The sequence below is a fragment of the Peromyscus maniculatus genome, chromosome 1 (assembly GCF_049852395.1).
Source record: "Peromyscus maniculatus bairdii isolate BWxNUB_F1_BW_parent chromosome 1, HU_Pman_BW_mat_3.1, whole genome shotgun sequence".
Classification (NCBI taxonomy): domain Eukaryota; kingdom Metazoa; phylum Chordata; class Mammalia; order Rodentia; family Cricetidae; genus Peromyscus; species Peromyscus maniculatus.
In genome coordinates, this window is record NC_134852.1 from 167,808,950 (window position 1) to 167,881,038 (window position 72,089).

The following is a 72,089-nucleotide window of genomic DNA, read 5'->3' on the forward strand; positions in this document are numbered from 1 at the left end:
GGAAGACCCATTTTAAATACTATGTAACTGCCAATTGTCCACATTTAAAAAAATTATCAGCTTATCCTTCCAACAATAAGAGTGATCATTTCCTCATATTATCTCCAGAACTATCACCAATTCTTTAATATCTGTCATTTAAACGGTTTGATAAACCTTCCTGTTTGCATATTAACATTTTTCCTGGCTACTTCTTACAGCTCTTAAAAACGGGGAACTATTATCTCCACACATTCTAATTGGTTCTTGCTTCTGCATTCAAAACCATTCCGTACTGGTACATTGGTTTGCATGGCTTCCCTGCTGAGATTTCCTAGTGGTTTAACAACATGCCAGCAGGTCAGCTCGGCTTCCTGTCCTTATTTTCCACAAACTGAGTCTTGTCCTTTTCTCCCCACCCTCCCATAATTTTGGCAGGGTCTCACTACATCACTTTGGCTGGCCTGGAACTCACTATGTACACCAGGCTAACCTTAAAACTCACAGAGCTCTACCTGCCTTTCCTCCTGAATGCTGGGATTAAAGGTGAGCATCACCAGGTCGGGCGCTGTCCATTTTCTACCACATATACTTTCGGGATTGTTTATGTCTTTCAAGCCAGTGTTCAGGTGGAAGCTCCAGCTCACCCCCCGCCCCTTTCTCTCCCCTCTCCCTCTCTCTCTCTCCTCTGCCTAATCTCAGAAAACCCGCCCAACGGTGTCTCCTCCCCAAGAGATGGTCAAGACCACACCTACAGGGTACTTTCTACGCCAACCCCCCCCCCCCAACACACACACACCCCCTATCCCCACACACACACCAGAAAGGCCAGGTGGTTTTTGGTCTCCTCTCTGGGGCCGAAAAATCATTCGGGAGCATTTTACTCATTTAAACCTGGTCTTTATTTTAACTCGATTTGATTTGGTTTGATTTGGATTACTGTGTCACCAGAGAGACTCAATATCAAGGTACAGAAACTTTTTAGCCAGCAAGACTGATGTTTGTTGCTGTAGATTTTGGAGATCCAATCAAGCTAAGCTAAGGGCTTCCTCCTAAATTGTTAAGGAGACTGAAGAGCTGGCATTTGCTAACTGCTTTTCAGCAAGTGATGACAGTGAGTTCTTAAGGTGGCAATTCAGTGAGCTCGCCTGAGTTAGCATGCACACTCTTTACTGCACAGCAGTACTCCAATCTACAGAGTTTTTTCTGGGCCTTTTTCCTCTTATTTATTTACTTGTTTACTTTTGTTTTTGAAGACAGAGTTTCTCTATATAGCTCTGGCTTTCTTGAAACTCACTCTGTAGCCCAGGCTGGCCTCCATCTCACAGAGCTCCACCTGCCTCTGCCTCCTGAGTACTGGGATTAAAGGTGTGCGTCACCACTGCCCAGCTGCTTTTTTCCTTTTGGCATACATTAAGTCTATTTTCTATATTTCATTCATTAAGTTTTATAACTTGTATTTAAGTCATATTTCTGTGAGTCCTTCAAATTTACTGCAACAGAGTGAGACAATTAGATTTAAAATAAATTGTAAATAGTGCTCTCCTACAATTCAAAACCCATGTGTTTTATTTTTAAATGTTTTGAAACTTTATTTTCATGTAAGTTTTGTTGTTGTTAATTGCTTCTTGCTACTTTCCTTCATATTCTCCGAGGGCTTGTTTTTGAAAAATAATTTATTACTTTTTTTTGAGTGTGCACAGTTCACACATGTGCACTCACGGGGGGGGGGGGGGGGGGCAGAGGACAACTTGCGGGAGTTAGTGGTCTCCTGTCATGTGAGTCCCAGATCATTAGGCTTGGAGGCAAGTGCCTTTACCTTTTGGAGACATTTCATTGGGCTCCCAGGCTTTGTCGTTTAATTTTTAAAAAATCCTTTTAGCTTGATATAATTTACTCTTTTATTAATTTTTCCACTCTACATTCTTTTTAAAATGTATTTTAAGATTATATTTATTTATGTTGTATGTGGTGTGTGTGTATGTGTGTGTGTAGATCAGGGGAACATCTGCAGGAGTCAGTTCTCTCCATCTTCATTCAAAATCAGGTATCAGTTTTGGTACTATACCTAACAAAACTATCTGCCATAGTAGAAGGAGAAATAAAAATTTCCCATGTCACAAAAAGCCTAAAAATTTCATGCCCACCCTAAAGAGAATATTGGATGCAATACTTGGAACTGAAGACAGGGATAAGCATAAACAGGAGACTCTAAAAAGAAACTAAATATATAAAGCACAAACAAGAACTTAAACAGCAAAAAAATGATGGCAATCATCTCATATCTTTCAGCAATAACTTTAAATATTAATGGCCTCAACTCTCTAGTCAAAAGACATAGGCTAGTTGAATGTATCAAGGAACAAAATCCATCTTTCTTTTGTGTACAAAAACCTCAGCTTTAAAGGTAAGTACCACCTTCAAGTGAAAGGATGGAAAAAAGTATTCCAAGCAAATAAAACCAGGAAGCAAGCAGGTGTTGCTATCCTACCATCCAACAAAACAGACTTTAAACTAAAAGTAAGAGAAAGAGGGTATTTCGTTCTTTTTAGATGGCCTCCATCCTCCACAACTAAATTATTGGCATTGCCACTATGGAACAGAACACTGTATTAAGACATCCGCTTGTGTCTCCCCTTCTGCTGAATGAAGGGCTACAGTTTTTCCCATCTCTGTGATACTCAGTCCATGATTAACGAACTCACAGCCTCCTTAACAATCAGGCAGGGCTGTCTACAAGAGAACCTAACGACCCCGGCTTTTCTCACATCTCACCTCCCACCTCAGTCTAGCTGGAGGAAAGGATTTATCTGTGTTTTGCCAGGCAGGGATAATTAGCCTAGAAGGAAGTTCATGCTCCTCCACCCTCTCTCTGCCCAGATGCAGTAAGGGACAGATGTGCCTCTGATAACCTTGCTCTTGCACTGTTAGTGCAAGATGGCTTTTCTTTGGCATCTTCCTTGAGCTATCTTGCTCCTAAGTTGGAAACAGGATAATTACATGATTTAGAACACTGGATCCAATCCAAATTTCACCTGTACCACCTATTTCTATGTTGCTGGAGGATGAGACAAGAAGCAGGAACCTGTTTTTGGCTTTGTTTAGAATTGGTTATTAAATATTCTCAGGTTTAAGGTGGAAACTCGAGCCGTTGGGCGCCATTTGTAGCTGGAGGGCTTCTCTCCAGGTTCCCCAAGCCCCGCAGTCCCACAATCCACTTATAAAATAATCACTCAGACGCTTATATCACTTATAAACTGTATGGCCGTGGCAGGCTTCTTGCTAACTGTTCTTTTACCTTAAATTAACCCATTTCTATAAATCTATACCTTGCCACGTGGCTGGTGGCTTACCAGCGTCTTCACATGCTGCTTGTCCTGGCGGTGGCTGCAGTGTCTCTCCCCTCAGCCTTCCGCTTCCCAGAATTCTCCTCTCTCCTTGTCCCACCTACTTCCTGCCTGGCAACCTATTTCTTGCCTGGTCACTGGCCATCAGTGTTTTATTTATATAGAATGATATCCACAGCATTTCTAAGCTGTTACAACCTTGGGCCGTTCATATACTGTTTCCTCAAATTCATTTATAAAATGGCCTAGTAAATCCTTACTAAGGCTGTTGCTAACTTAACGATAGTTAAGGACCTAGAAAGATGTCAGATGCACGGAATTAGGATATGCCAAGCAGGTTCCGGCCAGGTGACTCCTCCTCCTCCTCCACTTGACCAAATGTTGCAGCCATTGAGTTAATGCAGTCCGTCCATGTATCTTCTCCCCACCCCCACTTTAATGTTTTTCCTCTTCCACACACAGTAGCAGTTCCCATGAGGGTAAAACCTTATTTGCTGGAAGCCACTATACCAGAAAGTGACTTGTAAATTAGGCCTTCCATAAATGTTAGGCCTTCCATAAATACGTGTCAAATGAATTGTGTGAGTGAAAAGAAAAAATATGGTTCTTAAATAACAGTATAAATTGCCTTATAGTGTTTCCAGACCTGTATTTTAAGATATCACACACTATAATAAAAACATAAGAAAATTTATTAAAATTTGAAGGCAAAATCATAATTTCAAAGGTTAGACCTATGTCAGGTGTGCTGATGAATGGATGTTTTCCTGACATTCAAAATCAGACCCAAGAGTATCACTTTCAGAATGTTCTAGAGGATTGGGTTTACTTTTGATTGTCTTGGATGAGACAGTCATTATTCTGTTTTCTTTCTTGACAGAAATGTGGTTTTTCAAAGATTCGCTTTTAATTGGCTCATTAAGCAAAGACCTTTTGTCCCCAGTGCCTTTGCTTTTTGAGTTCACAGGAGAGTCGGGGTCGGAAAGGAGGTCTTTCCCGGAGTGTTTCTCAGAGGAGAGCCTTCTGGAGTATTCGCTCGTCGTGCTCCCTTTCTCTGAAGATCTGCTGTGTTTGGAAGACACCACTTCCTCCCTCTGACTCCCACTTCCAGAAATGCCATCTGCTGAAGGAGAGGCTGTTCTGGCCGGGAGTCCTGCGGCAGACCCCTCCTGCCGCTCAGGGTTGGCTCTGGAAGCTACCAGTGCTGCTGGTGTAGAAAGGGGAACTTGGAAGGTGTCGAGAGGCAAAGGAATCCTAGCATCACTCCTAATCTTCTGAAACTACAAGGAAAACAAAGCTTCAGTGAACAAAGCCAGCCACTAAAGAGCTCCACACTTCACCGTAACTGATTCTTTCACATTTACTTCCAGTGTCTTTAGTTAGGGCTGTCTGTGTGTAATGTGTACATGGCTGGCGAGGCCAGAGGAGGGCACAGGGTCCCCTGGAGCCATAACTACAGGTGGCTGTGAGCCACCCAACATGGGTGCCAGCGACTCTACTCAAGTCCTGTGGAGGAACAGTTAGCTCTCGAACGTAAGCCAGGCCAACTCTCCGGCCCTGTAATTGTGATCTTAGTAAGCAGCCAGTTCACCACTCACAAGACTTTAGGCTCGTTCATTTTCCTAATTATACAATGCCAGTGACTGGCAACTCCAAATTTAGTTATTTGTATATCCAAAGTAAGCTGTACAGTATTTTTACAGTTTTGTGTTTTATATTATTGTCTTCCTTTTTCACATTACAAAACAAAGTCAAACCATTTCTAAGGAACCTAGTCCCTAGCCTCTCTGCTTATGTGAGAAGTATCCCATGTGTGACATGACCGAGTTCTCAAGCCAGCAGCTCCTCAGTCTTAGATTGGCTGCTGGGAGAAGGGCTCTTGGTGAGCCTCGGGGGGTTCTGTGACAGGCAGCCCACCTCATCCAGTAAGCGGGTGACTATGAGATACTGCTTGCTAAGTCTGTCTAGATTACTTGGCTTACAAGCTCTCTGCATCAGTCCTGGTACCTTCATCAGTGTCCCTTCATTGTAAGCTGACTGCATACAGATAGAGACCTAGACGAGACATGAATACAACAGACATTTACAAAACTTTCAATTCCCATTATCTCTTTACTCTTTCACTTCTTTCTTTATTGAAGATAATTTTTTAAGTATAAATTATCAAAAACCTTCCAGCTTTGTCTTTTTTTCTTCTTTTTTTTGAGATAGGTCTCATTATATAGCCTTGGCTGGTCTGAACTCCCTAGGTAGACCAGGCTGGCCTCAAACTCAGGATACCTGCCTGTTCCTGCCTCCCAAGGGCTGGGATGAAAAGCATGCGCCACCATACCCGGCCCCGTTTTCTTATTGACAATGATGCAGTTTCAGGAAATGGGCACAAACTTTACTCTGCCAGGGTTAGACTAACACTACTTTCCCTGACCTGGGGAACTCTTGCTAGTGACTTGCACCAAGGTCTCTCGGGTCCACTTACTTGGATGTTCTGCATCTGTCCTATAGCCGTCTGTTTCGGATCTAGTTTTTCTTCCTCGAGGGCTCGCTGTTCTTCCACAGGTGCACTAATGGTGGAATTCATCTGAGGACGACCTAGCAAGTGGAAATCTGACTGATCTATACCAGCCATAGAGGCAAGCTGCCCAAGCCTGGAGAGAGGAAGAAAGGAGGAAAAGGCAATCACTTGGCAACAACTTAAATTCACCCACACCTACAAGCATGAAAGACATGGATAAATGAACACCAAGATTTAAATCTGAGAAGCTCACGTCAGACAACAGCCCCGTGCGACTGCCGCCCAGGACTCATGCTGAGACCACTGGGTCAGACCATCCAAGCCTTCCAGCGCCCCTGTTCACCTCAATAATTCATTAGATCTTCCATAGCAACCATCGCTCCTTCATTTTAAATACTGTTTCAACAGCTTCAACCTCTACCACCTCCACGTATCTGACCCTCTTTTCTAGGCTTCATTCTTTTCTAATGTCAGCCTGTCCCTAAAACACTGTTCCATCAACTACCTTCAGCTCTCCCTTTTACTATCTTTTTGATTTGATTTTGAGATTCATGAAGAATAAGCTACACTCAAAATTTTAACACCGTTAAGGGTTACTTTGAACTCCTGACCCCCATCCTCCACCACCAGGTGCCGAACAGAGGTGTGCGCCACACCTGACTAGCATCTTCTTTTGACCTACTAGTCTCAGGTGAGAACCACTGACCTAGTCTTGTGTCTCCAGCACCCTGGAGATTAACCACCATCCTAAAGCCTACGGACAAGAAGAACCTGACTCCAACTTATTTAACAAGCAAAATGAATAAAAAGCAAGAAAGCTCCTATTATTCTAATTATTTTCAATAAAAATCCTTAACTTAGTCCTTCTTTTTTGTAACACACCAAGGGGTATATTTACAACAGATAAAACTACACAATTCATATGCCCAAAGACATTAATTTAGTCTTCACCAAGACCAATTACTCTTTACTACCTTTTAATGATGAGTTTTCTAATGAGATAGGTTTACCATTTTGCAATTCTTTTAAAAGGCATTCTCACCAGGCGGTGGTGGCGCACGCCTTTAATCCCAGCACTCGGGGAGGCAGAGGCTGACGGATCTCTGTGAGTTCAAGGCCAGTCTGGTCTACAAAGTGAGTTCCAGAAAAGGCGCAAAGCTACACAGAGAAACCCTGTCTCAAAAAACCAAAAAAAAAAGGCATTCTCCATTAAAAAAAAAAAACTTCTTGCTGATAATCACATATTAATACATCTCATGGAAGCTAAGAAGTGTTGAGTTCCTCAGCAAGCTACAATAAAGACACTGAAGAGAGAATGCCCACCCTACAGATATACCCAGCATCTTTAAGGAGGTCCAGGAAAGCGTGAAACTTCTGAAAAGAATTCTCAATGCTGCCCAAGACGCCTTCATCGTCCAGGATCATGTTTGTCAACGATTGTGCATGAAGAGCTTCAGACAAGGAGAAATTTATATTTCTTAGCTGAGCATTTTCATGTTCCAGCTACAAAACAAGGTTGAGAATGTAGTGTAATTTCAATCTAAAGAAAACTTTTCAACACCTAAACTAAAATATTTAAAAATGTAACTAATTTATAATTAATCTAACCCTCAATCAATGAAGAATAATCTTCCACCTGAAGACATTTGTTGAAATTTCCTATATAACAAGTAGATAAAAATAAAGTTACTGTCTTACTAATGATTTTCCATACATCATCATATCCCTGTTTAAATTCATACTGAATCATTGTGTATCAGAGAATCAGCTACCTAAGGTTCACTTTTTATTTGAAAATACAACAGCAGACCAAACAAAATTATGATCCTACTATAATTAGTCCATTATGGATTAATTTTAACAAGCTGCGGTGGTTTGAAAGAAAATGGCCCCCAAAGAAAGTGGCACTATTAGGAGGTGCAGCCTTGTTGGAGGAAGTGTGTCACTGTGGGGCGGACTTTGAGGTCTCCTAGGCTCAAGCTACACCCAAGTGTCACAGTTGCTTCCTGTTGCCTGGGGAATCAAGATGTAGACCTCTCAGTTCCTTCTCCAGCACCATGTCTGCCTGCGTGCTGCTATGCTTCTCACCATGATGATAATGGACTAAACCTCTGAAACTGTAAGCCAGCCCCAATTTAACGTTTTCCTTATAAGAGTTGCCGTGGTCATGGTGTCTCTTCACAGCAATAGAAACTAAGACACAAGCCAAACAATTTTTCTACATGTATGTCTATGTGTTCACACATGGGCATGTGCATGGGCCACAATATGCACGTGGAAGTCAAGAGGACAGCTCTTGAGAGTCAGTTCTCTCCTTCCATCATGTAGGTTGCTGGGCTCGGCAGCAAGTGCCTTTACCCACTGAGCCATCTTGCCGGCCCCCAGGTTTATTTATTGTGTTTATGTTAAAGTCTTTAACTGCACAGCTACACTCTCCACTTTCTTGAGCAATTCTCTGTGGCTTCTTGCTCTCTTCATCTGCTCATATAACATCACATCAAATCTAACCCTGGTATTTCTCAGAAAGGCAAAATGTTCTCAATGTATTTTTGCCTTCTATAACGCAGTGCTCAATACTTAATGAATGGACACACATGTCTTTAAATACAATACACATGTTTTTGTTTTTGTTTTTTTTTTTTTTTTTTTTTTTTTTTTTTTTTTTTTTTTTTTTTTTTTTTTTTTTTTTCTCTTTTTTTTTTTTTTTTTTTTAACATTTATTTATTTATTATGTATACAGCATGTATGACTGCAGGCCAGAAAAGGGCACCAGATCTCGTTATAGATGGTTGTGAGCCACCATGTGGTTGCTGGGAATTGAACTCAGGACCTCTGGAAGAGCAGTCAGTGCTCTTAACCTCTGAGCCATCTCTCCAGCCCTTGTTTTTGTTTTTTGTTTTGGTTGTTTTGTTTTTTGTTTTGTTTTGTTTTTTTGAGCTGAGAATCGAACCCAGGGCCTTGTGCTTGCTAGGCAAGCGCTCTACCACTGAGCTAAATCCCCAACCCATAATACACATGTTTTGAAGAGTCTTCCTTACATTCACTTTGTAGGGAAAAGAAAACTACTTGTAAAACTTGTTAGTTTAATGCAAATTAGTCTAACTGTGTAGATCAGTGCTCACGGTATAGACTTTTATCTCCCAAGGCACTCTTAGGAGCTTTTCATTATCTTAGACTTCTAATTTTTATTTGTCTTTTAAAAGAAACAAACAACTAACCAAGTCTGGCCAGGTATAACCCCCTAGCCTTAGCCTTCCACGTACCAGCCCTATAGCCATGTACCACAATGCCCATCCTCCTGAGACTTTTTAGATCATTTGCTTTCCTAATTCACTGTAAGAAGACAGCCTTACCAACACTTTTGTTATACACACAGTATAAGCCTAATGAATACATTTCATATGTGGCAGTCAAAAGCCTGGGGGAGGGGCAAGCTACTTCTTACATTTTTTGGAATATAATCACATAACACTAAATGGATGTAAGGTTAAAACGATGCGACTCAGCTCACAAATGCTTTATCATTTTGAAGTATTTTAAAGTTTATTAACTATAGAACTTGAAACCAAAACAAAACCAACAAATAACTCTGAAAATAGGAGAAAAAGACGTACTGACCTCACTGACTCGCCTGTCAGCCTTAAGCCGGCTCACTCTTTCCTCCTTTAACTGCACTAGGCATTCCTCCAGTTTCTCCTAGTAGGAAGAAATGGAGCAGACATGGCAGTTAAGGTACACGCTGATCCCTCGACACTCCCAGCTGCATGGTCCACAAAGAACTGAGGCGAAGACCCAGAAGTGACCTCAGACTGCAGGATGACATATGTCCCTACTTGTACACACACCAGCTAGTGCAGCTGATTACTAAAATGTATCAAATTAGCACATTACAGATTCCCTTAAATCCCACTCAACTTGAGCTGCAGTGCTTACCATAAAAAGCAGAGGCATATAACAGAGTTAGTGAGCCACCAGTAAGAAATTAAAGCCATGAAGGGGAATTCTTTCTTACTTATGGGTTTCTGAGTTCCTCATAATAGAAAACTCAATAACATTCTTTTTTTTATTTATTTTTTTGTTTTTCAAGACAGGGTTTCTCTGTGTAGCTCTGGCTGTTCTGGAACTCACTGTGTAGACCAGACTGGCCTCACAGAGATCCACCTGCCTCTGCCTCCCCAGTACTGGTATTAAAGGTATGTGACACCACCACCCGGCTCTATAACATTCTTAACATACCTGAATCTTGTAACTGCAACAAAAACCCATACTTAAAATGTAGACACTTTTAAAGCACTTTATTGTAAGCCAAACATTATTCTCAGTTCTCTAGGTACTAAATAACTTAAGCATCAGCATCCTTCCATCCTGAAACAGACCCTAAGACTCCCTACTGCTGGAGTAGCTCCCTAATGCCAACACTAATGCGGGAGCTGCTGTGAGGGACTATGATTAAGGCCTTCACAGCAAGTGACCTTGGGATGGGAGGGGGGGGTATGACATCATTAGGGAACCTATTAAAAGGCTCTTCATGAGAAAGATTTTTAGTACAAAAGGAGTTAAGACACCAGAGAAGTTCTCCTTACAATCTCTGAAGAGGAGATGTCCCATAGAAGATAAAGGGTCCCCTGCCTGACAAGCAGCAGGGAAAAAGCCCTGAAGGGTCGAATTACACCAATACCAGCATGCCTGGAAGAGGACTCCTTGCCAGCCCTGCCGGATGGTTAAGAGTCTGGCCCACATTGTTGTTTCGGTTTTGTGACCTGTCTGGACTTTTACTTTAGAAGTGTGAGCTTTCAAATGAGTGATATATTAAACCATCAAATTTGTAGCAACAAATTATTCAGCTTCTAGGCTTAGGAATAAAATAGGCTTAACTACTATTGTCATAAACTACTATATTTTAGTACTTGGTTGTATAATATAAACAAAATGTGTATTTATTAAAACATCACAGTAGCCGGGCGGTGGTGGCGCACGCCTTTAATCCCAGCACTCGGGAGGCAGAGCCAGGCGGATCTCTGTGAGTTCGAGGCCAGCCTGGTCTACCAAGTGAGTTCCAGGAAAGGCGCAAAGCTACACAGAGAAACCCTGTCTCGAAAAACCAAAAAAAAAAAAAAAAAAAAAAAAAAAAAAAAACATCACAGTATATTTTATTTAGTTAGTTCTTTTGAGACATGGTCTCACTATATAGGCCAGGGTGGACTTACTCATGGATCCCCCGGTCTTAGCCTCACAAGTACTGTGATTACAGGTATAGACCCCACACGTGGCTCTATATTTGTATGTGTGAATGCACACACATGAAAGTACACATGTGTGAGAATGCATGAGGAGGCCAGAGGTTGGGAACTGCCCTTCGTTGCTCTACCGTATTCCTTGTGGCAGGGTTTCTTAATCAAATGTGGAGCTCACAAACACAGGCAGTCCTGCCCATCAGCTTGCTCTGGGGAGTCCATCTCCGCATTCCGAGGCTGGAATTACAGCTGGGCCACCACACACACATGACATTTATGTGGTTTCTGGGACCCAAACTCCAGTCCTTAAGCCTCACGGCAGGTGCTTTAAACATCAAGTCCTCTCTCCAGCCGGTGGGTTTATATTTCAGAGGCTTCTAAACATTTACTTAAACACAGAATTTTAACTTAAAAGTTTAGTCTGGACCACTGAGACGGCTCGGTAGCTAAATTTCTAGCACCCACGTGGCAGCTCACAACTGTAACTCAGTTCCGGGGGATCTGATGCCCTTTTCTGGCCTTGTTGGGTACTAGACATACATGTGGCACACATATACACACAAATGCAAAACATTCATACACATAAAATAAAAAAATCTTTTAAAAAGTAATGTTACATTTTAAGGAAAACAGAAATATAAAATATGAGTGTGTGTACACAGCTGTTTTCCTTTCAACAAATTGTTTTAAGACAGTTCCCCAATGGAAAATTGAGTACTTTTACATTCAGAATATAAATTCTGAATACTACTAAATGCTTTAATAATGTCAAATCTTTTTCTCCTTAAAGCCTGATCTTTTAAAATCTTTTACTATGCATGTGTGCGGGAGTGGGGGGAGGGGTGGGTGGATTTCTGCATGTGTGTGTGTGGGGGGGGTGGATTTCTGCATGTGTGTCCAGTGAACGCAGAGGGCAGAAGAACACACTGGACACTGGGACCCAGGAATTGGCATCAGAGGTGGTTGGGAGCCACCCGACAAGGGAGACAGGAACTGAACTCAAGTCCTCTGTAAGAGCAGGACATGCTCTGAACTTCTGAGCCCTCTCTCCACAGACAGACAAGCCGTGTGTGTGTGTGTGTGTGTGTGTGTGTGTGTGTGTGTGTGTGTGTGTGTGTGTGTGTGTGTGTGTGTGTGTCTGTGTGTGTGTGTGTCTGTGTGTGTGTGTGTGAGAGAGAGAGACATGTGCCACAGTGCATACATGGAGGTCAGAAACAACTTCGCTTCCACCATGAGGGTCCTGGGACTGAACTCCTGGGACTGAACTGGGGTCCTGAGGCCCAGCAGGAGGCACCTCTGCCTGCTGAGCCATCTCACCAGCACAATCACGCCCTTTACTGCTAAACTAACCACGCTTTCATGGGAAAGGAGGAAAGACATTGCAAACACCTCTACTTATGAGTACATAATGGCTTTGACACAGCACAGCTGGAGAAAGGAAACAACACTTGGCCTTTGCTTTGCAAGCCACTATTGTCACTGGGCTTGCTCACAGGGCATGGGTGAGGGGTCAAAGGGCGTGAGAGACTGGTAACAGCAGAGCACGGCAGAGCTCCACCCACTCAGCCGCAGTCTCCACATCTCCGTGTCTGACTGGCTCTCCACAGCACAGCCAAGTGCGAGGACTCGAAACCGCTTCTCCCCCTAGTGGGGGGATCACACACAAGTCACATTTGTATAAAATGTTCCTTCTCTCCGCACTCTTCCTCAGATAGTGGCTCACTGTGTAGCTATGTCTGGCCTCTGTGGTGACATTTTATTTGTGCTCTAATAAATAAAGCTTGCTAGAGATCAGAGGGGAAAGCCAGCCATTATATTAAACAGAAGTCAGGCAATGGTAGCACACGCCTTTAATCCTATCACTTGGCAGACAGGGATCTGTCTGGATCTCTGTGAGTTCAAGGCCACACTGGGGGACAGAGCCAGGCATGGTGACACATGCCTTTAATCCCAGCACCAACCATAGAAGTGTGGAGGTCTGTACAGACAGACAGGAAGTGACAGAGCTCGGCAGGAAGAGGAAGTGATGTAGCTGGACTGAGAGCGTGAATAAGAGAACAGAACAGAAAGGCATATAGAGGCGTGGGTAGGTCTCTTTGGAAGCTGCAGAATTGGTGAGGGGAGGTTAGGTCAGGTTTTCACCCCTGTATCTGGCTCCTTGTTTTTTATTTAATATAACCATTTAGAAATTCGTCTATAGGCCTCAAACTCTCCATCCTCCTGCCTCAGCCTCCTGAGATTTACAGGTTTGCATCAAATAGACATTTTTAAGGCCCTGAAATACCTGTATCCCAACAGCTTTCTGATATTGTCCTAGGATTTGACACTGCTAACATCAACACAGCCTATCACTAAACTATGATACATCACATCTACTATGACTACTAGCTAACTTTCCCATGTAAGCTTCAAGATGTGTGAAGGAGAGAAACGGATTTTATTAAGCATTTATCTTATCATCTGTGCCTAGCACAAAGCAAGCAAGCAATAAATAAAGAATGAAGGAGCCTTGGCCACAGAAGATGTGTTTAAGAAAGTAGTTTTGCCGGGCGGCAGTGGCACATGCCTTTAATCCCAGCACTCAGGAGGCAGAGCCAGGCGGATCTCTGTGAGTTCGAGGCCAGCCTGGTCTACAGAGCGAGATCCAGGACAGGCACCAAAACTACACAGAGAAACCCTGTCTCAAAAGAATATAGTTTTCTTCAAATGAACAGGTGGAAACATGCTCTCTTCCTTCAATCTCCATTTCTTTGCTTATTAGTTAGTAGTTAAAGTTTGGTTTTTGATTATTTTTTCCTAAAAACTGAAGATTCTTTGGTACAAAGTCCTGGCCCATTAGCTGTAAGTCTGGGTCCTAATTTCCTCATCTATAGACTAGAGGTAAACACATGATGAGTAAGTGAATTAACACAGATACAAACTCAGAAGAGTGCCTGGAATATACAACTGATCAATGCAAAATGAAGGAACACGTGGACTCAATTAAGATAGACAAGGTTCTAATCAGTCTGTTCCCACTCACACATTCTGCACTCCAGGGCAGCCACACCTAAGGCAGGATTTTACCCATAAAATACTGATATGCCAAAATGTGCCTAGAACAGAGTCATCAGAGAATGCTTACCTAATGACCACCTAAGACAACTGCCAGAACCACCCTCAGACCATCAGGGGGCAGCTCCGACTTCGTCACATTTCTAACTGGACAGTGGAGAGGAGTTAGGTGCCCTCCAAGCCGCAGGCTGTCCCAGTGCTTACTCCAAGTGATGGCTCCCCATACTGTGATTGGCTCAGTTACGTTTCTCTCCCCCCACCTCCTTCCCCTCGTAGTTAAGTGTGAATCCCTTCTACTCTCTTTAGTGTGGGCTTACACGTTTGAGCTGGTTCTCAACATGAAGAAATGCTGAGAAGGTCCTCGATACACCTCGAGTGAGAAGCTGTCCAGCTGCAGTTCCTAACCTTGTCTTCCTCAGTGACCAGAGACACTTTTGACACATTATCTCCTGGCTGGGTCACAGCAGTAGAAAGCTGGCCTACAGCATGCATAAAGTGTGGTCTCTAGCATTTCAAATAAACAGAAGGGAAATACACAACTACCCCACAAAACCAACCACTCCCTCTCTTCACCCCCGGTGAAGGAAACCAGCACAACACACTGAAAACGACTCGGAAGGTTTGATGCCCAGGAACTTTTACTTCCCGCTGCATCTTAGTTAGCAAGAAGCCACCCAGGCACTAACTGCGGGCGCTGAATCACAAGATGACAAGTGTTCCCGAATGGTCCACACAGGTTCTCTCCCAAGAATCTATAGTTTTCTAAGGGATTACTTTGGTAATCTCTATGTAAGTATTGTGAATTTTAACTTAAGAAAATGAAGTTGTGGCAGTTATCATTGGGGCAGGTAACACTTTGGACTGAACCTAGGGCATTATGTGCTTGCCACCGAAGGGGTTTATGATTAAGCTATATCCCCTAGTTGGCTTTAAATTTTTCTAAATCAAATACTGATGGCTGCAATCATATAAAAAAAAAAAAATAGGTAACTGCCCTTCAACCATGCAATGACATTTTGAGAAGCTGCCATCCGAGAACTAGAAATCTGGGCCCTTACCACAACACACCTGCTGGACCTTGATTTTGAATGTCCTGGCTCTCAGAAATGTGAAAATATAACCTCTGCTGTTTTAAGCCAATGAATACAGAAGTAACAAATGGAGAGGCATTTCTAGATTTAGAAGTTCTATACTGAGGCCGCACCAGTTTTAGGCAGCCACTGTTGGGCTGGTGGTGTGGCTCAGTGGTATGTGTGCTGAACAGCATGAGGCTCTGAGTTCAACCCCAAGTCTCCAGTAGCTTCCCCTAACAACATGTGAGTGACAAAACGCACAAGGAAAGCCAAGAGCTTCCTAAAGACAAGGTGTCCTACAGCTTACTTCAAACCAGCAAATAACACAATACGCTTAAGCACAAAAATGTGCTATGGCAGTTAATTTTCCCTTCCGCCTACCCAAACAGAAAAATGGAAAGACATTAGATGCCGAGTTTTAAAGTGTAGTTTCTTAATTTTTTAATATTGTAAAAGGGGAATATCAGTAGCAAAAGTTTTTCCAAAGCTGGGTGTGGTGGCTGACATGGGAGGTTAGAAAAAGACCAGGAATCCAAAGCCAGCTTGAGCTACGTAAGACTCTATCTCAAAACAAAAGAACCTCTGTTCAACTTTACTTCTACTAAAAACAAAGTTATATCTCCCTATGATAAGAGAGCTCAGCTGGCCTTTAAAATAACAGCTCTGGGCTGAGGACACACATGCATAAGGACCTAAGTGTGGTCCTCAGAACATGGAAAAAGGCCGGGTGTACAGAGCACACTCACAGTCTCAGCACCCAGGAGGCAAGTGGGCAGATCTCTGGGGCTCCCTGACCAGGCAGCCCAGCTGAACTGGCAAATTCTGGGCCAGTGAAAGACTCTGTCTCAAAACCAAACAACAGAATCCTCAAACAACAAACCCAATGTGGATGACAAGTGAGGACAGACGCGCAGGCTGTCCTCTGGCCTCCACACCATGTATCCAAGTATGTATGCGTGTATGTACACTTACTTACACACACACACACACACACACACACACACACACACACACACACACATACACACACCACACACACACACACACACACACACACACGTACATACACACACACAGCACTGAATCAGCTGACTATATGACAGTACTCAATCTCCTTAAGTTTGTTTTATGATCACTAAAGTTCTCCTTACAGCTGGCATTCTGATTCTAAGAGGAGGAAAACAATGGTGCCATGTTTTTACGCTTATTTTGCGAAGTACACACACTTTCATCTCACCCTGTTCTTCTTCACCTGAGTAGAGTAAGAGTTAGAACAGAGGGGCAAACAGAATTCCAACGTGCTGCCGGGGCCTGTTTCACAATCACGCTTTCGCCAAGAAGCAATCACGATTTGAAACGGTCTTCTGAACCTTAAAAGGAACAGCTGTGTACCTGTAATGTTTCTTGTCTGATGCTGGTTTTCTGAGGTTCTTCGTGGACACTTTCTGAGGAATCCTCAACCTCATCAGTTTCCGAGGACGAAGGGCTCTCTACCGTCACAGTCACAGGAAAATCTGATTGCTTAAATAAAAAGGACATAACTTATTAATGCCATAAGCCAAACACTAAACACACAGAGGCCATCTAATGAAAGTGACCTGTCTGAATTATCTAGTTATTACCTATAAAAGGAATCGCACTGCTCCCTAGCCTAACAAAATAAGTAACAGAAAACTGCCCCAACTTTGTTTTTTCTTTTTGGTTTTTAGAGACGGAGTTCTCAGTGTAGCTCTGGCTGTCCTGGAACTTGCTCTGTAGACCTGGCTGGCTTTGAACTCAGAGATCTGTCTGCCTCTGCCTCTGCCTCCCTAGTGCTGGGACTAAAGGCGTGCGCCGCCGCCACCACCACCCAGCCACTAACTTATTCTTGCTATTATTACAGAATCTTTACTACATAAGGCTGATTACTGGTTGGCATTGTCCATATGTCTTTGCTAAATTCCTCCTAGATAAATCAAGTGAAGAGCCAGGATAAACACTTTCTTTCGGGTCAATTCTTGTACTGCAGATGATAAATTTACTCTCTAATGTGAGATATGAAGAATATGGAAGTATAATTTTTAGGAGAAAAAGAATGAACAGAATATAAAGCCAATAAGCTTCTCTGTAATAGATAAATGCTAGAATGGTTTTAAAATTAAGTCACATACATATACACAACCCACCAAACACCTCATCTTCCCTTCTCTGCGCCCCAAACTAGTGTAGAAACAGTATGATTCTCCTGTCAGCTTTGAGAAGGTTTCGCGCTAGCTAACAACTAATGTGATTAGAACCCCACTGAAAAGGTACAGACGGAGACAGTGGAGGGACAGCTCTGCAGGACACGCAAGCCTTCAGTGACAGCACGAGATGACGCCGGAACGGTTCGGTGTGTACAGCCTAGTGCTGACACCCGGGGTGGTACATTAGCCGTTCTCCTCCCTTCTTCGAGAATCTGTGACCTCCATGAACAGGAGGACGCAGCACTCTGACAGAAGTAGCCTGTTCCAGAACTGAGGCAGTGGACAGTGCTGAGAGCTACTGGCAAAATGGCTTTACCAGAGGCCATGGAGTACTCAGCAGGTAACAACTAGTGTTCAGCGTTAATAACTCTCTGACGGGGAGCCCCACCTGGCAAAGCCGTGGGGTCACTGACTGTAAATGATTGGTTGCTTCTCTCTGTCATGTTTTTCATATGCCACTACATTTCTTCCCTAATAACAGCAATGGTATTTTTCACACTGCTTGTGTGTTTATCTCATAGAAATAATCCATCTTTGGGCACACATACAGCTGTGGATGATCAGGAAGATGACTTCTGCTTAAGCTCTATAATTCTGATAGAAATAATACTAGGATATTTTTCATAATTGACATAGGAAAGTAACAGTATTCTCAGTCACAAAGACAGATAATTTTAGACTTCAGAATAAATTCAAAACATACTAGTTGCCCCTGCAAATAAAATACAAAAGGACAAGTTCCCAGGTGTTTATTGCTGAATCAAGGTCAGACATGAAGCAACTCTGGTAGACATACCCCCTGCAGTAATTGATTTTCTGCATATATCCCTACCACTCAAGGTTCAGCCAACTAAACTGTTTATTGATTAGGTCCTGGGTTTTATGTTACTTTCTGTCTGGGAATCCTGACCATTTAGAGCTATGATGGGGGAATGTCTTTCTGTATGCTGTGAAAAATGTTGTTCTGATTGGTTGATAAATAAAGCTATTTGTCCTATGGCAAGGCAGCTTAGAGGCAGGTGGAAAAATCCACATAAAAAGAGAAAGAGGAGCAGAGGAAATGCTGCCAGCTGCCACCATGAGAAGCAAGATGTAAAAGTACTGATAAGCCATGTGGCAAAGTATAGATTTATAGAAATGGATTAACTTAAGATATAAGAACTAGATAGCAAGAAGCCTGCCATGGCCATAGTTTAAATATAATAGTAGCCTGTGTGTGTTTATTTCAGTTCAAGTGGCCGCGTGACTGGCGGGTGAGAGAGGTTTGTCCTGACCACAGGCCAGGCAGAGCGACCTCCCTAGCCTGAGAGAAACTGTGTGGCTTATCATGTGTCATGAGAATGAATTGGACTTCGAAAATGTAACATATAATTGTCCAGAGTTTGGCTGATGAAGTGTGTGTGTGTGTGTGTGTGTGTGTGTGTGTGTGTGTGTGTGTGTGTGTGTTTGAGAGAGAGAGAGAGAGAGAGACAGAGACAGAGACAGAGACAGAGACACCGAAAGTGTGTAATGCATGCACATACCCAAAGCAACATTTCTGGAAAACTGCAACATTTTTGAGTGGTCATCCCCATTACAGTAAGAAACTGTGGTCAAACCTAATTGTGAGCACCAGCTTATATGTTCCCTGCAGAAATAGTATCTACAGATGGACCCACAAGGCCTCCCCCAGTGTGTGTCATATACATATAACTGGACCATGGCACTGGGACAGGAATCGGAAAGCTTTAAATACATTTATTTCAGGGAGGGAAATCTGTTTACAAAGCTCTATTCAGTGGACCCTGCACTTCTCCTACTCCAATCTCCCCTGTTAGAAATATGACCCATACGTACCTTCAGATGATTAGATACATCATGAGTTCTGTATAATGGAAAACCCCTAAAAGGATATCAACAAATAAGTTATAGTTTGATGTATACACACTACATGATTAAACTTATTTGCATTATGTACAGTACCCATATAGAACCAGAGTACTAAATACCTCAAAATAACCTATGGAAAAGCCTGAAGAGACTGAGCAGAATGCCTTGGTGGCAGGTTACGTAGACACAGCCGGTTCCCGGGGATTGGTGGATACCGTCTGTTTTGTCGTCTTTCCTTAGGGCACTCCTTGGCAGAGGCTATGCGTGAGTCATCCCTCCCCACTTACAAAATCAACAGGACTCCTTGTACCAGACGCTCCCGAGTGACAGCTGTCGGGACTGAGGCACAGGACAGAGAACACCTCACCTGCTTCTTTTTGCACGTTCTGCAGTGCGCCACGGCAGGAAACCAGACACGCCCGGCGGCGGCAGAGAGTCCGGAGCGTAGCCGTCGTTACTGGACCCCTGTTTTCTCCCGTTATTCACAGGTTTCTTTGTTGCTAACCCTATGTTCAAGGACGTGACAGAAGGAAATCAGGATGCACTAAAGGTCTACAGATTACCATTCGCACACTCCTAACACAACACAAATAACAACTGACTGTGAGGCCAAGGCTGGTACAGTGTGAGTGATTTATAAACTTTGCTTTTTAAAACAGGGTTTCCCTGTGTAGTTCAGGCTACACTTGAACTCACGACCCACCTGCCTGTGCCTTAAAAGTGTGTGGATTACAGGAATGCCTGCCAAAAAAAGGCTGAAAGTTACGTTACTGAGTGGATGTTGTCCTCGTTTCTACACATGAGTTTAGAGAACACACACACACACACACACACACACACACACACACACACACACAATATCAGATAAAAGAATGAAATGAGGGGCTTACCTTAAACTCAACACTAAGAGTTAAACATGAAATATCTGTAGCAGGTAAACCCATATATTGACACTTTATTAGAACAAATCATATATTAAAGTTCAAGTTTTTGTCTCTAATATCACTGAGAACAAATAACAAAGGTTTACTAAAACAGTTATATTTAATCTTATCCCTAGAGATCAAGAGTTCTAGACCAGTCTTAGTAAGACCCTATTTCAAAAAGAAAAAGAAATAAAAGTAAAATAAAACAGAAAGATCGTATATATTTATATCCCCCTGACCTGCTATACTGTGTAAGCTTAGCAGTGCTGAGATGTCATCTAAAATGAAGCATATGCAGTGGGTCATGCATTTCTTTTAAAGGTAATTTTAAAAACCACACCGACTCCTGAGTGTGTCCTGGGGCGTGCAGGTAGCCATCAGAGGACAACCTGCAGGGGCAGGAATCTCCTTCCACCATGTGGGTCCTGAGGCCTGAACTCAGGTCGCCAGGCTTGCTAACAACTGTCTTCACCCGCCGCCATCTCAGCGGCCCCAGATGGGGATTTCACAGAGTGTAACCCACGGGTAATCACCACGCAGTCCTGTGCCACTTTCTGCAAACGTTAGTGTAACTCATAAATTACAGGAACTCTGTTCAGTCTGTGCTACTGCGGTTTTCATTTTATTTTTTAAGACAAAGTCTCGTGTAGCCCAGGCTAACCTCAAATTTGCTGTGTAGCTGAAGATCCCCTCGACCTTCTGATTCTCCTGCCTCTACCTCCCAAGTGCTTCTATGTTTGTTTTTAAGTTAATTACCTTTACAGGACAAACATTCTGGTCTATGGCAGTATATGTGTATCATTTCTTTGATTTTTCAGAAAAATGTTAACCCATAATTTTAATTACAACTAACAAAGTTTGTATGTATCTTGTTAGCTGAAAAAAAAAAACTACAGTAAAAGTTCTTATCAACTTCTTGAACATGTACTCCCAACATAACTATGACACAATTAACATACAAGCTCTGTCCTCACCGAACTCTACACGGCAAGACACTGGTCGGCTGACCTCCATGTCTCCAGGTAACTGAGGCAGCGAGCAACAAAGCCAAGCAACAAAGCTCCTCTCACTCAGTGGCCTGTAAGTAAACTGCAGCCACAGCTCCACTCTCCCCGGGAACATGACGCAAATTCTTCCTCTTCCAATTGTCTCATGCCTGGCTACATGTCATTACCACAAACACAGAAATGCACACACTGCACACCCTTTTTACTGCACTTTAGAATATTGTATCAACTGAAATACTTTTAATACTTACTCACGAGACAAACTTTAGGTGCTAGCACGATACTCCAAATCCCCACTTACACACTCTATTTGACTGTTCTCAACTCAAAGCAGGCAGACAGTCTACACTTGCTCTCCCAACAGCAAGCACTCAGCCACGGTTCAGGACACTCATTACTATTTACTACAAATTAACTGCTTAATTCAAATATACTTCTTTTTTAAGACAGGGTCTCAGCTCTGACTGGCCTGGAACTCACTATGTAGACCAGGCTGGCCACAAACTCAGAGATTCACCTGCCTCTGCCTCCAGAATGCTAAGATTAAAGGTGTGCACCATCATAAACAGCCCACGTACATCTTCTAATAAAACAAGAAACTGCATTTCTATGGGTGTTTACAATGAGGTTTGTTTGCTTCTGCTCCATTAGAGGCACAAGAGGGGGAAATCCCATGCTTAGTAAAAGGGGAAATCATTTAAGACCAACAGTCTCTTAAGACCAACAGTCTCTTTACAAGTGAGAGATGGGCTTGGAGTCATACGCAGCACAGGACCAGGCAGAAGCTTGAGAACCAAAAAACTCCCACCAGTCAGATTTTAAAGTTATTTACTATTTAATTTTTCTCAATATTTCATCAACTTAAAACACCGACCCATTCCAAAAAAAAAAAAAAAAAAAAAAAAAAGCCGGGCGGTGGTGGCGCACGCCTTTAATCCCAGCACTCGGGAGGCAGAGCCAGGTGGATCTCTGTGAGTTCGAGGCCAGCCTGGGCTACCAAGTGAGTCCCAGGAAAGGCGCAAAGCTACACAGAGAAACCCTGTCTCGAAAAACCAAAAAAAAAAAAAAAAAAAAAAAAAAACACCGACCCATCACCTCAGTGAAACTCTTTGAGTGCATTAAAAAGCACAGCCCTGAATTGTAAGACCACAGTATAAAGGATGTCAGTCACATCTGGGTCATGGAGAACTTTATAGAAAACAATAGAAAGGAAAATACATTTTTTTCCAAGGATAACAGTCCTGGAGGTGCTTTTCAACTGTTCCACTGTTATGCTAATGTCTTTATGTAAAACCTGAACAAAAATCTTCAAACACATTTTTCTGCAACTGTATTAAATATGCATAAAATAAAAAAATCTCTACATTAACTACCTCTTTTTAAAAGATGTTTTTTTTGTTTGTTTGTTTTTTGGAAGTGGGTAACAGTAAACATAAAACCTATTTGTTGCTTCTATTGTAGGTTTTACCATAAAGACTCTGAAAATTCAAGAGCATTTAAAAAAAAAAAAAAAAAAAGCCCCTTTCTTACTAGACCTGGATTCGTTCCCACTGTCATTCTTTCTTATCACATTAGGTGTGCTAAAGGTAACATGTTGCTGGAGTGTAGCTCAGCTGCTACAGTGTTTGCCCAGCATGTAAGAGCCTCTAAGTTACTTCCTTATTCATCACCACCTAAGATAGCATGGTGGAGTATGCATGTAACCCCAGCACTCAGGCCACCCATGGCTACACAGTGAATTCAAAACTATCCTGGGCCAAGACAAGACAAAGTGTTTTAGAAGATAAGTTACCGCCATGATTATGCCTATAACTCCAGCACTCAGGAGGCAAAGACCAGAGATCAGAAAGTCATTGCAAATTCAAAGCCAGTCAGAGGAAGACCCTGTCTCAAAAAAATATTACGGACTTTTTAGAAATACAAAAATATCAGAGCCAAATTACATAAAAGATATACATTTAGAAGAACCTGAAGTTTATGCTATAGACATTAGTTTTCATCAGGTTTTCTCAATTATTATATATATATATATATGAGTGTATGTGAAGGTGTGTGTGGGGTGGGGTGGGGTGTTCAGAATAACTTGTAGGAGCTGGTTCTCTACTTCCACCTCGTGGGTTCTAGGATGGAATGCAGGTTGTTCTGCCTGAGGGAAGCGCCCTTACCTATGTGCCAGCAAGAACCTTTCAATTTGTACTCAATTACAAAACTAATAGAAGGCTTGAAGTTTAGATTAACTAATACTTACAAGTTTATGTATATATATAACACACACTAGAGACTTGTGCTGGCTAGTTTTATGTCAACTCAGCACAAGCCAGAGTCATTTGGGAAGAGGAAACATCAACTGAGAAAATGCCTCACAAGAATGGCCTGTGGGCCATTTTCTTAATTAATGATTGATGCAGTTCTGGGCAGGTGGTCCTGGGGCATCTAAGGAAGCAGGCTGAGCAAGCCACGAGGAGCAAGCCTGTATGCAGCATGCCCCCATGGCCTCTGCCATCAGCTCCTGCCTCCATGTTCCTGTCCTGACTTCCCTGGATGATGTGATGTTGTAGTGTAAACTGAAATAAACCCTTCCCTCCCCACGCTGCTTTTGGTCATGGCATTTGGTCACACAATAGAAACCCTAATGAAGACAAAAATGTTTTTCTAGCTGGGCATGGGGATGTTTACCTGCAACCCAACTACTCAGGACTTTGAGACAAGAGATCACAAGCCCCAGGGCAGTCTGGGAAACACAGCAAGAACACATTTAAAAAACAGCAAGCCTTCCTAAAGTGTTCCAGCGGAAACTTGTCTTCAACATTGCTTTACATTAAGGTTTTTACATCACTTAAATGTGTTATCTGATTCAGTCATTTAAAAAAAAAAAAAAATCAACCTGTGGATGTGGCTCAGTGATAGAGAACTTGCCTCCCATGCATGGGGTCCTGGGTTCTATCCCCAGCAACTGTTTGCTAAACCTGCATCAAAGGGCATTCTAAATCTCAACTGTGCATCATGAAAAATAATCACCACTCAGGAAACAGCCAAGATGATGAATAGTAAAAACAAAAAACAAAACAAACAAACAAAAAAACAGTAACGGTAGTTAGTTTAAAAAAAAAAAGAAAAAGAAAAGCAGAAATCCTTCCAAATGGCTCATTTAATATTTCTACATGCCATGAATTTTCATAACCTAGATTAGAATAACTATAGTTTAGGCCTCAGAATATGCTGTAATCAACATTGGTTATTACCTAAGAGATGAGACTTGGATATTATGTCCTAAAAACATGCTAGGTATAAGTTTTGGTGCCACTAAAAAGCCAAGACGACAGTCAGTTACCAATTCTAATGGTAGCCTTTCCTTTCCGACTGTTTCCAAGGACAATCGTTCTCTTTTTCTGCTTAGCAGTTCTCGACGGCTCCTTCACTGATGGGGACGTTATCCACTGGTACTGGAAGAGAGAGCCAGGGGACATCAGCTATGGGTCACAAGAGGACCCCACTTCAACTGAGCATGAGGAAGATATTTTACACGAATAAAGCTTTGCAATTTACAGTTCTCAGATCCCAAATGAAATAATGATACAATATTTAAAAACAAACAGAGAAAAGTCCCCTGATTTGGGGGCAGCTGTGCTCATCCCTACAGCACCAATGTGCCATAGCCATTGGGTTTTACGTCAGATAGCAGAAAAGGATCTTGACAGTTTTACTAAAAGCATAAGAAAACTGCAATTACAGAGACATTCTTTTTGTAGGACTGAAACAAGTTATACCTCTGACTTGGCACTCCTTCCATTCTGGAGAACTTTTTTGATAACGGCTTTCATCACAGAATGGTCTAAAGTAAAAGAAAAGTGGGACTGTTAGGTGTTTTCCAGGGACTGACCACTCCCACTTATAACAGAATCCACTGACCACTGCTTTTCCCATAAAACTGAAGCACAGACTCATCTCTGCTTCTGAGCGCTCCTCCTCCTCCTCACAAACTCAGTTAACTGTAACGCTTTGCCTACATCCACCAGCACTTTAGGTCTGAAGTGGCTTTGGAAACCTCTGCACAGAAAACCAAAGGCTGCACCAAATGACAACTAATATAGCCAAACCAAAGTCATGATATGGCCTCAACGATGCTCCTCTCCAGCTTCCCTTTCTCAGTAAACGGCACCAGCATCTTGTCTAGGGCATCTGAAAACAACTACTTCCTCCACAGCCAACATCTAATCTGCCTGCAAATCTTCTTACTCCCTGTTTCAACCTTCTGGCATCCTCTAGCCTTCCACCATGACCTAAGCCACAGTCCCCTCTGGCTCGGACTTCTAGGCCAGCCCGTAACTAGTCCCCATCTCTTCTCCCTGGCCCCACTACTATCCTCCCCAGCATGGTCACCCGACTGAAACACTCCTCAGATCATGCCTTTCCTACCTCCACTTTGTAGAGGTGGGCGCTGTCAGCTCACCAAGAACAGCCACACCCTTACCCTGACATTGAAGACCTTACACTATCAAGTCCCTGGCCCTGTTTGACCACACAGTGCATCAGCTTCTCCCACAGGTTTTCTTTTTCTTAGAGATTCATTTATTAATTTATTTGAATGTTTGTCTGTCTGCTTGCTTGTTTGGGCACCAAGTGCATGCAGTGGCCATGGAGGCCAGAAGGGGGCACTGGATCCCTTGGAACTGCAGTCCCAGGGGGTTATGAGCAGTTGGCGTGGGAGCTGGGGACCAAACCTGGGTCATCTGCAACCACAGGAAGTGCTTTAACTACTGAGCCATCCCTCCAGCCCCAGCCTCCCTTCCTCAAGTACTCCATCCATCCTGCCATCCTGGACCTATACGCCAACTGCTTCCATGTTCCGCAATGCACCTCCCTCAGAACATCCACAGCACTCTTCTCTTCACTCAGTTTTCCACTTACGTGTGAGTTCTCCAGCTGAGTTCCCCATCTGTCTTCTTAAATTATCTTTGCACTTCCTACTATTTGAGATTCCTTATCTACTTATACATTTACATTTAAACCCCCTTACCGATGGAGAGCAAGACTCTGTCTAGCTGGTACACGGTAAAATGCTTAATATCTGAACCAGTGTTTTGACACATACGAGATCTAAAATTTCTCTACAAATTAGCAAACAAATGAAATGTTCTTTCCAAGAATTCAGAGATTCAGGGGGACGTGAGGAAGAGTGCCCTTGATAGAATCAGTCTTATTATCAGGGCTCACTTAGAATAAGTAGCCACCAGAATGATTCATTTCCAAGTATAAATCATTTAAAGCAATGCATTATCTGATAAAAGCACAAAATTACAAAACGAGAAAATAAACATTAAGTTTTAAAATTTTTCAATACACAAATTCACTGTTATGCCATTTGTTAATTAATTTTAAAGAGATGACATACTGATAAGTGGATTTTTTCTTATATCCAGAACGACCAGGGTTCTGTTGGTCTCGAGGGCCTCCAATAAAGCCTTGGCTCCTTCACTGGTGAGGCCACACTGCTGCAGGTCAAGCGCTGTTGACGAAAGACAACAAGTCACTTGCTGACTCCACACAGTTTAACACACAGACAGTTCTCATTCATGCTTAGGACATTCCTGAACAAGACTAGTCACAGCAGTGTTTAAATCTTGGGTCTTAAAAAAAAAAAAAGGAAATCAGAAAAGCATATGAAACCATACAATAAAAAAAACCTCTTCTATGATGTGTTACAGAGACCTTACCCCAGCCCCAAGCTAATAATAATAATAATAATAATAATAATAAAATAACTTCCCACTATAGGAGAGAAAGTATCACACAATGAGTATCATTTCATGATTAACAAGGATGTTCATGGCAGTGTAAACACTACACTTAATTCTTGGACTCATAATCCTGAATTCCAAAGGAATCTCAGAAAACTACACTTTAAGAAAGAGAAGGGCTGGAGAGGTGGCTAAAAGTACTGCTGCTCTTCCAGAGGACCTAGGTTCCATTCCCAACACCCACATGGCAGCTCACAACTGTCTGCAATTCCACTCCCAGGAGATCCAGTGCTCTTTTCTGGCCTCTGTGGGCAGTAGGTATGACTGTGGTATACAGACATGCATACAGACAAAACACCACATCAATAAATAAAAAAGAGTTCCTGCCCTGACTTCCTTTATGAAGGACTGCAAGCTATAAGGTGAAAAAAACAAAACCTTTCTTTCCCAAGTTGTTTTGGTAAGTGTGCTAGTTTGACTAAGAATGGCCCTCACAGGCTCATATATTTGGTCACTAGGGGTAGGCTTTGAGGTTTCAAAAGCCCATGCCACAGGGCGGTGGTGGCAAACACCTTTTAATTCCAGCACTCAGAAGGCAGAGGCAGGTGGATGTCTGTGAGTTCCAGGCCAGCATGGTCTACAGAGTGAGATCCACAACAGGTACCAAAACTACACAGAGAAACCCTGTCTCGAGGGAAAAAAAAAAAAATCAAAAGCCCATGCCAGGCCCAGTGTCTCTCTCTCTCCCTGCTGAGGAAGCAGAGTAAAGGTAACCGAGCCACGTAAATTAACGTAAGTTATAAGAGCTGGTGGGACAAGCCTAAGCTATAAGCCCATCTTTCAAAATTAATAATAAGTCTCTGTGTTGTTTTTTGTGAGCTGGCGACCCAAAGAAAAATCTGTCACCATCAGACCACTCAAGCTTCATCCCTGGAACCTACATGTTTGGAAGGAGAGATCAGTTTGGCAAGCTGTCCTCTGACCTCCACATGCGCACTGTGGCAGGACATGTACTTGGAGCACACCCTAAGTAAATAATAAATGGTTTGTTTTGGTTTTGGTTTTTTTTTAATCTTAAAATTAAAACAGCAGCCAACACTCAGGAGGCAGAGGCAGGTAGATCTCTGGGAGTTCAAGGCTAGTCTGATACACACAGCAAGTTCCAAGCTAGCCAGGGCTATCTAGTGAGACTCTGTCTAAAACAGACAAACACACACCCCACATATATAGTATATATATTTGATTATATATTATATAGCATATATATTGAAATAACAGCAAACTGTTGATTATTTAATTAAGTCAAGATCATATATGAAAATCCTTTAAAATGTGCATATAGCAAAAAAAATTTTGTGGTACTAAGTGGCACACAAGGGCACCTGCATTTTAGATAAGGCTGGTACTGCTGAGCTCAAAACTGAGTACTAGATCTCTCTCTCTCTCTCACACACACACACACACCCCTACCTGTAAACAAAAATAGTAGGGTTATAAAACATCAAGTTTGCTATAACTATTGCTATAATCTCTAAGTGTACAAACATCTATTTTTTTAAAGGCTGAAAATATGCCTAAATGAACAGTAGTTACTTCCAGATGTTTTGATTATAGGTAACACTGTTTTCTATGGAGAATATATACAACTTTAAAGGTACAGTAAAAGCTATTAGAGGATTTTCAATTTCTGAAGCTCATTGAACTTACCTCTAAGCCACAAATCCTCACTAAGAGAGTCTGCAAAAGCACTGGCACCCTGGTCACCAATTAGCGTGTTGCAATTCAGCGTGATGCGCCTTAAGCCAGCCATGCCATCAAAATCGGGTCTCCTGTAGCGAAGACTCTCAGCCCAGGTTTCTTCGTGCCTTCTCATGGTCTGGTACTTCAAAGATAACAGCATGGAGGGAGTCAGGTGCTGGAGGAGGTCACAGGAAACCTAAAGGGGAACTAGGTATGTGGATTACACACACCACATCCCCTAAGTGCAAATACGCCGCAATCTGCCCTCAGAAGGGCCCAGCACAGGGCTCAAATCGTGAGAACAGTCAGGGGTAACCGCTGCTCAACAGTTAGGTAAACCAACAACTCACTAAACTTTCAAGAATTTTATTTTCCTTTTCTGCCACATTAAAGAACTAGTTTAACATTGCTACACTTTTAAACTCTATCCTGTCCTCTGGGGTTCCTAATACAATTTGAACATTTAACAAGTATTGTGGTTATTAATAAGCTACATAAAGCTGTATAAATTCTTTATGTATGTTTTATGTACACAGACAACAGAATGTGTGTGTGTGTGCGTGTGTGTGTGTGTGTGTGTGTGTGTGTGTGTGTGTGCGCGTGCGTGTGCGCAGGTGTGATTTTGGGGATTAAATCTAGAGCCTTGGACATGCCAAACAAAGTACTCTACTACTTAACAGCCGGGCCAACAGGTGCAACTTTCAGATGATGAAAAGATACAGTCAGAGGCGCAACATCATCTTTTAACCCAATGGCTCTCACATACTTCTTAGGGCACACATACATCTTGGAGTCCTCGAATAAGCAGAGAGAGTCTGACATGCATTAGGGAAAAAATGGTTTGATTTTTAGTCACAGTTGTAGCCTTTAATGCTGTAGGCCGCATGAATATATCCTAAGAACTCAGCTGGTTATGGCAAAGTCACTACCTGGAGGGATCAGGGAATTCCTCCAAAGGAAGCCAAATTCCAAGAAGTTTTTGGTGTTATTTGGCTTGTTATATATCAGCTGTCTTCTGTTATGAAAATCATGTGTGCCTTCATAGTTTTCCCAATTGACTTTTCCCTAAGAAGGGCTAACAGTGTGGACTGGTCACTCTCTGGACATGCACATTCCAGGTGTTTGGAAGAAATGCTTTCCCTGGAATCAGATATCTCCCTTAGCCACACTCAAGGATTAACAGTGATATGCTAACTGGTCATTAGCACTCAGTTGACCTTCTCTTTTACCACTCCCATTTTGGATTGTAAAAGAAAGCCTGGTGGTCACTGCCTTTATGACCCTGTAGAATTCAAGCCTAGGGACCTTGCTCGACCAGAGGCTTGATGTAACTGGATTCTGGGGAGACTTAGGTAAAACGTGGAGAACGGAGGACGGAAAAGAGAAAAGAGAATGGAAGAACTAGATGAGTAAGAAGTTGAGAGGAACAAACTGAGATGGGGAAGAACTAGATTGAAGGGCTAGAAGAGAGTACTAGAGGAATGACATGGAAGATGAGCAAGAGCCAGATGGAGAAGAACAAGATGAGGAAGAACAAGACGACAGAGAAGGAGATGGGAGAGGAACTGATATGGAAAAGACCTAGATGGATGAGAACCTAGAAGGGACAAAACTAGATGAAGGAATTAAGATAGAACCTAGAGGGGACAACAGATAAATGTAGAGAGAAATCAGGCAAGAAAGGAGCTAAAAATGAGAGCAAAATATAAGCTTGTCGAGAGAGAACTATCGCAGAATAATAAAGTGTATGAACGAAGGGGTTTCGTGTACATAGATTCATTTCTTTTCTTCAAAGATTAATTATCAACTGGTTGTAGATTCTTCCTGGACCCTGGGAGGGGACTATCGAGGGGCTGGACTCCCATAGTCCCCATTACTTTAGAACTATAACCAATTCTCTATATTCACCAGGTAAATTTTGCCAACATGGGCCACTGATATCAAAAGGAAAAACACCTCCCGGATTGAACATCCAAAGAGCAGAGGAGTGACAGGACACTAAAGGGAGTCATGTTGATGTCATTTTCTATTCAGAGTAGCCACATGAAGCACTGAGCCACAGCAGATGCTGCACAATGCTGCCTTAGGGAGGACAGATCACGAGACCCTCAGAGTGAGGCGACTTCACAGAGGTGAAGCAACTCGTCCATGCTCACAAGCTACTACATGGTCAGGGCTTCCACTTAGGCCACCTGGCTTCAGCATCCACACTTAGCTATTCAGTAGGCGAGGCAGGCACATCACAGGTCCAGTGTCTCTCAAGGCTACAGAGTGAGTTCAAGGCCAGTCTAGGCAACTTAATGAGAACCAGTCTCAAAAAGTCAAAAGATGCTGGGCTATATTTCAGTGGTAGAGCACTACTTACCTAATGTGTGAGGTCTTAGTTCAAGCCTCAGCATAAAAACAAATACCACTCCCCAAAAACCAAAACAACAAAAACCTCACAAAATCAAATCACCACACCAGAAAACAGAATCTATGCTCTTGACCATTATTTATCAGAAGGGTCAAAGCGTTTACTTTGTAAAGGTCCAAAAGTAAACATTCTCAGCTCTGTGGGTCTGAAACCAACTATTTTTGCCAACTACTCAATTCTCCTGACGTAAGGCAAAAGTAGCCAGCTACCACACAGACAGCTAGGCAGGGTTGTGTTTCTTAAGACCCTTACTTGCAAAAAACATGTGACAGAGCCGGGCAGTGGTGGCGCACGCCTTTAATCCCAGCACTTGGGAGGCAGAGCCAGGTGGATCTCTGTGAGTTCGAGGCCAGCCTGGTCTACAGAGCAAGATCCAGGACAGGCACCAAAACTACAGAGAGAAACCCTGTCTCAAAAAACCAAAAAAAAAAAAAAAAAAAAAAAGAGCCAGCCAAGGTGACACACACCTCTAATCCAGCAGTTGGGAGGCTGAAGAAAGAGGACGGAGTCAAGTTCCAGGCCAGCACGGGCGACACAGCCAGTCCAAGCAGCCTGGAGCGCACAGCAATGTCCTGTCTCAACCCTACTAGCCCCAAACAAGCAAGCAAACAAACAACAAAAAAACCTACAAAAAAGGCTTCGTGTCAAATTGGTAAGTACCTTTAGTCCTAACGTAGTAGTTATAAGATTTACAAGGAATTTATGAACTGTTTTTATTAGTTTATAAATCACAATAGAGTGGTGTCAGTATCTGGAGACTGTAACAGTATGAGGTTTCCTTCAGTGCTGCTACGTTTCAACAACCAAAATAACAAAGAAGTATTATACTTTGAAGTCTCATTTCTAAGATTACGTGATATCTTTAAGAGGCAGAATCCCAAGCTGAACCACGGTTACATCATGCGATGAAACTCAAACTGCAACCTCCGTATGGATAAAAGAAAACAAAACAATCACTGTAATCCCACCCCAGAGCAGTATGTGCCTCAGCCACATCAGTCACTCAAGCTGAAGGGACAGTCACCTTTAAGATCTTGGCTATGTGACCGGCGCCTTGCCATGTCAGATTACATCCTGTGAAGTTGACGGTCTTCAGAGTGACAGAGTTCTTTATCCCCTGACACACAACTAAAAGGAAGAAAAGGCACACAGTGAGACCCAGAGCCCGCCGACCTGTCAATCATGGCTTATTCACTGTCCTCGGTTTATACTAGTTTAGAGACAGACTCCTACAATCTCTTTACAGCCCTCCCAGACACTAACAGACTGGCTGCAAATTGTCAGTAACAAAGTACTGTTCTAGATTACAGCAAAGGCTTGAGTCTACTAACTTGCCCAAACTGAACACTTTAAATATTGATATGCAGACATTACAATTGCATTATACAGCTGGAATAGTGGTGCACGCCTTTAATCCCAGCACTTGGGAGGCAGAGGCAGGTGGATCTCTCTGAGTTGGAGGCCAGCCTGGTCTACATAGAGAGTCCTAGGTCAGCTGGAGCTACCTTTGAGCTGGCCTTGTCTCAAAAACCAAAAATAACTGCATTACAGTTGCTCTACTTGGAGATGGTCGTTTGTTTGTTCTTTTTACCCTCCTCTTGCCTTCCTCACAAATATTTCTTTCTTTCTTTCTTTCTTTTTTTTTTCAAGACAGGTTTTCTCTGTGTAGCCCTGGCTGTCCTGGAACTCGATCTATAGATCAGGCTGGCAAAGGCCTGCCCCTGCCTCCCAAGTGCTGGGATTAAAGGTGTGCACTACCATGCCTGGCTCCCACAAATACTTCTTAAAGGAAAACCATAAACTATGAGCAGACACAAACAGCTTGATTTATGGCATTTCACAACCTTAAAGAAAGTGCAGACAGTCTTAGGCATGATAAGCTTTCCCGGTAGAAGTGAGAACAGATCAGCATCTGAGCAGGTGCAGGAGGCACCTCAGGCTGAGCAAGCAGCCCACAAAGGCAGAGGGGTCACCAGAACACACGGGCAAAATGACAGCAGCCTCCTGGGAAACAGTTAAATGACTTGACTCACTTTCTAAGCCTCCATCTCCAATTGGACAATTGGCAAGGGACAGGTGCACCAGAGAGGCCGATTTACTCAATCCCTTAACAGAGGAAAAAAGTAAAATATAAATTGCGTATTTTCCCACCAAAACCAGCTACCAAGTGTCTGCGGGTCACATGAACAAGGCTTACCTTTGTTAGAATAGCCAAATCCCTCTCTCTCAGAACCAGCCCATTTAGCTCCAGATTTCTTAGCACACTTGATGAACTCAGGCAGCCTTTAAGAGCCTTACATAACTGGAAGCTCACGTCCTTGGATCTTACCGCAGGAACCCGGTTTCTGCAAACTCTGTGTGTATCCAAATCTAAAACAAATTCATTGTAAAATCAGTGATGTCAGCCATACAATTTTAGTCTTAAACTCCTAAATGCTGAAGCACAGAAATGAACCATGTCCTTAAACAGAAAATTCAAAGCCGCATGAGATATAGAAACATAAACCATGCATGGCATGGTTTCTTATGGAGGCAAAGAATCTGCACCTAAGGGATGTCTTCAAGAAAACCCTCATTTTGCATATAGGAGAAAGAGGGAAGAGCGGATTGTGCAGAGGGTTCCAAGCCTGACACCTGCTGGACAGTATAAATACTGCAGGTGTGAGGGACCCTTCAGGATAGAAAAATGAAATTCAGAGGCTGAGGCAAGTCTGCAAGAGTTGGGTTTTTTGACACAGGTGATGAGGACCAAGGTTGCCATTGGTACAATGAGAATGGTTAGAAAAATATGCCCCACTCTAGGACCAATACACAAAGGGAATGACCAGGGAGAGGCACAGATTAGAAAATACACCCCTTCCAGCAGGCTTGGCTAGAGTGCAGCTCGTATTCCAGTGCCTCTGTAAAGGAGACACACACTGCAGCCAGTATGTGCTGGATCTGGGCTGAGTGAGAGAGGAAAACTGAGTTCAGGAGCAGCAAGGCCAGCCAGGAGTTTCTTCAACAGTATAGGCTGACACAGCTGAGAGATGAAGTGTTAAAATCTACAGTCTAGACCCACTGGATGCAGGACATGGAAACACTGCCAAGGACGTCTGAAGGGAAATGGTCCACAGTCTCCTGACATTCAGCATAAAACACTGGGCAAGATTACGTACGCCTGCCTAGATTCTAAGGCATCTCTCATCTTTCCTTTAATTTGGGTCATTACAATGGCCGTCTAGGGGTCCCTCAGTGGTACAATACTGTCCGTGAAGAAGGGTCACAGATGGTGCTCATCTCACACCCAAGCCAAGGGCCAGGCTCTCAAATAATCACTTCTCCTCCGGGCGGTAGTGGTGGCACACACCTTTAATCCCAGCACTCCGGAGGCAGAGGCAAGTGGATCTCTGTGAGTTCGAGGCCAGCGTGGTCTACAGCGTGAGTTTCAGGATAGCTAGGACTGTTACACAGAGAAACCTTGTCTCAAAAAACCAATTATCATCATCATCATCATCAACATCATCACTTCCACTTATCACATCTTCCCTCTCAGCTGGTAACCTGCAGACTGCGCTTTAATCCTCAGAATCCACGGCAGGCTTGTTTCAATGGCTTGTCAGATGTGTGAGAATTAAGAGTTCAAAATATGAAATTCAAACCCTCGGTTGCCTCCAACACCTGTTTCCCTTACATGATACTACTCTTAAAAAAAAAAAAAAAATGGGTCTGAGATGGCCAATGGATGAAAGTGTGCCCAAGAAAAACAGTGAGGTGAAAGCCAGTAATCCCTGGGAAGCAACAAGAGATGGTCCCTGGGGCTAGATGGTCCCTAGCTAGCCAGACAATGGAATCAGCAAGTCCCCTGAGTTCAGAAAACAAAAACAACCTGTCTCAGTAAATAAACTGGAAATCAATAGAGGAAGATACCCAATATCAATTTCTAGCCTCCATGCACATGAGAACGTGTGTGTGTTTACCCACAAAAACACGCACATGCGTGCACACACATGCCACATACATCCACACAAAAAAATTATTTACAAATCTGGAAGAGGATGTGAAAAGTAGGTTAGCTGCTGGGAAGACAGCTCAGCAGCGGAGGGCATTTGCTGTACAATCTGGAGGTCTGGAGTCCCAGATCCCAGCACCCACATAAACCAAGCCCCAGGGGCAAGGGCGTGTAACTCTAGTTTGGAAGGGGGCAGGGACAAGCGAGGACGGTTAGGGCTTCCTGGTTTCCAAAACAGCCCCAGGATCAAGAGACAAAATAATGGGTGGGGAGTGACCAGAGGACACCCAACACCTCTTCTGGTTTCCCTGTGTGTGCACAAGCTGATACTAAGATACACAAACAAAATTAAAAAAAAAAAAAAATCAGTAAGGAACCATACACGGTAAATTTTTTGGTTGCTGGGCAAGTGTTCATGAATGACCATAGAAGCACCACCAAAGACTTGGCTTGGGGGTTATAAACAACTTAAATACGAGGAACTTGCAAACATGGTTATCTTCAAAGACGGCTCGGCCTTGGACGTACTTGCTGTTCTTGCAAAAGACACAAACTCGGTTCCCAGCACCCATATGGTGGCTCACAACCATGTGTAATTCTAGTTCCAGGAGTTCCAACCCCTTTTCTGGACTCCGCAGGCACGGCACACACGTACATACACGAAAGCAAAACACTCACACACAATTTTCTAAAATTCATAAAAGACGTCCCTGAAGGGAATTTTTTGTTTTGTTACACATTTTTTCTTTCCATTTTTAACCCCCTTCTTTTCTGTATTAGGCTTGCAATGAAGAGTGAAGGGAGATTGAAAATTTAAAGCCCTAAAGGAAAGAGGGCGGGGGCAAAAGCGTTCATGGTTAAACCATTAGCTAAATTATACTGTATATTCCCCTTCGGGGAGCATAAATGGTCATCCTCCTCGCTGTGATAAGCGCCAATCTCGAGCCCTACTCCCTGTCTTGACTACTCCTCCAGCCAACCGCCAGAGGCGGCAGCCTGCAAGGGAGGCGGCGGCAGACACCCCTTTGTGGATGGGGTGAGGCCGGCTTCGCAGGCTTCTGGTGCACCGGGCTCCCTCCTCTCAGACCGAACCCTCGCACCTCCCGGCTGCAGACCTGTCTCCCCGAGCCAGGGCTGGAAGGAGCTCTTGATGGCCACCAGCGGCAGGTCGCGGTTCACCCTGAGCGTGCTGAGCAGCGGCGCCCAGTCCACCATGCGCAGCCGATCGGCATTGAAGTCCAGCACGCCGTCCCGCAGGCAGGAGCGCACGGCGGGCAGCGGCACCGAGTCCTGCAGCGCGCACAGGTACTCGTAGTGCGAGAAGAAGTCAGCCGCGCAATCGCGCCGCAGCTTCACTGAGTCGATCATGACCCCGCCGCAGCTCGAGGGACACCACCTGCCGCCCCGCGCCTCCTCCCGCCGCGCCCCGGGCGGTTGGCGCCTGCTCCGCCCGCTCTCCGCGCCAGCGATGCCGTTCCGGCCACCGGCTAGCTCCCGCGGGCGGGCGGCGCGCGCACACCGCGCTGTGCGTCGGCGCGCTCACTGTGCGTCAGCGCGCAGGCCACGCCCACCGGGGGGTGTGCCAAGGCCTGTGAGAGGCCGTGAAGGCTCCGCTGATGGATGCCGATGTTCGGATGGAATGATGCATCTGAGAAAAGATGCTTAGATACAGAAGCACTCCACTGCTTATGCTTCCTCACCGGGATAATTCACAAGAGGGTTTTCCCAACTCCGTATGCAAACCAGAAGGCTTCCGTCGTTTCCTCTCTGCTTTGGGTTAGACAAAGCTGGAGTTTTGCTCACTTCGTATTTTCCATTGATATTGGTTTTCAATGTCACTTCTGTAAATGTGCTTGAGGGCGACTCCTGTATCACAGAGAGCCCATTTAATGATTTTAGTGGCGTCAGGAACGTTCGGCATTGTAACTATGGAAAGTGAACTTAGGATTCACGTAGCAATGGTTTGGTTCAAAGTTATATGCCTGGGCATTTTCATGTTATTTAATTGTATATTAAAATGATATCCTCTGGGCAGAAGCAAAGTTAATTCTCGGTAATAAATACAACATTCTGTTTCAGTCCTTTTAAGGATTTGTTTACGGGTGTGTGCCTGTTATGCTAACTGTGCAAGTGCCCAGAGAGGCCGGAAGACGGCATCCGATCTCCCGGAGCTGCTGTTATAGGTGGTGGTGAGCTGTCCAGTGTCCAGTGTGGGTACCGGGAACCAGACTCAAAGACTCTGGAAGAAAAGCAAATGAACTTAAGGAATGAACTGTCTCTCCAGCCCCCATTTCAGTTACTTTTTGTTTTTGTTTTTGTTTTTGTTTTTGTTTTTTCGAGACAGGGTTTCTCTGTGTTGTTTTGGTGCCTGTCCTGGATCTCGCTCTGTAGTCCAGGCTGGCCTCGAACTCAGAGATCTGCCTGGCTCTGCCTCCTGAGTGCTGGGATTAAGGGTGTGTACCATCGCTGCCTGGCTACTCAGATACTTTTTTAGAAGATTTGTTTTTATTTTTATTCCTGTTGTATGTGTGAATGTGTGCCACGTGTGCACAAGTGCTTGTGGAGGCCAGAAGAGAGCGTCAGATCCCCGGGAGCTGGAGTTCTAGGCTGTTGGGAGCTGCCCAACATAGGTGCTGGGAACGGAACCCAGGTCCTCTGGAGGAGCAGTAAGTGCTCGTAAGTGCTAAACCGTTTTTCTTGAACACTTTTAGACAAGTTGATAAATGCCTGAGGTATGAGTTTGATTTGCTGTTTATAGGCAAGAGATGTTATGAATGACTGGCTAAATGTCCGTTATTTGTAAAGTCTTTTGTGTCCACATTCATTTCTTTTAAAGCTCAGTTTTGTAGTTTTTAGTCTGTCTGTCGTTGGCAAATTGTGAAGTGTTCAATAAACGCAGGACTTTATCTTCACTTTTGTTCCTTTTGCGAACGATGAAGATGATAGCTAAACACAGGTAACTAGTACTTTCTATGTCTGTGACACTGTTTTATGCATTGTTTTATTTTACTTTTCATACGGTGTCTTGTTGTATAGCTTAGCCTAGTCTGGACTTTGTCATCCTCTTCCAGCCTCCCGAGTGACAGGATCCTAGGAAGGCACCACTACACTCAGTTAATCAGTTTAAATACAGAGGGCTCCACATTCCCCCACAAGGAAGATACTGTTATGTATCTGCTCTGCAAGTGTGGAAAATGAAAAATTGTGAAGTTAGCAGAAATCCTGAGACTTGGCCTGAGTCCTGTATTTGTATCCAGTCTCTTGAACAAAGATAATCCTCAGTCAAGCTTTAGACACTGTGTTCACAACCTTCCTCTCCCACCAGCTCAGTTCTACAACTTTTTACCACACCACACACACCACATCAGCACCTACTCCACTAAAAATTTGTGCATCGGTGATGATGCCTATATTTAAGTTAAAATAGATAGTGACTTCGTTTATCCACCGACAAGCTTGGAGTGAAGCATCACCATTTCTATGGGGGAGCCCATGTAACTGTTCTTCCCATCTCAACCGCAGGCTTCTCCGACACTGAGAGAGCTGTGTCTCTGAGCTTGCTGTGCCTTTCTGCAGTGCGTATCTTAACATCACCGCCATTTAGACATGACATTCTGACACGTTTTCCCTTTGCTGGGCTCATCCATGTTGACGTGTGCTGCGCTACTCCATTTCCCCTGCTGTGTAGGATTTTATGTATGAGCAGACAGTAATTCATCTCTTTTCCTAATATCCATCACTCTCTTATGCTCTCTCTCTCTCCCTGTTCTTCTTGAAGTTATTTCTTTTTTTACTGTGCCAGGCCCTTCTCAGTCTCTCTTCTCTTCTTGCTTACCCGTCCTAAGTGGAAAACCAGAGCTTTCTCATTGCACTTGGGGATCAGCTCTGTGTTCTATAGCTTGGCAGTTGGACGCTTTCATCATTGGAGTAATTTGTTGTTTTGTTTCTTGCTGCATTCCTCCGTGTGTGTCTTCTCTGAACACAAGCCGGGGTCTGTATTGATGTCCATGGTCACCAAAGACCACACAGATGCCTGGGGTCTAGGCCGCAACCTGTGGCCATGAGCATGTCTGAGGGTTGTGCTGCCATTGGGACCATGCTGATCTGAATGGCTTGCACTGTTACTCGGAGGGCATGGTGTTGATCGGGTCATGTCTGGGTCTGTGGCCCTACAGCAGCCAGGGTCTGAGTTGATATCTGTGGCTCCTGTTACCACTTAGGGCTATGTGGATGACCAAGATCTGATCAGCTACCTGGGACCATGTTGGTGTCCAAGGACCATACCAGTGCCAGGGCCATACTGATCTCGGTGGCCTGTGCTGCCGCCTGAGGCCATGGAGACATCTGGGCCTGGGCCGCTGCCTAGGGTCATCTTTGGGTCTATGACCCTGTAGCAGCTGGGGTCTGGGGTGATGTCCGTGGCTCCTGTTACCACCGAGGGCTCTGCAGATGCCGAGGGTCTGGCCAATCACCTGAGACCATGTTAGAATCTGAGGGCCATGCTGCCACCAGGGCCATACTGATCTGGGTGGCCTGTGCTGCCACTAGAGCCACGGTGACCTCTTGAGTCCCAGCTGCTCCTGAGGGTCATGTCTTGGTCCATGGTCCTGCTGCAGCTGGGGTTTGTGATGATGCCTATGGCCATGTTAGCACAAGGGCTCATTGTAACCATGTTGTGCTGAGCCAGCCCTGCCCTTGACTGGCCCTGGGATAACTGGTCCTGCCTCTTGCTGGAGACTACAGCAGGAGAGCTGTCCATACCCCCCAGGGGAGAGCTGCCCCCTACACACACACACACACACACACACACACACACACACACACACACACACTCTAGAAAGATGGCCCCACTCCTCACCACAGGCATGCACCTCACCAGGGCAGTACAGTAGAGCTGACCCTGTTATGGGTGATGCAGGTGAGCCAACCCTGAGTGCAGGAGAGCAGGAGAGCTGACCACTCCCCCTCTCGCCTGCCATGTGGTGGCATGGGTGAGAGAAAGATGGCCTCCCTTCCCTCATCCATTTCCACCTTTGTCGGGTGAGAGAGCTGGCCTCGGGGTCATGAGAGTGGGCGAGCTAGCCCTGACCCTCACCAGCTGCAGAACACAAGAAAGCGGGCTTTGCCCACTGTCTGGGAAGCACACTAGAGCTGACCCTGTTGTTGGGATGCAGGTGAGCCAGCCCTGCCTGAGGGTGTGAGAGCAGCAGAGCGGACCCAGCCTCTTCATCATCTGCCCTGTGGCGGCATGGGTGAGGGAAAGATGCCCTCCACCCTCCACTCCTTGCTACCTTCAGGAGAGCTGGCCCCAGGGTCACGAGAGTGAGAAAATGGCAGCATAGAGGAGAGGCAGGCCCCTCACCCGCCTGGGCAGCACACTAGAGCCGACCCTAGAGCGCAGGTAAGCCAACCCTGAGGGTGTGAAAGCAGGAAAGCTGACACACTGCCCCCCCACCCCCGCTACACCCCCTACAGCAATCAGGAGTGAGGGCCCTGCACCTTGCCTGAGCAAAACAGTAGAGCTGGCCCTGGTGATGTAGTATGGGTGAGCTGGATCCGATGGCCCAAGAGCAGAACTGCCCCCCACCCCTGCTCCTTGCTGTGGGCTGCAATGGGTGAGCTAACCAAGACAGTGCTGGAGAGCTCATCCAGGTAGTGAGGATGAGGGAAAGCTGGCAAGTGACCTACCCAGCTACCACCCAGGCCCAGACCCAGGGCTGTGAGTTAGCCCACCCCAATATCCACCTCATCTGTGAACTGCTGGAGCATGTGAAGGGAACAAATCTCCAGACCCCAAACTTCAGGATCTCCATGACACAGGATAACAACAGGATATCCAAGAGAAGCCCCAATGAGTGCCCATTATCAGTGGTGTAGCATAAGCCAGTGGCCTCAAGCCATACCAATGACTCCAATGACTCGTGGCAATGAACATTTACCATTATGGTCTGTGAAGAAAGGGATCACACCTATTTTGCTCGCTCTTGAATCCCCAGCAATGAGTACAGTTTCTGACAATATCTGTCTAAGGAATTTGTAGGTCAGTTATAACCCAAGCCTGGCAGTTCTCCTAGTTAAAAGCATCTCCCTTGCTCTCCCTGTCTCCTTGTATCAGCATCACTTCAGATGAACCATTCATTATTTCACACTGGAGTGCAAGGGCTGCTTCAAATGGCAGCATGTCTTCCTATACTCAGGCTCTCCTTATCCTTGACCTCCCAGAGTTCTTCCATTCCTTCCAAAACCTGCCATGACACATATTCCCAACGGAATGTAATCTAGTTGTATTTTTTGTTTGCTTCCTTGCTTGTTTTTTAAGTAGACGACTTTTTTTTTTTTTTTTTATTTATCCATCACAGGCAATTTATTTTGTTCTATTCATTCACAGTTAATACAGAAAATACTTGGAAACATTTCCATATAATGTTTGACACAGAAATCATCAAATAGAAGTATACAATGTTGACAGGAGGCAGTACATTTATAATTTATAACCCCAAATGTATTTATAAATTAGAAATGGAAAGATCTACAAATGAAATTATGAAGGTTCACCAAAGTCATTTAATCTGTCAGTTTCTCATTCATTTTTATGTCTTAATAATATTCTATTGTATGCATAAGCCACATTTTATTTCTCTCCAGTATTTGATAGCTATTTGAGTTGTTTTAACTTTTTTACTATTAGCAACACACTGCTGTAAACCTTCATGTACATGTTTCATAGGTGCACGTTTTCAGTAGTTTGAGGTTATATTCCTAAGGGTAGAATTGTTGAGTAACAGAGTAACAATGTTTTGCATTTTGACCAACCACCAGACTGTTTTGCCAAAGTGGCACACCATTTTACAATCTCACCAAATCCTTGTTTTTAAGGCTCTGATTTTTGTACAAAAGCATTCAATCATTCTGTCAGACCAAACCAGGAAAAGTAAGCTATAGTTCAGAGCTGTTCTATTCCATTTACTATGCAAAGCCAATCTTGGCGTTTGCAACTCTCAGCCCTTTTGAGTATTCTTGCAGTGTTCACCTTTTCCTCCACCACTTTTTTTTTCTTCTTTTATTCTGGTTTATTTCTATCTATTACAAATGTTTAAAAAATCCTCCATCAACACTGCTGATAGCAGCAGAACCTTGAGAAATATACCTTTAGTTTGCCTCAGAAAAGGAACACATATTGTACTGTAAAGTTTATAAAATTGGCGCAAAACATTGTAATAATGTTACAATACCAGTTTTAAGAGTTCAGTAACTAATAGGGAGCCGATGGGATACATGCAGAACTGTGAAAGCGATCTCACTTAGCCAGCTGTAGACGTAGACTGTAAATCTACATTCAAATCATTTCTGAACTAAGACTATCATCTCAGTTTATCTGTTGAGGTCAACCAGGAAACCCTAGAATATACCTTGATTTTTGCAAAAAAACAAAATAGGGGGAGGGGTTTCTTCAGCATTTCAGTCCACGAGTAACAGTATCCTAACAGGCAAAGTGTTCTCTCACTGTCAACATAGAATGAACTGCTGCTGGAGGTCAACTTGGGCTTTAATTTGCATTAGCACTTACATGCATAGTAGTCCAAGTTGTTGACCTCATGACTTTAAAAAGTAACTCTAAAAAAGTAAAATGGCCCTTCTTGGAAGACTAAAGAAAGACATCCAGCCACAGTTGTAAAAAGTCTCATCAAAACAATATACCCTTTTATGAATTACGCCTCAATTAAAAAAAAAAAAGTAGCCCCAAATAAGAAGCAGCTCTGAAAAAGAAAATATAACTTAAGATATTTGAAAAAAACAAGGTGAATACAGGTTCAAAAGTAATTAAGATATATTTTCTTAAGGCTATCTAGAATTAGGCTTTAAAGAATTCTACCATTTCAAGTTTACCACTAGTTACTAGATACCTATTTACAAACAAGATGTTCAACTTTTTTGTTCCTTTATCAAGAGAAAAATCTACCTTCAGACTATGAGGGTGGTGATGGGGAGGGACTAGAAAACAAGATTCAAACAATCCCATGCAAATATCACATTTTTCAAATGGAAGAACTCCAAACTGCACTAGAAGTTCCAATCACTAAGACACTTTCCATTGAAATGATTTAAGTACAACTACATGGCACCAAGGTTTAGGCCTAATATAGGCCTGACAACCAAGTCCTTGTTTTCTGGAAGAAAGGCCTCAAAAGTCCCACTCAATTCCACATAACAATACTTCAAAGATCAATTAGGTTTTCCTTTCCTTAATATTTTTGTTTTTGACTTCTAATCCTAAAGACTAGATTAAAACTTAGCTCATTTCCCAGAAGGCATTCCTTCCCTTTGCTTTATGAAAGAGTCCACCAAGACCTCTTCCTCAAAACCATCTAGCCCCCAGCCTCCAGCCTTTGCTTGTGATGCATCTTTCTCAACATCCTGAAAAGGTAATGTAGGTAAAATATGCTCATAAACATTAAAACTAGTTGTTAGAAAGACGTAACTAGCTTTATAATTTAAGTTTTAAAGCATAAATACTTGCAGCTTAATCTGCACTGACAATGATTGTCGAAGCCTAGAATTCAACATTTAAAAACATTAAAAAACATCTTGTTTTTTAAGTAGACGACTTTTATTGCATCATGCATATATCCCAAATTGGTCTTATAATCTGGGATCTCATATCTGTAGCTGGATAACTTTGATCCTTTTTGAGGTGTGGGGTAGGGCAGAATCTTATATAGCCCTAGCTGTCCTGGAAATTACCATGTAGACCAGGCCAGCCTGGAACTCACAGAGATCTGCCTGCCTCTGCCTCAAGAGTGCTGAGATTAAAAGCATCTGCCACCACACCCAATGATAACTTAGGTCTTATTCTATAGTCTGCTGTATTCTTTCTTTAAAAAAAAAAAAAAAAGATACTGTGGTGGTGGTTTGAAAGAAAATGGTTTCCAAAGGGAGTGGCACTATTTGGAAGGTGTGGCTTTGTTTGAGTAGGTATGGCTTTGTTGGAGGTGTGTCACTGTGGAGGCAGGCTTTGAGGTCTTTTATTTAAGCTTTGCTCAGTGTCATAATCTCCTTCCTGTTGCCTGTAAGATGCTGGACTTTCAGCTACTACTCCAGCACCATGGCTGCCTGCATGCTGCCATGTTCTGGACGTCATGATAATGCACTGAACCTCTGAAACTGTAAGCAAGCCACCCCAATTAAATGTTTTTCTTATATAAGTTGCTGTGGTCATGGTATCTCTTCACAGCAATAGAAACTCTAACTAAGACAGATACTATCCAAGAATCACCTGATATCCTTGTTTTATTTTTTAAAAAACTGTGTAGCTTGGATGTAACAGGAATCTTTGTTTGTTTGTTTCTGTTTTTGTTTTTTGAGATAAGGTTTCTCTGTGTAGCTTTGGAACCTGTCCTGGAACTCACTCTGTAGTCCAGGCTGGCCTCGAACTCACAGAGATCCACCTGCCTTTGTCTCCCGAGTGCTGGGATTAAAGGCGTGCGCCACCACTGCCTGGCTATAGCAGTTCTTATTAATAAAAACAAACCCAGGGCCAGGTATGGGGGTGAACGCTGAATGGTCAGAGAAACAGAACAAGCCACAGCCACCTCACCTCGCCAATTCCTCAGCTGATCCTATTTCCTCAGACTGGATGCCTCTCAGCTGAACTGTGCTGCTCAAAAACCTAAAAGCTTAACCAGCCAAATGCTTCTAGTTTCTGGTCTTCACGCCTTATATACCTTTCTGCTTTCTGCCATCACTCCCTTGGATTAAAGGCTCAGTTTCTGGGACTAAAGACTCGAGTCACCATGCTTGGCTGTATCTTTGAACACACAGAGATCCAGGTAGATCTCTGCCTCTGGAATACTAAGATTAAAGGCGTGTGCTACCACTGCCTGTCCTCTATGTTTAATATTGTGGCTGTTCTGTTCTCTGACCCCAGATAAGTATATTAGCATGCACAATACTTCGGGGAATATAATACCACCACACTTGCTAAATCAAAAGCAGTTGTATTTGAGACAAATTTAATATCATTTCCTTGAGGATTAACTCATCTTTCTGGGTTTAAGATACTGAACAAACAGCACCTGTCATCAGAACCTGAAGATGTATTTTCACCCAAATCATTTCAGATTTCAAAAAGAGACCATACTCTTAAGTAGTCATGTTGATGGGGCAGTGATCACACATAGGCTGCATCTTGTAACAGAGTCCAGTGTAACACCCTTGAGTATGTCCTGTACCTGACAACAAATGGTACAAAGAGTGGCCAGTTCCTTCCCAGTTCTCCACCATGTGTCAAGCCAGAGACACTTTTTTCTTTCTGAGGGGGCTGAGCTCTATGTTGATGTAACTGAAGCCTCAGAGGAGCCTGAGGCAGCTGATCAAATTGAATCTGAAGTCAAGAAGTTCTGGGGCCTTTCACAACAACTGTGCATCTCTTCCGAGTGATGTCAGCATTTCTAGAAAGTTGACAGGCTTATTGCCAAAAATGTTTTCTTTTCTTACAGAAGATAGGGTGGGGTGCAGGGGGATGTTGTAGGGGGAAACCTGCTAACGCTTTTAAGGTTGACATCTAAGAATTTTCTAGAATTGACTCTGATGTGTTGTTGTCGCCGCCGCCGCCGCCGCCGCTGCTGCTGCTATTTTAATTCCATGGTATTAGTATCTATGTCTTTGTCCTCTTCCAAGTCTGTCTATCATCATACACATCATTCTAATCACCATCCATATTGCCTTTTTCTCTGGGGAAAAAAAACCTTTCTGCGAATCCAACAAATATGTCTCCTCATCACTGAACTTGCAAACAGTTAATTTGGGGTACATAAGAAACTTCCATGATGTACCTGTCTTGCCTCTCTCCCTGGAATCTGAACTCTCCAAGGCTGGTACCTCTGTTCTGTGAAGTCCTCAGCACAATATCATGTCAATCAGCTTGATCAGTATTTGGTAAACAATAAGTGGATGAGTGAGTCTCCATGAGAATGTGTTCTGTCCCCTTTTTTCATTTTCAAATTTCTGTAGTATTGGAGTCCAGCTCCAACCTGTTGAGGGTTCTTGTGGGGAGGAGAGAAGAACGAAGTATTAGATAGAAATATAGGAGGAGACAACAAGAAAGACAGAGACACATGATAGCTTTGGGAGGGTCCTGGATCAATACCCAGCTGCTTTGAGGTTTATTCAAATGGGCTTTTTATACACTGCCAAGGGGCAAGGCAAAAGACCTCCCTCTTTCAAGATCAAAGCACAATGTTCACCCAAGTATAGAGGCTTCAAAACACCTGGTAACCATGCCTTTGGCCAAATCATCCCATTATGCAGCCCTGCTGGGTAAAACAAGCTCAGATTTCAATTCTCTGACCTTGAGTAAGGTCTTACTAGGGAGCCTCTGTGGGCCCCCCACACTGTAGTTAGGCCTATATTTAGACAGTGTAATACTTCATAGCTTCACAATGTCTAAGCTCACAAGAGTTGCAAATAGCTGCTAAGAGCATCTTTCTCTTAGATCAGTTTGTTCTCTGTCTCAAGTGGAGAGAGCAAGATGCAGCGTCTATTAAACATCTTTGTTCCTTGACTTTTTGAAGCATTAGGAGTATAGGTGCTGTGCACCTGGGAAGATGTCCAAACTGATTTCAGTTTCCTCTGGGAATTACTGCCATTCACAATCACAGCCATTGTAGTTTTGTCCTTTCAGAGTCACAAAAACATATTTTAAACATATATAAGGAGAAAATGAATGGAGATAACTTTTAATCATACTGAAAGTTTTGGAAGATATTTTATGGCACACATAAAAACTTTACCCAAGTGAAATGTGTTGGGGAAATACCAAAAGTTTCAGAAGTCTCAAAATTTCTAAGTTGCTTCAAAACAGGCGTGATGGCAGCCACCTGTGTAACAGTGATTTGGAAGATGTGGATTAATAGCCCTTGCTGCAACAATGATACAGACCACCTAAAAATTTCAGTGACATAAACAAAAAATATGTATTTTTCCCCCTGGGTCTATAGGTTAGCTGTAGTGAATATTGGAGCTCTGGCTGGCTGGTTCTTGTTCCGTGCTTTGGGCCATTTGGATGTTTATATTACATATCTCACTCTGGGGCCAATTATGAGGCAAGCATTAGCTCCCATAGTTATATGTTAGCTGAACCTTGTTCATGAAGCACAGAGGTGAGTTCTTGTGTTGTAGTTACTGAAGCACAGGAAGTGGACAAATTCCTCCATGGCTGACAGAACTTTTGCTGGCATTATGTCTGTTCATACACCAACTGCCCAGAAACACCGCAGATTGTATTAGTTACTTTCTTTGCTGCTGTAACAAAATACCGGTTCAAACAACTTAAGGAGGAAAGGGTTTATTTGGGCTCACAGTTCAATGGCAAAGTCAATCATGGCAGAGAAGTCACACTGAGAGGAGTCTGAAACAGCTGATCACATTTGGATCCACAATCTGGGGTAAAGAGTGACAAATGTCAATTCTCAGCTAGTTCTACACTTTTTATTCTGTCCAGGACCCTGGCCCATGGAACGGTGCAGCCCACAGTTAGGATGGCTCTCCTTACCCCAATTAATGTTATCTAGATATCCCCTCCCAGGCATGCCCAGAAGCTAAAGTAGTATGGATAATACCTCAGGCACACACAGAGGCTTGTCTCCTGGGGAATTCTACTGCCTGCCAAGTTACCAAACAATAATAAACCTCACACAGATAAGTGGTATTTACAATATGTGCAGATAATTAATGTTGGGTAAACTCAGACAAGACTGTTGCATCTTGGGTGTTACCATGGTTTCAAAGACATTTGGAAATGTGATAAACCCCATAAATGCCTTTTCACCTTTTGAGAACTTTTTGAACGGCTGAAACAGTTTCTATGGGAAGGAAGACAGCAAGCTTCATGCTAGAATTACTGCTGTTAGAGCATTGGAGGGAGATGGTGGAGGAGGAGGATGACAAGGTCAACAAATCTCAGGTTACTATGTTCTCCCTTCTTACCATCATTCTTTGGAACACCCCTGAAGAACTACAGTGCTTGTTTTATGTAATTTCTACCATAAAACATTATGATTTTCCAAATCCACTTAAAGAAGACTTTCCTAATGCAATCATCATATTTTCTTATTTCCCATCCTTTAGCAGCTTAACCATTATTATTGTGTTAGATCAGAGAGTGGTAAACATAAGCTCAAGGAAGTCACTGTTGGCAGACCCGTTTCATAAGGATTAAGGGAAGTTCCTCAAATGACAGCAGGCTGTGACTCCAAGCCACACAAATGAAACAAACACCAAAGTAACAGTGTAGGTAGTTATAAAAGAAAGTTCTTCCAAATTTCTTCTCCTTTTTACTTTCAAGTGATTTGAAAACTAATATATTTATAGTTGTCCATATAATAATATATAGAAATGTGGCATATTTGATAATAACATCACAGGGAGACACCAAGAACAAAGTTTTATCCAGACTTTTTCTGGAACCAGAATGCAAGCTGAATCCACAAGAAGAGATGAAGAAAAGCAGGAGTAAGTAGATAGACGGACCCAACGAAGTCTGCAGTCATCATCTCTCCTTCCTCCTCTCAGCTTCCTGAAAAGCTGTAAGCTTGCATGGGAAATAAATAACAATATGTCCTTATATCAAATATTAGTTCCAAAAATATACTAAGAAGTCATTGAAGGATTAAATATTACACTAGAAAACATCCACCCAGCTTACAAGGAACCTTTTAAGGGAGGATAGAGAAACAATAACAATAAAAGATCTACAGAAAACAAAGAGCAAAATAACACAAGTACTGTGACATCAACAATAGGATTAAATGTGATTGCACAGATAGTCAAACTGGAGCTAAGAAGAGGTCAAGGTATACGGTGCTATAGGAGACACAGTCCAGACTCAAAGACACAATTATACTCAAAGAAAAAGTGAAAAAAAATCATGCTGCCTGGTGGTGGTGGTGGTGGTGGCGGCGGCGGCGGCGGCGGCGGCGGCGGCGGCGGCGGCGGCGGCGGCGGCGGCGGCGGCGCACACCTTTAATCCCAGCACTCAGGAGGCAGAGCCAGGTGGATCTCTGTGAGTTCAAGCCCAGCCTGGTCTATAGAGTGAGATGCAGACAGGCACCAAAGCTACACAGAGAAACTCTGTCTCAGAAAAAAACAAAAAACAAAAAAACAAAACAAAACAAAAAAAAACAGAACAACAACAACAAAAAAAAATCCATGCCAACAATAGCCATAAGAATGCTGAAATCAATTAACTAATATCAGAAAAAAAAGATTTTAAAACACAAAATGTTACATTAAAACAGACATTTTCTATTAGCAGGATGGCTCAGCTGGTCAAAGTGATGGCTGTGTAAGCTTGAAGTCCTAGTCTGATCCCTGGAACTCATGGAAAAAATGGAAAGAGAGAACAGATTCCACAAAATTGTCATCTGACCCCCGTACACACAGTAATAACAGCAATATATGATAAAAGGGAATATTTTATGAATAAAAGGTCAATCCATTAGTAAGACACAAAAATTAAAAATGTATACTTAATATGATTCTGTGTAATTTTCTTGCATTTCTATTTACCCCAGATAGAGAGGGCATTGACAGACCAAAAAGATTTTATCCAAAATCCAGCTTGGAGAAACTTTGAGTTCATTGGCATGACTTACAGGAGCATGTGTGGAGGCCTACTTCCAAAGCATAGGTGACTTGGCAGCTGCATCACCAAAAAGCCTCACTGTGACATGGATGCTGACTCACAAAAACTGCATCACTGAGGTCACCGGAGTCCCTTAGGCACCTTAAGGCTGCTGCACTACCAAAGGAGCTGTCTTCCCCAGCAACCATTCACTGCTTATGTAAAGGGGTCTTTTGAGGCTTCCTTCTCCCTTCATGAGAGATTGCTAATGCGCCAAATCTTGTGACCTCTTGAGAGACACCCACATGTGATTGCAGCTGCTCTGCTTCAAGACAACAAAAGTCATGACCAACCTGGAGGAAACAGCCACACAACATAAGAGAAATAGAAGAAGAAAACACAGACAAGATGGGGCATGTTCATGGTATAGTCATAGATGGTTCTTTGTGTATATGTTAGCTTGGTGTTTTTGTGAGACTCCTAACAGTGGGAGTGGGTGCTTCTCTGACTCTTTTGCCTGTTCTTGGGATTCTTTTCCTCCCATTGACTTACCTTGTTCAGCCTTGATATGAAGGCTTTGCCTTGTCTTATTGTATCTTGTTTTGTCCTGCTTGGCTGTCATTTTTTGAAGACCTGCTCTTTTCTGAAGAAGAATGGAAGGGGAATGGATCTGGGGGGGAGGGGAGATGGTGTGGGGAGCAAGTAGGTGTGGAGGAAGGGGAAGCTGGGGGATAAAGCACTAGCAGAACTGAAGGGTAAAAAATACTATATTGTCTAGTTGTAGAAGAATCAAGTAAGTAGGACATGGAAGGCTTGACCAACACTGTAACAACAACCATTATAACAACAGCAAAGTGCATACACATCTCAAGTGCATGGAAAGCTTTCTCCAGGATAGATCCTATGTTAGGGGACAAGGCAAGAACTTGGAACCCTTACATATTGCTGATAAGAATGCAAAATCGTGTCCTTGAGAAATAAAACTCAAATCTACACAAAAATTTGTACATGAATGTTTATAGAAATATTATGTGTAACATCAAGCTCTTAAAATAGCCCAATTCTGGTGCATGAATAAATATGAGTCTCTGATAGAATTTTAAAAATCCTTTCGGAATATACAAACAGGTCCCTAAGTATCTGCCCACCCAATGGCTAAGACTGTTTCCAGATAATAGCTGAGGTCTTTAACAGAGATTTGTCTGCTCCGATATAACCTGCCTACCTGACATGTGCACCACTGTGTTTGAAAGTGCCTTGATTTTTAATATCCTTTAGTCTATTGCTATAAAAACCTCATGAAATTGTTACGTGCATTGGAACATGGCATTTGGGGAACCCTAAATCTGGGTCTCTAGGCCATGGTCACTCATATTTGATCCCCTTTGAAGTGAGAGCTGTGGTGGTTTTGCATCAACGCTAGTATTTGCAGGGCCCTGAGTTTGACCTGCCACACCTTAAAAGCAAAAACAAAAGGCCCCCAGACACATTCATATTCTCTTCTAGGCTTTTCTATACTTCTAAAAATCATGTTGCATCTTTTCTTCTGTAAAGTTATGTAGGACTTTGTGTCTACTTACTGACACAATGAGTAATCACAGCAGACATGAGTGGCTGTGACAAAGAGGAACAATCTGGATGGCTTAAAATCAGCAGAGATGCCAGGCCTGGTGACACATAGCTATAATCCCAAAACCCAGGAAGAATCACAAGTTTGAGGCCATCCTAGTACATATAATGAATTCCAGGTCAACCAAACTTATACAGTGATACATTATCTCAACATACAAAAAAAAGCAACATTAAAACTCCCAGAAATGCATTGCCTTATAGTTGTTAAGGCAAGGTATCCAAAATCAAGGTGTCAGCAATGCTGGATTCTTCTAGCAGCTCTGAGTAGTCTTTTGTACACCTCTGTGGTGGTCTGAATAGGTATGACTCCCACAGATTCATGGGTTTGAATGCTTGGCCCATAGGGAGTGGCACTATTAGGAGGTGTGTCCTTGCTGGAGGAAGTGTGTCACTGTGAGGCAGGCTTTGAGGTCTCATATGCTCAAGCTAGGCCTAGTATAGCAGTCTTCTGCTGCCTGCAGACCAAGATGTAGAACTCTCAGCTCCTTCTCCAGCACCATATCCACCTGCATGCTGCCTGAGACTACTGTTCATCTAGTTGAGGCAGACACAGGTTCTTTTATTCTAATCTTTAATTATTAACTCATATCACACATCACACTGTAAATTTTTCTCTGTGTGTCTGTGGTGGGGGCACTGCAGAATGGATACAAATGGATACAAATGGATACAAAGAGGGCTACAGTGGAGTTTCAAGAGGTTCCAGAAGTAGACAGGTAAAAATATAGACAGAGTCCATATTGACTGAGTAAGGGGCCTGTGGTGGTATTGTGTTCTCTGAAATATTGTGCACTCTAATAAACTTACCTGGGGTCAGAGACAGAACAACCACAATATTAAACATAGAGGTTAGGCAGTGGTACCACACGCCTTTAATCCTAGCATTCCAGGGGCAGAAATCCCTCTGGATCTCCAATATGGCCTGGAGTTCAAGGCCACATTGGAAACAGCCAGGTGGTGACACATGCCTTTAATCCCAAGAAGTGAGCCTTTAATCCCAGGGAGTGATGGCAGAAAGGTATATAAGGTGTGAAGACCAGAAACTAGCAGCTTTTAGCTGGCTAAGCTTTTAGGCTTTGAGCAGCATAGTTCAGCTGAGATCCATTTGGATGAAGACACAGAAGCTTCCAGTCTGAGGAAACAGAATCAGCTGAGGAACTGGTGACGTGAGGTAGCTGTGGCTTGTTCTGCTTCTCTGATCTTCCAGCATTCGCCCCAATACCTGGCTCCAGGTTTGTTCTTATGAATAAGACCTTTTGAGATTCATGCTACAGGGACCCAAGCTAGCTACCTGGAAGCTGCTGCTCTCAGAATTCTGTGGACCACAGCTTCGAGAGTGAAGCTGGAGAGCTGAGTCCAGCTGCAGAGGCCAAAGGGCAGGGCCAGGGCCAGAAAGATGAATGGGAGGACAGACGGGGTGAGGGCCACATGGGTGAACACAGGGATCGACTCAGCAGCAGGGAGATCAAGTTGAGCTGAAACCCCAAGGACAGTTGGGAGTTGGTCATTTATACAGACTCTGTTGTCAGATGACAGGTCATGGAGGGCATTGCCATCACAGTGTTAGGTGCCCATCTCTTTATGGGGTCCAGGCGAGGGAGTTGCACAGTTTCCTAAGCCTAGTGTATCTTGGTAAGTTCTTGGGTCTGTTTTCCCTGTTACATATGTTAAGAATGCCTGGGCTGGTTATTTCTCATTAACTTGACATAAACTAGAGTCATCTGGAAGAGGGAACCTCTTCTGAGAAAATGATCCGATTACATTAGCCTATAGGCAAGCCTATGGGGCATTGTCTTGGTTAATGATTGATGGGGGCGGGCAGCTCACTGTGGGTGTTGTCATGCCCAGGCAGGAGGTTCTGAGTTGTATGAAAAATCAAACTAAGCAAGGCAATAATCCGTGTCCCCCCACCTTCCCCCTCCCCCAGTCTCTTCTGCTTCAGTTTTTGCCCTGTGTGAGTTCCCACCCAGCTTCCCTCAGTGAAGGACGGTGATTGGGGTGTGTCAGCCAAACAAATGCTTCCCTCCCGATTTGTTTTTTTCGTGGTCTTTATCACAGCAATAGAAAGCAACCAGGACAGTTCCCACATATCCCTATAGTCTTAATTCACCTGAGCGAATTTTTAGGGTGGCACCCTTTCTCCTCCCAGGAATACATAATTTATCAGTCTTCTGAATGGATGGTATGTCAGAGAGATGGTCCTGTATCCTCAAAATGGTATCAAAAGCTGCTTGTAAAATGGAGTTTCTCAAGGCAAGGCACAGCCTTAAAAACCACTGCTTTACACAATATGGAATAACTCAGAGCAGGGACCAGCCTGACCTCAGCAACCCTGTGTCCATTTTAAAGACAGAAATGCGCCAGGCGGTGGTGGTGCACGCCTTTAATCCCAGCACTCAGGAAGCAGAGTCAGGCAGATCTCTGTGAGTTCGAGGCCAGCCTGGTCTACAGAGTGAGATCCAGGACCAAAACTACACAGAGAAACCCTGTCTGGAAAAACCAAAAAAAGAAAAAAAAAAAAAGACAGAAATGCTTGGAGAGTTTGAAGAATTTAACTCCGATCACACAACCAGTGTTACCACTAGCTACATCTCTGGATGACTGACTAGGCTTCCAGAGAGTGGAAGAGATGTCTCACTAGCAAAGGAAGTCACTATGAATTTTTAGTACTCGGCTGCATCTTTACTCAAGCTGGGTTGAAGCAGATAACACACAGTCAGCTAGCAAACCTGCTTCCTCTGCTGTCCAGAGAGAAGATAGGGAAAGCCAAAGAAACCACTGAAAGATCCCAGGCTCTGTTGTGAAGCACAACACTACCACAGAGAGTTTCAGATGTCTCCAGTAAGGCAGTGGGGACTGAGGAGTGTTCCAGTAACCGAGTGCTGTTAATACAACCCCCTTAAAGCTTGGAGAATTCAGCAATGTCATTACATTATTTTGACATTTTGCTCCTAAGTCTGTATCTATGCAGAGATCAGCAGTCAGTCAGTTGTCAGCTGTGGGCTACAGCTCCACCCCACACCAGCAGCTGCCTGAGGAGTTCTATTCAGAGACCTCCAGCAGCGCAAAACTGGGGTTCATGGCTTCAACAAAGGGATGAATTTCAGAGATAACCAAATGTGAAACAAAGCTGGGATTTTGAGAGAGAGAGAGAGAGAGAGAGAGAGAGAGAGAGAGAGAGAGAGAGAGAGAGAGAGAGAACACCAACAGGACAAGGGTGATCTTCCCCGTGAGAGTGCTTGTGTCTTTACAATGGGTGTATATATTCTTGTGGCTTTCTAGCTTAACGTCTCAAAAGGTTGATAAGAAACCGGTCTCCTCCTTTCTAACGTTGCCCAAAGTGTGTAATTCATAACAGGGTTAAAGGCTCAGCAAACAGGGTTGGAGTAGATTTATGAGACACACTCTTTGGCATTAGGGAAGAGGGGAATGCCAGAAAGTCAAGTTTTGTTGAGACCAGGCTGTGTTCACTCTGTGTTGTTTAAAGAGATTCCATTTTGCAAGCAGCTTTGACTCCATTTTGAGGACAGAGGATGTCTGTGTGCCAGTGTAGACAGGCACACGATGCCATCTGTCGGGCACCTTCCAGGCAGCACACACCGATAAACTACTTATTAATAGCCATGATAAACCACTTATTTATGACTGTAGACTGAGTGCCACCCTATAAGTTTAACAGGGTAAGCTAAGACTATAGGGCTGCACAGATGTATTAAAATCATACCAGTAACACTGGACTGTTCACCTAAGTGTGTGAAGCTCAGTGTCTGGCTGCTGGAAGAGCTCGTTAGGTTTTCAGAAAGTTCAAAACTGGTTTTGTTTTGTTTTTTTTCCTATGGAAGATAATCTTACTGCTCACTGGCAGAAATGGAATTTGCAAAAACATATTCCTGCTCAGCAACCAACTGTACAAGCACGCAGCTCTGGAGACTCCATTCCTTTGCATCCAGTAAGAGACAGTAAATATTTATAAAGGTGACAGAATCTTTGTTGCCACAGCTCACAAGGACATATGTATTAAAACAGGCAGCACATAGCCAAGAGTGATTACGAAGTTGACAAGCTGACATGAATTTTCTTTTATTAACTAGCCACAGGCCCCTTAGAAAACAAACAAAAGGGAAAAAATCAACACCAAATGTTTAAAAATTTGTAACTAAATATTTTTCTCTGATGCAAAAATATATCCCCAGTACTGAAGTGCCCATATGACCATGCAGCTGAGTCTGTTTGAAGTCTGCAGAATTTTCTGGATTAGGGAATACTTAGTTGAGCCTCAGGAGCCAGGCTTCTGAGTCTTGATATTTTCATAGATGAGATTCTGAGTACTATTTACTGGTTTGAGCCTTGTGTATGCAAAGTAAAGGTGAATTTTGTTCACATGGGTTCTAGTTGAAAGAATTTTCTCTCAAATCCCGCTTGGTTTCTCTCCTTTCAGTTTCAGTGCATGCTGAAGGGAATGGCTTCTTTATATTGCTGTACTTTATTACTATCACTGTCCCTGCTCTGTGTGTGTGCGTGTGCGTGTGCGTGTGCGTGTGCGTGTGCGTGTGCGTGTGCGTGTGTGTGTGTGTGTGTAGTTCCAGGCTTCTGTAACAAGTGTCTTTACCTGTGCAGCCATCTCTCTGTCCCTACCCCTGCTGTTTTTTTTTTTTTTTTTTTGGTTTTTTTTTTTTTTTTGGTTTTTCGAGACAGGGTTTCTCTGTGTAGCTTTGTGCCTTTCCTGGAACTCACTTGGTAGCCCAGGCTGGCCTCGAACTCACAGAGATCCGCCTGGCTCTGCCTCCCGAGTGCTGGGATTAAAGGCCTGCGCCACCACCGCCCGTCTAACCCCTGCTGTTTTTTAAAAAGGAATGTCCCGGCTTTACTAGTAAATAACTGTTCCTCCCTGTATCTTGCTAAAATTAACAGACTGAACGCTACGTGGGAGCAACCCAAACCCATGCTTTCAGATCTTCCACTTGATTCAGCTTGATTTTGTCTTTGCTTCCAGCCTGAGGGAATACTTGATTCTGCCACTAGGTGGCAGTGTTCCTTTACCAAGGACAGTTAATAAGACTTCAAAAATGAAGATAAACACCACCCAGGCCTCTTCATTAGCAACTTTTAAACCAGACTTCCTGGTTTGAGCTCCCTGGGAGACAGCAGCATGAGACAGCAAAGCTAGAGTGAATGATCAGAGCAAAAGGTTGTTTTAGTTGGCCACTCTACATTGCAAAACAGGTAGATTGGTGGTATAACACGAGCTTGTTCCAGGAACTGAAGAACAAAACAAAACAACAACAACAAAAAAACCTATCCTTTGTAAAGTGATGTTTTTCTGCAGCGATTGGTGGTGGTATAATGTTAATTTCCCTTACAATAAACTGTCTCTAGCATTGTAGTTATCAAACATCTGTGTATGATGTGCCAAAGATTTACAGAAAAAGATCTAAAACTGTAGTGTCTCCTACCCCCAGTTCCAAATAGAATGAACACATGTTGTAAACAAAAATACTGGGCACTCAGTTAAATTCAAAGTCCCTACACACGATGACTAAATCATCTTCCTGCAGTTATGACCTAGGCAATACTTAGAATTTGCACAGTAGGTCTACCTGTCTACAAGCCTTGTACCTGCAGATTCACACTGCAGAACAAAAGCACTCCGTGACAGAATTGTATCTGTGCTGAGCTAGTTCTTCCTGGTTACTGTTCTTTCAGAAGCACTGCACAGTGACTGTGTGCACAGTGTCTCTAAAGCACTGCACAGTGACTGTGTGCACAGTGTCTCTAAAGCACTGTACAGTGACTGTGTGCACAGTGTCTCTAAAGCACTGCACAGTGACTGTGTGCACAGTGTCTCTAAAGCACTGCACAGTGACTGTGTGCACAGTGTCTATACAGTATTAGGTACTGATGATTTGAAGTCTGTGAGAGGATATTCCCAGGTTCCCGAATTATCATCCAAGGATTTGGGTTTGGGATGGGTGGAATAGGTGAGGGGTGGTCTTGGAACCAAGCCCATGGATAGAAGGGGGATGACTGGACTAAGAGCAGATATTCATCCAGAAGTTTCTATATCATGGCCCTGGTCTCTGAATTTTATTTTATTTTTGATACAGGTTCAGGCTAGCATCAAACTTAATGATCTTTCTGCTTCCACTGCCCAAGGGCTAGAATTACAGATGTGCACCACACTGGGCTGGTACCTGTGCTTAGAGACTTTGCATTTCTAATGGTATTTTTGGCCTCAGATCACACTTTCAAACAGGGAAGCCCAGGATGTTGAACACCTTTTAAATGTTTATTAGCCATTTTTGTTTGTTTGTTTGTTTTTTGAAACTGTTTCTCTGTGTATCCCTGGATGTCCTGGAACTTGCTCTGTAGACCAGGCTGGCCTAGAACCCACAGAAATCCTCCTGCCTTTGCCTCCCATGCTGAGATTAAAGGTGTGCCTCCTGGCTTCCAATGTATTCTTATTTTGAGAATTTTCTGTTCAGTCTTATAGCCCATCTCTTAATGGGTTGTTAGTTTTCTCTTTTCTTCCTTCCTTCCTTCCTTCCTTCCTTCCTTCCTTCCTTCCTTCCTTCCTTCCTCCCTCCCTCCCTCCCTCCCTCCCTCCCTCCCTTCCTTTCTTCCTTTCTTTCTTTCTTCCTTTTTTTCTTTTTTTTATATTTTATTTTTTTTATTTTACAATACTATTCAGTTCTACATAACAGCCACAGATTCCCTCTCTCCCTTCCTGCCCCCCTCCCCTTCCCCCCAGCCCACCCCCCATTCCCACCTCCTCCAGATCAAGGTCTCCCCCGAGGACTGGGATCAACCTGATAGACTCAGTCCACGCAGGTCCAGTCCCCTCCTCCCAGATTGAGCCAAGCTTCCCTGCATAAGTCCCAGGTTTCAAACAGCTAACTCATGCAACCAGCCCAGGACCTGGTACCACTGCCTAGATGCCTCCCAAACATATCAAGCCAATCGACTATCTCACCTATTCAGAGGGCCTGATCCAGTTGGGGGCCCCTCAGCCTTTGGTTCATAGTTCATGTGTTTCCATTCATTTGGTTATTTGTCCCTGTGTTTTATCCAACCTTGGTTTCAACAATTCTCGCTCATATAAACCCTCCTCTTTCTCACTAATTAGACTCCCAGTGCTCCACCCGGGGCCTAACCGAGGATGTCTGCATCCAGATTCCTCAGTCCTTGGATGGGTTTATGGCACAACTATTAGGGTGTTTGGCCATCCCATCACCAGAGTAGGTCAGTCCCGGCTGTCTCTCGACCATTGCCAGCAGTCTTTTGTGGGAGTATCTTTGTGGATTTCTTCCTTCTTCTTCTTCTTCTTCTTCTTTTTTTTTTTTTTTTTTTTTTTTTTTTTTTTTTTTTGAGGTAGAGTTTCTCTGTATAGCTTTTGGAGTCTGTCCTGGAACTCACTCTGTAGACCAGGCTGGCCTCAAACTCACAGAGATCCACCTGGCTCTGCCTCCCAATTGCTGGGATTAAAGGGGTGCGCCACCACCACCCGGCTCCTGTTTTTTGTTTTCCTGCACTTTTGGTGATGCCCTTACCTGGTTTGGATGTCAGGGTAATACTGGCTTCAGAAAAAGAATTTGCAACCATTCTTCTTTTTCTATTTCATGGAATCACTTGAGTGGTGGATGAGTAGCTGGCAGCTCCCAACTGCCTATAACTTCAGTCCCAGAATGATTCAGTACCTCAATACATTCAATTCTGGCCTCTAGAATACCCATATGCTTGTACACACACACACACACACACACACACACACACACACACACACACACACACACACATGCACGTACCCCTAAATAACAAATCTTTTTTTAAAAGCAATAAAGAAAAAAATACTGTTAAAATTACAATAAAAAGGAAAAAAAAAACCCAGAAAGACAAAGGAGAAAAAATGATGATGATTTGTGGCATTGTCTTTCTGAATTCTCTAAAATTGATCTGCCAGGTAAATGGGGTCATTTGAACCTGTGGATTCTTATCTTTCCCAGCATGTATGCTGGTGCTGATGCTGTACTTGGCAAGCGTCAGATGTTTGCCAGTGGTCTAAACTTTAGTCCTGTCTCCTCTTTGTGTACCAGCTTCTGCTGGCCACACTTAGCTCTGTAGTTAGTGGGCTGGGCATGTTCGTACCCGTCGGGTGGCTGATGTTCTAGCTGGGTGTGTGGGAAGCAACCATCGCATTGAGCTCTGTGAATTTGTCTCCCCACTCTCAACCCACTGAGCGTTAATGACCCTGCAAGAGGAGTGCGCTGGAGATGTCACGTAGTCCTTTGGAGTTTCAGGATTCCTGCACCGGTGGATCAGGAAGTGCATCCAGCCTCTGACCTCAGGCCCAGGGCTATGGAACTCCAGAGTTAGTCTCAGTTCATGAAGCCACTAAAGCCTGCTGTTGCCTGGGCTTTGGGCCTTGTCAGCTTCCAGCCATCCTGGCACCCCTGGGCTGTCTTTCACCCTTGTACTGGGGCAGACTGAGTCCAAGACCCCCAATTTGTAATTGTTTTCTGTTCTCAGCCACCCCACCCCCAGCCCCCCCAACCCATAAGTCAATTTTAAATAAGTCTCCTTCTTAAGATTGCACCTGGCCACGTCCCTCTGTTTCCTCCGGAGAGTGAAAAAATGTAATTCCTGGACTTGTGACGTGGCTCAGCTGGTGAAGGACCTTATTGCCAAGCGTGCTGATCTGAGTTGGGTCCTGGGAACCCACACAAATAGAGAGAACCAACTCCTGGAAATTGTCCTCTGATCTCCACAATCGCACTATGGAATGTGAGTAATCACACACTCATGTTGTTGTAAGATAAAACTTTTCCTTGGGAGATGCCACACACATGCCTCTATTCACCCCAGATAATGAGATGACAACAGACCAAAGCACAGATACCACCAATGTCCAACTTGGTGAACCAATGCGATTTATTAGGGTTGCTTACAGGAATATAGGTGAGGGGTCACTTACAGAAGCAGAAATGACTCAAAGACAGCTGCATCACTAAGGCCCATGCTGCGTGGATGACAGCCCACACTGCACAGCCTGCAGGCAGCTCAGCCGGTTGGAGAGTGTCTTTCCAGGTGACTCAGTTGGTCTAAACCTCTTCCAGGAAGCCGGGCTGGTCTCAGGAGCTTCTTTGCAGCTTGGCTCCTCTGAAAGGGACTCTCAGCTTTTATAGCTGGCAGGGAGAGGCCTAGTGGATCTGCTCAGTTTCAGGGACTTCCTGAAACTCTTTTGAGTTGTTTACCTTCTTGTTAAAGAGCTTCCATGTGGGGTGGAATGTTTCAATATCTGAGGAAACAGTTACACAGCACACATGTGTGTATGTGTGCACATACACACACACACACACACACACACACACACACACACAAATACATCTGTAACTCCTTCCCACTGTAGAGCATTTCCGTTAGAGGAGGCATTGTCCAGCAAGACCTGGAACTGAATTTGAGACCTGGCTCACCTGGCTTCCTACCAGATGAGGGTTCAGTTCTCCTGCCCAGCAGGGAAGCCAGTAGCAGGATGCTCAGCTGCTGATTCTTCTCATCCCACTGCCCTTTTCCTACTTTGTTTTTCACCTGTCTGTTCCAATTTTGTGAATTTTTAAAGCTCTTTCTTTCTCCCTTTGGAACTGGATCTGTTTTTTCTTATCTTGATTCTTCCTTCACCACATTCCAGATAGCTACACATTACAACCTCTAATCCATCACCTTACTCAGAAGTTCCAGGGTTTCCAGAAGGCTCATCTTAAATTCCCATCTAGTCATAAAAGCCTAGAGAACAATCACATGTAGCACATATGAAACAGGAGAAATACTGTAGAAAAGTAGATGTGTAGAAAATAAAATGGAAGAGTCAAACATTGAAAGACAGTTATTATGCAGGTCAGTTTTTTTTTTTGTCAACTTGACACAAGCTAGGGTCATTTGGGAAGAGGTAATCTTCATCAAAGAATTGTCTCCATCAGACTGGCCGGTAGCCAAGTCCATGGGGGAATTTCCTGATTAATGATTGACGTGGGAGGGCCTGGCTGGGCAGATGGTCCTGGGTTGTGTAAGAAAGCAGGCGAAGCAAGCCATGAGAGCTAACCAGTGAGCAGCACTCCTCCATGGCTGTGCTTTAGTTTTGCTTCAGGTTCCTGTCTGTAGTTCCTGCCCTGACCTCTCAGGAACTGGAGCCAATTTTCCAAGGGGACATTGGTTGTTTTGAGACGTTTTTTATTTAATTACCGTGGACTGAATTTAGGGCTTTACACACATAGGTAGGCAAGCACATCCCCAGCCCTTGGAGACATTTTTGGTTGTTGTGACTCTGTGTTGGGGCTACTGGAAGTTGGTAGGTATAACCAGTAACTGGCACAGAAGTCCTGCAGCGTGCAGAGGTGGGTGGCCGTCTCTCCTTCCACAATGATGAATCCAGACATACAAACCACCCAGGATCCAGCAGTGCTGGCGTCCATAGACTCCGTCCAGGGGATCAGAACACAGAAGGAGCAGCATTGCTCAATCCTCTCAGTGCTCACAGGGAGCAAGTGCCCCAGTTTTCTTCATGTAAATCACCAAGCCCCAAAGACCAGTGAGCCATAGTCGTCTCCATGTGCCCAGGCCCCTTTCTCACTCATCCAGTCATAAGGACACTTACAGTTAGTTGCCTGGAGAGGTACAGGATGGTTGAGTCTCTAAAACAAAATGCCGTGGCTGAAGTTAAGTATTTCCACTTAACAGGCTGGGCCTCAGAAACAGAAAGGCTGTTTACACAAGTAAGGTATCGTTGAAATTGCTGGAACACTCCCTGATGGCTGGAGCAGGACCTTCCATAACCCTTGAGTGTTTACAAGGGAAGGCGACCCCACTAGACTGTGTTCTGGGTGGAAATATCTGTGCTGGGACATCGGTGACCATCGCTTTGTGTTTAGGGTCATAGCCACTTTACAGCATGTACCACAGTCATTTATTTGACATAATCAGCAGTCCTGCTTCTGGTCCCCAGGACGCTTCCACAGACTTCTCTGATTAACAAGAATAGGGTGGCATGAGAGATCACAGGGGCCATTTTTCATCTGCAGATAAGAATTTTGGTCTTAGACCAGGCACACACCTTTAATCTCAGCACTTGGGAGGCAGAGGCAAACTCAGGATCTCTGAGTTTGAGGCCAGCCTGGTCTGCAAAACAAACCAAAACCAAACCAAACCAAACAAAACAAAACCAAAACAAAACCACAAACAGAAAGGATTTTAGTCATAGGACAATGGAGGCCTCGTTCCTCCTTAGATTTGCCTGAGAAAACCTTAGAGGGTCATAGCCAGAGCGAAACTGAAAAAAAAAAAAAAAAAAAAAACGATGCAAACGAAGAGCAGCGCTGGACTGGAGCGACACAGCAGGGTGTCTTCTTTGTGACGAAGATTGTGTACAGATGTTATCACTCTCTTTGTGTAACCTGTGTGCTTAGTAAACCTAAGACATGATCTAACTGTGAAAACTTTGTCCTGCTGTTCCCCTAATCTCTCATTCTTCCCCTGTCCTAATGGGAGGTTCCTTCAGTTCCCTGTATCATGTCAAGACACTGTCAGCTCCTCTCTCATGCCACACGACTCATACCTTCCTTCCATATCTCGACTAAGGTTGTCTTCATGCCCTTCGGGCTGAAACCTGAGAAATGGGAGAGGAAATGGAGAAGGCATGAGAGTTCTTATTTGATTGGTATCATCAATGAATCCTTGAGTTACCCTTTTCCCAGTGGATTCTCTTGAGAATTCTCATTGCCTGTAGATCCTGCTCTCTTCATTTTTCCACTTAGGCAAACGGATGTCTTTTCTAACTGGCCGTTTACAGCTCCTTCTGCAATGCCTAAACACCTAGCAATTCATCACAAGCTTCCTTCTGCCCAAGTTCTGTTCCTCTTCCAGATGGCTCTTGGAAAGATTCCTGTTGCTTCCAGGCTGTCTCTCATGAGTGGCACAAATCTGGTCCTCAGGAAATACACTTCATTTGCCCACAGCCTCCTCATCAGTCAGCTTCTAAACATATCTGTCTCTCTGCATCTGAATCTTCTTGTAGGAATCGGATACTAATTTCGTACCTTAAGCTGAGGATGACGCATCTTAGATTCTCATGTGAATCCCTTCAGACCACTCCTTCATTCTAGAATCATTTTCTACTTCCTCCCTGCACCCCAGCATCTATCTCCAAAATCCAGTTTCTCCTTCAGTGACTGTGCACTCTATCTCTTTTAGATTTCCCATTTGGATAGATTCTGCCATCCTCTTTAGATTTTTTTTTTTTTTTTTGAAATTTTGTGGTTTGCTTCGCATCTTCATTTCTAAGTCAAAACATTCTCAGGGGACTTCCCATTGCATGAGCAATATTTGTACCAGTCACATAGCCATGATTCTGTGCATCAGGCACAAGGCTGAGGGATGTGTGTGTGACATCATTGCCACTGCCAGTCACCAGCTGCCCACACATTCTTTCACTCTTTATATAGTATCTGTTGCATTCCCTTGAAAACTATATCTGAATCTTACCACTGTACTATGTTTGTTTTTAGTACGTTCAAGGTAGGGACCAGTTCTCCCTTTCTCCAGGTTCCGGCCTCAGCCATAGGGTCATAAAAGTACTGAGGAAACTAGTTGGCTTACTCATTATTTTGCTTATATTCTCAAAAATTAAAGCAAATTTCTTTATTAATGAATATATTTTTACAAACTGCACAATCCATACATAATTATAGCAAAAAGAGAACGTTGCAAAGAAACTTAGAAGTGGAAAACAGTTTCCATCACCAGAGAGATGGGGTATCTGTTTTATTTAATGTTTTCTTTTTCATGGTAATGATAAAAATGAAATAATTCTTGGTTCCCACTACAAATTGTTTGATTTATAATTATTACTATTATTGTTAGTATGTTGGTATGAGCTGTGTTCTGAGTTTGGAATTTCAAAAAAGCTCCTTAGAGAGCTGGAGATATGGCTCATTGGTTGAGAGCACTGACTGCTCTTCCAGGGGACCTGGGTTGGATTTTCAGCACCCATATGGTGGCTCACAACTGTCTGTAATGCCAGTCTCAGAGAATCTGATGCCCTGTTCTCCAATGATACCAGGCATGCATGTGCGCAGACACACACACACACACACACACACACACACACACACACACACACACACAAAAGCTAGCATGGTGTGGGTGCATGCCTGTCTCAAACAAAACAAAAAACCTCCAAAGGTTATGTAAAATATGTCTTGAGAGCAAGGCACCTGCCATCAATTTATTCTCCATGCTTCTTTTGTATTTTTGGTTGGTTGAAACCTGAAGCATGGGTTTTAGAACCCACTGGGAATTGTTTGTTAACATGAGAGCAAATCTATGTACTAGTCTGTACTTGGAGGGATGTCTACAAACAACATTCATGATGGGTAGTCATTGATGGAGATAAATTGGATCCTTATCCCTGCGTGAAGATCCTCACCACTCCCCAAGATCCTAACTCTCCTAAGAATGCTTTCTGTGTGGTAAGAATTAACTCTTGTGAGACCAGTGTGGGCACCAACACTCTTAACAGTCACAGGTCATAAATGCAAAGATTTTCTAATTCAGAAGCAACTTGTGGGCAGCACCGGACTTTGAGTAAAAGATTAGAAGAGCCTGGATTTATTTCATTAGATGTCTCAAGCCACTTTTTCTGAATGGTTGCACTCACAAAGAAGTCTATAATCATAGTCCCATCAGATGTTTAATCATTCTGGAAGGACAAAAATAGTCAGTGTTTTAGGGTTGCTATTGCTGTGGTAAAACATCGTGACTAAAAGATATTTTATCTTACACTTCCAGGTAACACTCCACCAGAGCAAGAACTCAAGGTAGGAACCTGGAGGCAGAAACTAAAGCAGAGACCATGGAGAAATGCAGCTTATTAGCTTGCTTCTCATGGTTTGCTCAGTCTGCTTTCTTACATGCCCTAGGACCACCTCCCAGGGGATGGTACCATCCATAGTAAACTGGTCCCTCCCACATCAATCATCAATCAAGAAAATGCCCCAGAGGCTTGCCTACAGTCTGATCTGGAGAGGCTTTTTCCTCGGTTGAGTTTCCCTCCCCTCAAATAACTCTAGCTTGTGTCAAGTTGACAAAACACTAGCCAGCAAAGTCAGGAAATTTCATAATGCTTCCCCTTCTCAGGGAGCCTAACACAATAAAACTTCACAGCAATGGTGAGAGAATTGTGTGCAGGATGCAGGCAAAAGAGTCACATGCTCACAGTATATACAATGCTGTAGATAGCTAGAATATAATTTACTATAGAGTTATGGCATTGTATAACAGCTGCTAGATCTTTATTAATAAGGCAGAACATACTGTAAACATATTCTGGTAGTTTTACAACTGAATTTCAAGATCATTGGTATTTTTATGATCCTAGGTGTTTTATTTATTTACAAATAAGAATAAGGTTTCCTTCCATATTATTTTGATTTGTGATGCTTGTGAGTTGAGAAGTAATTGTGGGTATGGCAGTAGAAAACAAGCAAAGGGAAATGGGGAAAATTATATTACTATAGCTTGGATTTTTTTATTCGATACTTTATCTCCTTTGTTCTCAGGGTATTTTTTAATCTAAAATTGTGGGTTACATATGCTAATGTGGTTTCTATAGGAGCCACATTTGAATTCCCTTTCCCAGGGAGTAATTATTTGCTTCCAGGGAGGGACCCAAAATGATTCCTGCTGCTTCTATTTTAGAACCAATGACAAGGTACATTAATGAATCTCAGAATTGCTCCCACAAGACTGTTTTCCTTTCTGCCTCCCTGATGTGGCTTCTCCTCAGCATCATGTCAGGAATGGTGATGCAGGCATAGTGCTTCCTACCTTCTGCTCTGTGCTTCCAGCCCACAAGCATGGAGGCCCTTTTATTCTGCTGACAGTGCTGGAGTTTGAACCCACAGCCTTACACATGCCAAGCAAGCACAGTGCCACTGAGCTACATCCCCAGGTCTTGGAATGTGACTTTTAAAAGCATCTGCTGTTCAAAGGTCCAAAATCAATAGTGAGAAGAGCCCCAAGATGGCTGATGGACTACCACCTCCAGACTGATGTCGTAGGAATAAATGTCAAGGATAAAAATGGAAGTCATCTTTTCCAGGAGGCCGAATCATAAACATTCTCAGGCTATTTTTACTGGGGAATGTGCTGCGACACTGCTCCTGGACCCTTTTCTCAGAAGAACACAAGCCAGAAAGACATCACCGAGCCTTCTACCAGACACAGAGGAGAGGAAACGTCTGTCGGCACTAGAGAGGGTTACTATTCAAACCAATAATGGGGGGAACTATGCTTTCCCCATATACTTTAACGAATCCTGTATAATCCCCACTTATCCTCATCTGATATGGCATCAGCCCATTTCATAGTCCTGTCGTCAATAAAATATGGAGACAACAGAAAGGATGCAAGAGCAGACTTGTATGCAATTCTACATAGCTACACATTTATTTTCATTTGCATTTCCGTCACGTTTTCTTGGATCTGAGATCTATGAGGAGGATGTAACAATAATTCTGTGTAGTTGGCATTAGCTCCAGGAAGCAAGATAACCACATAGCCAAGATATCAGGATTGTGTTGTAGAGAAGTCTTCTCTTTCTGTTTATTTATATAGTTACTTATTAATTTTAAATAAGTATCTTGTTATATATATTGTACTCCCTTTATAGATATTATATGTTATTTATTTTTGGTGTAACAATGTTTTAGGTTATTGCCCCAATGGCAAGACCCTACACACTGTGAAAATAGAAATGCATTTGAAGGGGGAGAGCCTGACCTGAGAATAATGCTGAAGGGGTTTCCTACTCAAAAACAGTGTTCCCTCCAAGACATCACCCAGAAGCTCCTGTAATTGTGGTCTGAAGGCAGGTAGGCTACATCTCAAGCTGTTTATAAAATTTGGCCAGGTCATCCAGATGGTATGGGTTTTGTAGATAAGAAAGGTGAAAAGCATGGAGGTCATTGAGGTTATGTCAAGGTTCCAGAAAGCCACTGAGACAAACCAAAGGGCGGAAGGGTCAGTGTTCTTTCAAGAAGGTCCTAGAAGGCCATTGTGTAAAGCTGGGAAGGTGAAACCCAAGATGTAATGGACAGCTGAGGATCATGGGAGACATTAGGACCTGTAGCGCGAATTCTAATTGGTCTTAATAAAGACCTGGAGTCAGATATCAGGGTAAATGCTGAAAGAACAGAGAAGTAAAGGAGTAATCATCTCTTACCTCTCTGACTCCTCAGACCAAAAAGGGGGTGAGCTCCTGTCTCCACCCACCTTATATTCCTCTCTCTGCCTAGCCATATCACTTCCTGTCTGTCTGTACAGACCTTCAGACCTCTATGGTTAACTAGTGGCTAGCTCCATCCTCTGATCTCAGGGCAAGCACTATTTGTTAGAACACAAACAAAATATCACCACAAGGACCTTTGAACATCCACTGACAGTTGCTTTAGGCACAGAGTTGAACCACCCCAAGACAGGAAACGTATGGGCTGTAAACAGCAGAGCAGGAGGGAAGAACTACCCAAAGCCTTGAGAACACAGATGAATCCATCATGACCCTCAGATGCCAGACAGGGAGCCTAGTGGTTTGGGAGTCACCCTGCTGCCCTCCCTGCTGTCTTGCTTTGCTGTCTGGCTGTTGTTCACTTTTGGAGTAGTAATGTTTATTCTTTGTCAGTGCATATAGGAAGCACATGTGTTCTTAAAGCGCAAAGCCAAGAGTGGTGCATGATATAAGAGAGATATACAAAAAGAATTTCAGGAGTTGCAAGGAAGATGGACCTCAGCCTCCAGCCTACAACCCCAGACACAGATTTACAAAGTTTCCATGTGGCCCCAGATCTGCTTCAGGTTTTCAGAGTTGGTTCTGGCGGTCTTCAGATCATACTTTGAAAAGTTGTGATCTAGTGGTCTTTTCCAAAATACAGCATTATAGGGAGTGTGTGTTTCTGTATGTCTATTTGTTAGGGGAGGAATAACAATAACTCATCCAGTTTAAGAACTTAATTTTATAATCAAATTTTAGTATTTTCTGTAACACAGCACTTACATACTACAAAAGAAATTCTTTTTGCTATAACTACAAAAATCATTCTCAGAACAATAGCCCCTGTCTAAAATCTTTTAGGCCAGATGTATTGAGAATCCAAAATTTTCACAGTAGGGCCCTGAACAATCTATCTCTAACAGAGTGCCAGTAGTATCAAAGTTGTTCAGAATCCGTAACCTCTCTCCACAGACCAAGATGTCCCAGCACTTCCCTCAAAACCTTCCATGTTTACCTTAAAAAATATACAATTTTAGGTCAGTGTTAGCAAGTTTTTCTTATATGATGCTTCTCTTTTTTATATATAAATTTTTATAATCTATTCATCAGTTATACATCTGTTATCATCAGTTGATACATCTGCTATAAAAATGGGGAGTATACCTACAGTATTACAAGTTTCTAGAGAAATTTCATGGTTCTTCTCTTTTTAATATTGTTACCATTATTAGTGTGTTATATGTTTGTGTGTGATCCAGTCATTTCTCTTCTTGCACCTTTATGTGGGTTCTGGCATCTGACTCAGGTTGCCAGCCTTGTACAACAAGCACCTGATGAGTAATCTCATTGGCCCATTTCCTTCCTTCCTTTCTTCCTTCCTTCCTTCCTTCCTTCCTTCCTTCCTTCCTTCCTTCCTTCCTTCCCTCCCTCCCTCCTTCCCTTCCCTTCCCTTCCCTTCCCTTCCCTTCCCTTCCCTTCCCTTCCCTTCCCTTCCAACCCTTCCACTCCCCTCCCCTCCCCTCCCTTTCTTTGAGACAGAGTCTCACTATATAGCCCTGGCTGGAATGGTACTTTCTCATGTAGACCAGGATAACATCAAACTCACAGAGATTGACATGTCTCTGCTTCCCTTGAGTACTGGGATTCAAGATAAGCACTACCACATCTGGCTATCCTCTCTATTATGATCTTTTAAAAATCCCTGAAGTACACCATCATGCCATTAGACCAGCACATGGGTGTAGGTTTATAGCTATACATGATTCTTGCTACTATTAAAGGATTGCCTTATATTTTATTTTGTTATTGTCTCTTGTACCCACCTAATCTGCAGTTTGACAGAGAGGAGAGGTGAGCATCAGGGAAGGATCCTTTGGCATTGGGAAGTAATACCTCACAATGGCATGCCAAGTCTCTTTCCCCCAAAGTCTTTTGTGTTGGCTAAATATGGGCTACTGGAGATGTTTACATGTAATCAATCCTTGGGACCAAGTACACTATAGGGATGAAGGCCAAGGTTCTTGTTGCATTGTGACAACTTTGGGTCAGATAATGCTCATATCAAATGAATAAGAACTTCCATATACAGATGGTGTAAGCCTGCTAAGTGGAGGAATTTTTAAAAGTTCTCAGTGATCTTGTTTCCCTCTTCTTGTGTGACTCAGCCATAACTTTAGGCCAGTATTTTAAGCAGGAAATGGCATTTTGTTTTTGAGGATTAGAGCATACTTATTTGTGCAATATTCAGAATTTAAACACTTAGTACATGAGCCAGGTGTTCCTGCACAGTTCTTTAACCCTAGCACTTGGGAAGCAGAGGCAGGCAACCCCTTTGAGTTCAAAGCCACCTTGGTCTATATATTGAGTTTCAGGACAGCCAAGTTTTCAGAGTGGGACCCTGTCTCAAAAGTAAATAAATAAGATAAATTCTTAGCACTTGGTGGCTCTAAATATTTCTTCTTATAATTTTGGATGCAAGAAGATGACTAAGCAGCTCAGCCTTGGATCTGTGTGGCTTGTGCCTAGGCTTAGCCTAGTCCCCACCACCATGGGGCCTCGTGATTCTGCAGGAACTCAAGTCACAGAAGTGAGCCTAGCTCATGAACCCAGAGGGGCTGGGGTTCAAAGTTTGCCATGGAGGGTGATCTGATCTTAAACAGTAACCATTAAACAGACATGGAAACCCTTGATTGTTAGATTGCTGTAAAGAAAAATAAAACAACTCAAGATCAAGAGCTGAAAGGAAACTTGGAAGGTTGTGCCACACTGTGACTCTAGGACTTGGGTTTCCTTGAAGCCCTCAAAGGATTGTGACCATCTCCCAGAACAGGTGTATTTCCTACAGTCAATACACCTGGAATGTGAAAACAGGTTGTGTTGGTTGGTTTTTTGACAACTTGACACAAGCTAGAGTCATCCGAACCTCAGTTGAGAAAGCACCTTCTTCAGTTTGGCCTTTAGGCCAGTCTGTGGGTCATTTTCTTGATGAATGATTGATGTCGGAGGGAGCCCATTGGGAGTGAATGTCACCACTAACCAAGTGGTCCTGGGCAATATGAGAAAGCAAGGCAGAAAGCTGAGCAAGCCAGTAAGCAGAGCTCCTCTGTGGACTGTGCTTCAGTTCCTGCCCTGAGCTCCTGCCCTGACTTGTAGACAAATTTCTAAATGGTCTTATTAAATAAGAAACACAGAGCCAAATATAGAGGTGAAAGCCTTAGATCAGGGAAATAGGGAAAGCCACCGGCCAACCTTACCTCACCAACTCTGCAGATTCCAAATGTACATTACTCCTGTCTACCCACGCCTTTATTGCCTTGCTCTTCTGCCCTCTCATTGGCTCTCTTAGCCCAGCTACCTCACTTCCTCTTCCTACATAGCTCTGTCACTTTCTGTCTGTCTGTACAGACCTCCAGGTCTCTATGGTTGGTATTGGGATTAAAGGCGTGTGTCACCACGTTTGGTTCTGTTCCCTAGTGTGGCCTTGAACACACAGAGATCCTGCCTGCTAAGGGATTAAGGGCATGTGCTGCTTGACTTGTTGTTTACTTAAAATGGATGGCCTTCCCTCCCTGATCTCCAGGCAAGCTTTATTTATTAACATACAAATAAAATATCACCACATTTCAGCACAAATAAAATATCACCACACTGACTTCCCTCGGTGATGGATTGTGACATGGAAGTCTAAGATGAACCCTCTCCTCCCCAAGTTGCTTTGGTCACGGTGTTTTCCACAGCAACAAGAAGCAAGCTGGAATACAAGGCATAACTGTGTCCCCTTTGCCTTGTCTACCCACCTTTCACAAGAAAACTTTCTACTGGGCTCTTTGACTGGCAACAGTGAGGCAGTCTGGATTGTACCATCTTCTGGATCCCGAGAAACAACTGCTCAGAAGCAAACTGGTGTTGCCACAGGCGTTGCCTTGCATTTTCGTGTATAAGCCAATCCATCAAAGCTCTGCCATGTTCTGCTGACCCTCAGCAACTTCAAAACACCAGAGTGGTCAGATGAGTGGGTTTGGATTAGTACAGTTTTAGGAGTGTTTGTGGTCACTCCACCCAGCCTAGCGAAGATGTTCCAGACCACAGCTGCAGAAAAGGGGAACCGAGACTCCTTGAGAGGGAAGCAAGGCCGGCGAGAAGGCGAACGAAGTAGGAAATGAGGGTGGCGAGGACAGCAGACTCTAGTCTGGTTCAGACTTTAACTTCAACAAAAGAGAGGAGCTTTGTTTAGGGACATTAATTTCTCCTTCGTAAATGAGAGGAAAATTTACGTTTGTCAAGATTGGCGAATCTTTTTTCTCCTCTTTAGGTTTATGGTATGAACTCCAGAGAGACAGTCTGAATATCATTACTTTATGCAAGGGTATCTACGTAATAAAACATCACATTGTGCTCCATGGATTTATAGAAT

The 72,089-nt window shown here is 43.4% G+C and overlaps 1 protein-coding gene and 1 long non-coding RNA gene across 5 annotated transcripts; both read right to left on the reverse strand.

Annotated features, from left to right (window-relative positions):
- Positions 1-4,000: 4,000 nt before the first annotated feature.
- Positions 4,001-36,608, reverse strand: Cep78 (centrosomal protein 78). Of its 4 annotated transcripts, none has more exons than XM_016006760.3 (16): positions 36,227-36,608; positions 33,318-33,490; positions 33,154-33,226; positions 32,145-32,248; positions 28,672-28,846; positions 26,619-26,732; positions 24,994-25,058; positions 24,558-24,669; positions 19,661-19,799; positions 19,261-19,306; positions 16,592-16,720; positions 9,457-9,534; positions 7,175-7,341; positions 5,803-5,971; positions 5,334-5,381; positions 4,001-4,606 (listed from the first exon to the last, which is right to left on the reverse strand). In XM_016006760.3, exons 1-16 carry the CDS (start codon positions 36,477-36,479, stop codon positions 4,061-4,063), a joined length of 2,391 nt encoding a protein of 796 aa, XP_015862246.1. In that variant the 5' UTR covers positions 36,480-36,608; the 3' UTR covers positions 4,001-4,060. The 4 variants fall into 4 exon arrangements, with proteins under 4 accessions (XP_015862246.1, XP_042117320.1, XP_006970198.1 ...); XM_042261386.2 differs by having other exon boundaries at positions 36,212-36,604; XM_006970136.4 differs by lacking the exon at positions 5,334-5,381 and having other exon boundaries at positions 36,227-36,604.
- Positions 36,609-45,086: 8,478 nt separating this feature from the next.
- On the reverse strand, positions 45,087-49,826 carry LOC143270505 (uncharacterized). The gene is made up of 2 exons (XR_013047691.1): positions 49,763-49,826; positions 45,087-46,153 (listed from the first exon to the last, which is right to left on the reverse strand). It is a non-coding gene; the product is annotated as an uncharacterized LOC143270505 (long non-coding RNA).
- Positions 49,827-72,089: the final 22,263 nt, after the last annotated feature.

Bases quoted from the DNA above. Each gene is read 5' to 3' on its own strand.
- Cep78 (XM_042261386.2), bottom strand. From the start codon at position 36,479: ATGATCGACTCAGTGAAGCTGCGGCGCGATTGCGCGGCTGACTTCTTC. The intron at 9,535-16,591 runs GTACACAGCTGT...TCTTCCTACTAG, and splicing joins TCAGACAAGAAACATTACAG to GAGAAACTGGAGGAATGCCT. The intron at 4,607-5,333 runs GTACCAGGACTG...TTTTCCTTGTAG, and splicing joins ATGAAGGGACACTGATGAAG to TTTCAGAAGATTAGGAGTGA.